The sequence below is a fragment of the Saccostrea echinata genome, unplaced genomic scaffold (genome assembly GCF_033153115.1).
Source record: "Saccostrea echinata isolate AGI-Se365-2 ecotype Australia unplaced genomic scaffold, CSIRO_AGI_Sech_v1 ptg000054l, whole genome shotgun sequence".
Taxonomy (NCBI): Eukaryota; Metazoa; Mollusca; class Bivalvia; order Ostreida; family Ostreidae; genus Saccostrea; species Saccostrea echinata.
This window is the reverse complement of record NW_026889803.1, coordinates 13,803,746-13,862,601: the sequence shown is the minus strand read 5'-3', so window position 1 is coordinate 13,862,601 and position 58,856 is coordinate 13,803,746. Positions and strand designations below refer to the sequence as shown.

The following is a 58,856-nucleotide window of genomic DNA, read 5'->3' as shown; positions in this document are numbered from 1 at the left end:
ATATAAGATATCGACAAAGAAATTTAATAAACGTACGCTTGTCTACATAAAATCTTTCTTTTTTCAGATCAGGTTCAGTTTACCGTGATACACACGCACGTCTGAGGTTAAGAATTTTAAAAAGAAGATCCATCCCGAAGTAAGATTAATCATTCACTTCCTCTATAACACGTATAAATGACGAATCTTGGAATTCATAAATAAATGGTGATTTGGTTGCTGAATTTATCGATATCTTAGTCCTACCTTTCAAGACAGAAAAAAAATCACGTAAGTTAATAAACTTTTGAAAAAGCATTGTATGCTGACAAGGAAAAGAACTTTATATATAAGATATCGACAAAGAAATTTAATAAACGTACGCTTGTCTACATAAAATCTTTCTTTTTTCAGATCAGGTTCAGTTTACCGTGATACACACGCACGCCAAAGTCATTTAAACATATGTGCAAACATATTCAATTGTATAATTTTTGAATACATTGTCAGAAAAATACAACTCATGTAATTGTTGAATTTTTAAACTGGCTTGATTCATTTATAGATTAAAACTTATCAAGATTACCGTGTTCTTATCTAGAAGAATCAAATAAAATGAATAGATTATTGAAGTATTGATTAAAAGAAGTTATGCTTTTGATTTAAAAATAGATATTGTTTTTGAACAAGTGCCATTTTTTCTATGTTACTCAAGTTTCAATGTTAAATAATAACCTACCTTTCTTTAAAAGTAGGAAACATATACACTGTGTGTTAAAAGCAAAACTCGTTCAGAAATCCAACAAATTAAGAATGTTCTGTCAAATAATGGGCGATCGACGTAACTAGGAAAAAAAATCGATATCGATACATAAACAGAATATGCGCATGTGCAAATACACTGTACCTCAATAGAATCGGAAAAATTACGATTAAAAAGTTTTTTCCCATATTTTGCACATTTTTTTTTCAACACAACGAAGTTTGATATTAAATATCCCTTTCTCAGAAGAGATGTCTTCTTAATTTGTAAGTGTTTTCTAGTGACAACTAAAAATAATGTAAGTGAAAAAAATAATACTCATATTTAAGTTGAAAACTTTTTAGGAGGTGTAAATTTTATTCGCCAGTTGAAGTAAAGATACCTTGTACTGACGATCCATTTCTTACTTGATTACTTTTTTTCAAAAAAATGTGCAAATTCAGATAGTTCACTTTCATAGGAACAAGCTTTCATGATCAAGAGAAGAACCGATCTTGAACAATATTACTTAAGAAATGAACAACGTTTTTCGGTGAACATGGTAATACAGTGAATGAACGTCAGAGGAAATCCTGCCCTAGATAAGTGCACGGCTGCTTGTCTTCATTAGGAAGAAAACTGATGACCATTAAATCAACAGACCTGATTAATCCACCTTATTTGCAATAAAACACATACAATATACATGATATTGGTTTCTAAACCCCCATTATCTTATTCTGCGGTAAAAAAAAAAAAAAAAAAAAAAAAAAAAAAAAAAAAAAAAAAAAAAAAAAAATTCGGATTTTTTTAAAATGCCATCTCTTGGAAAGCAAACGATAGAATGTTGTGTTTTTATGTATAATGTACAATATATAACTATTCATATATTATAAATTGAGCAAAAAGTTTATTGTAGTATTTGTTAAACTTGCTTTGAAGTGCAAAAAGTACACTTTGCCATATATATGTAATCCTGTAGTAAATGTACATGTATTTTGAGACGGTCTCTAAAAATAACCAGACGATATATTTTCCCTAAACTTCGCATGTACACCAAAGTCAAAGAAAGTTGCACATGATATAAATTTAAGGAGAATGGATCCTGATATCAAACGTCTTAAGAATTCTTTGTCAAGTATATTTTTAGTATCTACACACAAAGCGTAATTTAAAACAAAACAAAAAATGGGTTTCAATATGCTTCTTTTGGCGCTACGGTACATTTATTATGACCTTTATGCACTAAAATTGTGCCTTAAACATAAATCACTTCTTCGAAATTTTTCCTACAATATTTTTTTATCCAAAAAAAAAAAAAAAAAAATCACGGGACCAGATATACTCTTATTCTATCTTAAAAAGACAAAGAACTTACTTCGCATAATCAATTATTTTACCTTTCTGTACTAAAAAATGTTATTTTTCTGGCATTGAAATTTACCTGCCGAATTTATGCAGAATGATCAAAATGTTCTTATATTTTTAGAAAAAGAAAATCAAAAGTGGGGGTCTATGAATCCAAATGTAAATTTTTAGATACATGTATGGCTAAAAAAATGTTAATTTTAAGTTTTAAAAAATGAGCTCTATTTTTCCTTGACTTTCAGAACATAAATGTATTTGCTATATTTCTCACAATGAGATGAAAGAATTCATAAAAGTTTATTTAATAAATATTTCATATTTCAGGACCAGCATAAAACATTTCACTGCACAAAATAACTTTGTGTATAGCCTGCATGGGAAAATAGGAATCCAAACTTAACAGTACTGTAAATACTGTAAAAGAGAAAAATTGATCATTTCCTTCTAAATAACATTCATCCACAAAATATAGTTCCTCACTTAATTTTTTTTTTGTATGGAATTTTATCTTAGGTTTTTAATTGAATGTATTTTAATTTGCATTGTAGAATCCAAACTTAATGTAAGAACTTAAATCGAACCTCTTTAAAGAATTTTGCTATTGTATCGCAGATTTCACACAATAAATCCCCAGTCGGCTTCCTTCAAACACCCGCACATGAAGATTTATCATTCTATGTAACTATATAAGTAAAATGTACAGATAAATTAAAGATATAGCAGATCTGCTTAATTTGGAGAAAGTTTTGTTATACAATGAAATAAATTGATCGAATTTAATTTTTAAAATTTGAATATACCTCGATCAGTAATTTTAAGTTTTGTTTTTTTTTTAATTTCTTTTTTTTTTTTTTTATTCCCGAGGATTTCATTAAAAACTACAATTTATTCCTTTTGCTCAATCTGTCGTGTGTATATATATATATATATATATATATATATATATATATATATATATATATATATATATATATATATATATATATATATATATATCTTTTTTAACGAGTTTCAATAGTGTAGAAGCTAGATCTGTGAGGGTGTAAAAAGTGATCTGCATTTATAGTGATAAGAATGCCAGATAAGTGCAGGTTCACAGAGAGAGAGAAAACAGAGATATGCCTGCAACTTTCTGCAGTTAAATGAAAAGGATTGAAATGTGTATTTTCCCTGTCAGTCTTAAATATGTTGATTCTTGAATGCTCTTAAGGTACTCCGATCCTCACGTTCTGAAAATCAGCATATAAATAATTGAAAATGCTCACAAAAATGTCCTTGAATTCACAAAGAATGTGTTCTACCCATTGTATTTCTTCAAAGTTCATCATTATAGTTCAAGGGGTTTTATCACGTATCTAAATTTCTTAAAAATGAAACACTATTATATTCTTGGAACATATAATTATCTTTTAATTATGAAATAGTTTTGAAAACAGTCATAACAAGCATTCTGAGAGTATTGCATTAGCAATACTAGTCCCCTACCGGCAAGTGTAATCTGGTTCCGTTCCCGTTAAGAATTGAAAATGCCATAATTCCGTCAAAAATTAATGAAGCGGGGCGAAATGCAAACTTGATCTATAACTAATCAAGGTAAAGCCACATACCCAAAATCAGCTCAATATCTACAAGCGTTTAGAAGAAAATTGCGGAAAACCCGTAAAAATTGAAAAGGCCGTAATTCCATCAAAAATCAATGAAGCGGAACGAAATGCAAACTTGATCTGTAACTTATCAAGATACACTCACATACCAAAAATCAGCTCAATATCTGCAAGCGTTTAGGAAAAAAGTGCAGAAAACCAAGTGGGACAGACAGACAGACAGACAGACGGACAGACGGACGGACAGACTCAGAGGAAACTTATAGTCCCCTCCGGTTTCACCGGTAGGGGACTAATTAGCCGATAAAACGCGCGTAATATTGAGTTCTCGAAGTAAAATTTCCACTAATTAGATAGGGGTCACGTGGTACTGAAACGTCATAGGTGTCAATGGTCAATTAGAACTCGTATGTGTCAAATAAATTTTGACGTTAAATAAATAGACAACACAATAAGGTCGGTGAACATTTTGACATCGACGATATTCTTTTGGTTATGGACGGTCAATATGTTTTATGTATGAACGTCTAGTAGAGAGAAATAACCTAGTAGAAAATATGCCGACAATATGGGAGGACATCGAAGACGAAGCCGTTGACAACTTGGGACTTCTACTGAATAGAACGAATTAGTATTAGTATGACTTTGTAAATATTTTAGGAATGACTCTAATTCTTGGCCAAATGATTCGAGTATAATCTGGTTTGGGTCAGTTTACGCTTTATAAACCGCGAAGCGGATTATAAAACAGCGGATTATAAAAACTTATCCATAGGCCTAGCAGTCTTGTTGTTTGTTTACATGTGGTAAGATCGAATTATTGTTTGAAGTTAAAAGTACATTTATTAAATCTGGAATTTTCCATGAATCCTGAGGACTAGAAATGAGAGGATTTTATGGACACAGATGATTCAGCTGGTTGTCATGGGGGTGTGTCTCCATACCAAACCAGGTTCTACAGAAATAATTTCAGTTCCTTTTTGGATATTAACCAATCAGAGGATAGAATACAAACGAAATTAAATTATTTATATATGAGAATTTTAAATTCAATTTCTTAATCATTTTAATAAATTATATATAGATAAGCCCTTTATATCTTCTATCTGTTCCAGTGAATATCATGTACTAGAAATCATGACATTTCTGAACAGTGTTCAATGGCGCCGTACGCGCCATTACGAAGTTCACAACATTCCTACTAGAATCTGTGCCACATTAAAAATGCGTATTGGGTATTATTTCCGTTTTAAAAAGGTATCACGTCCTTGAAATATTTTATAGTACAGAAAAAAATCGCAATTGGGCATAAACGTTTCTCGGTTTGTTCTGAATGGAGACAAAGCCCTTGCGTTTGCAGAAAAAAGGGGTCACCTTCCACCTCTAGACCAAGTCCAGGAAATGTTAAAAAATTGTTCATAAAATCTTTCTTGTGTACATTGCAAGGTTTTACTTTCATCAACACTAGAAACATTTGAGTAAAAATTATTTAATGCTTCTGCCTTTTCTAATGAATGAAGTAAAATTTGACCATTTGATTTTAAGGGAGGCATAGGTTTATGTTTATTTGAAAGTTTTACAATTGATTTTGTAATTCGCCACCATTTACCTGGTAGAATATCTTTATTAAGTATTTGTTTATACTTTTCTTTGGCATTTCTAACCATAGAAATTACCTCATTTCCCAAATCTCTGAAACGACGCCATAGGTTTGGGCAATCTTTATGTTTTGCTTTTTTTATGTATACGATTTCTTTGCCTTATTCTTAGACGTATACTATTATTCATGAATGGTTTATCTCGTGGCCTAATTGTGACTACCTTTTTAGGTATATTTTTATCCAAGATAGCATCAAACGTATGTAAGAAATTATCATATATTTCATTTATGTTTGAGGAATTAAAGACTGTGGAGTTCCAATTGACTTTGTTAAGATCATTTTCAATATTTCTAAAATTAACATCATCATAGTTTCTGATGGTGCGTTTATAAGCATGTTGTTTGAAAGTTTTAAATTTTATATCAAAACTAACAGGTGAATGTGTACTACAGGATGGAGATGCTACATACACATTATCTACAATACTTAGATTATTGGTGAGAACTAAATCTATACAAGTATCAGGAGTAGTTGTAAAATTTGTTGGTTCATTAATCAGGTTTAATAAATTTTTTTGTACCATACATTGTTTAAAAATATTGTTTCCACTGCTCAACATATCAATGTAAAAATCACCCATAAGAAATACTAGCATGGACTCATTTGATACTATATCTAGTGAATCAGAAAAACGCTCAAAGTAGACAGTTGAATTAGGTGGTCGATATATTAAACCAAGTAAAATTTTCTTATTATCTTGCATATGTATTTCACACCATAGAAGCTCAATGTCAGTAATATTGAGATCATCTTTTATGATAAAATGCAGGTCTAGGGAAATATAAAACAGTATTCCACCCCCTATTACGATCCTTTCTAATGGGAGGATGAAAACCATGAAACATGATTTCATCATTGGATATATTATTATCAAGGTGAGTTTCAGTAATACCAATAATATCATATTTAGACAAGTCATTGTAGAGTATATGAGTATTTACATGTATCTTTAAAATAATTCTAAAAAAATCCTTGATGTAACTAATGTCAGGAGTGACATACCTTAATCAAAGCATATACAACAAAATTGGAGGAAAGGTAGTCAACAATGCAATATTAAGAATTTTTATTTTAATTTCCGAAATTCTGAGATTTTAAATATCATATACCGATTTTCAATTGCAATTTTTACGTATTGCGCCACCTTCTGATAATAGAGAATGAAAAATTGTATTTAAATAGGGTTCATTTGTATAGTTACTTAATATATATCCATAAATTTATTAGTTATTGTTCGTTTTATCTGTGCAAAATTTCATAAATTTATGACACTGGGTTCCTAAAAACTATGCTTGTCTATGGAATTTTGAGACAACCCTCGTATTTACTACTCCAACCAAAAAAGGAGGAGGTACAAAGATACTCTGCTACCACCTCATACATCAAAAATGGTGTTGTGGGCACCTGCCCTTTGACTACGCCTATGATCTTACTGCTGATGTCTCGCCCATTCCCTGTTTTCTTCAAATCATTTCTGAATCTCGAATACAACAGTATATATAACCCATTTAATTGTATATAATATAGGGTTATTGAACTTACATTGGTGAATATTAGCACGAGATGGCTGTACAAATGCACGAGCTTGCGAGTGCATTTGTACAGCCAACAAGACTATGTATTAGCTATATAATAAAAGCAAATATTTCACAGTGTAAACATCATCATCTTCATTGTCCTTTACACCCTGTGGTGTGTAGGACAGCAACATACTTCCTCCACGCTTGTTTGTCCTGGGCCAGCCTCATCAATGTTCCCCAGGTCTGATGCATGGTTTCGTCTCGCTTTCAACCGTATTTCGCCATGATGTTCTTGGCCTCCCTCTCTTTCTTTTTGCCCCCTGGTGTCCATTACAGTGTTGTTCTTGTCGACTGGGGGGGGGGGGGATGCCCTATCTATCTCCATCGGCGTTTGGTAATGATGGTACCCATGTCCTCTTGTTTGCATCTGCTCAACAGCTCTTCATAAGTAAACTTCTCGGGTCAGAATATCCTAAGTATAGCATGTGGTGTGGAAGGATCATAATTTGCTAAGATCTGTCTCTGTTATTCTCCAGCATTCCGATCCATATAGAAGAGTTATTCATTTCTGTCAAATATTTCCCTGGCCTTGCCCAGTCTCCTTTGTGCCGCCCTCTGGTTTAATTATGCTACCCAAGTAAATAAAGTTGTCTGTCTGGCGTAGTTCTTCACCATTGACCTTAACAGGAGCAATTCCACATGAAGTGTCATTGTCTCCGTCTTTTTCGTATTGATACGTAGCCCCATCTGTTGTCCGTAGGTTTGCAGCCTGTTGGTCTTCTCTTGGATATGCTGGTGTGTGTAAGAGACATTAGCGCAAGATCCCAAAGAAAGGAGCCCTGTGCGATTGCAATTACTGGAGGGAATCACTTACTGATTATTTTGGCCAGGATCTTACTTGACACGGTTTCGAATCCCACTTGGGACGTGGACACCGGTCCTTCGGATGAGACCGTATAAACCGAGGTCCCGTGTCGCAGTAGGTGCTGGCACGAAAAAGATCCCTCACTGCTCAATGGCCCTGAGTGCCGAGTATAGGTCAAAATTTGCAGCTCTCCACCGGCAAGTGGTGGCGTCTCCATTTGAGTGAAAAATTCTCGAGAGGGACGTTAATCAATAAACAAACAAAATTACTTGGTAGAGTGATTCCCTCAAGTTATTGCAATTGCCCAGGGCTCATTTCCTTTGGATCTTGACAATCACCCCCTTACACGAGTCGTCAGGAGCCTTCTCTCCATCCTACACAGCTGTGAACAGTGGTTGGAGGATGGTGGTAACTATTCCAGGGTCCGCCTTAAATAGCTCTGCATCCAGATTGTCACACCCTGGTGACTTCCCGTTCTTAAGGGTCTTTATTGCATCCATTATCTCATCCTTAGTTGGTGGGTCAGTGTCAATGTCCTTGTCACGGCGTGCAAGCTTCTTGACTCTCTTGTTGGCCTTACTATACAGCTCCTCTTGCCTCTCGCGCAGTCATGGGGACTTGATCTGCAGCATCTTTTCTTGATTTCCTTTCTTTCCTCAATAGCAATCAGAGTCTCCTGCTGGATCCAGTCTTTGTTGGTGTTTCTCTTGCGAAGGCCTAGTTTCTTTTTGCTGCTTTCAGTGTACGATTCGGCGACTTGCTTCCATGTGCTGTCCACACTGGTCTCCTCACCTTCATTCGATATGTGTTGCAAGATTTGGAATTTGTTTCTTAAATCGCTGATGAAGGCAGCTTTCACGGTGTTATCCCTCAGTCTCTGAATGTCAAATCGCGCTTGTGTGTTAGGTCTTTCCTCAGCTTTTTTCAGTGTGATCTTGATGAGAGCTGTCACCAGGTGATCGTCGTTGCATACGTTTACACTCCGCTTAACCCTGACATCTAATAAAGTGTGTCTCCATATGCCATTGATCATCAAATGGTCAATCTGGTTTTTCTCCCTTAAGTATAGCGAGTTCCAGGTCAGCCTGTGGATATCACGATGTGTGCAGAGGGTTCCTCCTATCACTAGGTTATTCATAGCAAAGACCACCAGTCTTTCGCCATTATCGTTCCTGGTCCCAACCCCGTGCTTTCCCTTATTCTTTCACAGTCAGCCTTGTCCTTTCCGACCTTGGCATTGAGGTCCCCCATGATGACAAGGAGGTCGTGCCGTGTGGTCTTCTCTTCCTTTGTCTGTAGCTGACTGCAGAATGTGCCCTTGTCGTCATCGCTACTGTCATTGGTTGGTGCGTAGCATTGTATTAATGTGGTATTGATATGTTTGCCCTTCAATCTTGCGCTCACAATCTATTTATTTCTGGGCTTCCATTCCAGCAGGCACCACTCAATACCTTTCCTGAGTATGATGGTTATTCACTCATGATGTAGGTTGTCATCTCTCAAAGAGTAAAGGACAGTGTCTCCGGTGGTTGTTTTCATCTTTCCTGATCCAGTCCATCTGCTCTCACTCACTCCTAGGACAAGGAGGTTAAATTGTCCTATCTTAGCTTATCTCTTACCTGTGTCAGCTTGGTTGTCTCATACATTGTCCTATATGTAGTCTGACCTTGGTTTTAGGTCCTCCCTCATTCTGCTGGTATGTCCTTACGGCTTTGATTGCCAGCATTCATACGAATCTCATTGTACTCGGAAGGTCTTTCACACGCTGAAGTAAAGGTTATTTTATTGCTGTTTCCGTAACTTTCTCTTTTTACAGGACAGGGTTGATAGCCCTGCGCCTAACCCTCAACCTGGAGGACCAGGGTAATTTGTTTATGGTTTCCTTCCACTAGATCTAGGACTTTACCTGGCTGACAAGTCTAGATCTCCCCGTGATTTTTAAGTAAGAGTTTATCTTATCTTCTCCGAGGTAGCTGCCTTACCGTTCTAACGTCCCCACCTGGACGGCCATTTTTTCCGTGGCACGGACAGAGTTGCCAGAAGGGTGGTTACTCCAACAGCCTTAGGACATTCACATCGAATTTCTCCCAAAAGTATCTACAAGGCAGTAGTTCATGGCAATTTACCCATTGCTGGGAACTAGGATTGCAGGCACCAGGGCGTATCCACTCACCGGTGGGCCACGCGTACATTTAGGGGCTAGTCTCCTCCAAGACCTTGTAGTTCTGCTTGAGGCTGTAAGGTACCCAATTCCCATCTGCTACCTCGAGGAGGATCCCATATCTGGGCCACATAGGTCTAACTGTGGTGAGGCAATACTTGGTAGATAAGACTTACAAATAAAATTTTGCTTATTTTACTCAGCAAACTGCTAGCCAGGGATGGAGCTGAAAGCGAGGGTGACAAGCACAAACACATACAGACACACACACTGTACGCATCACACAACCATTTAGCATACAGTTTAAATATGGTATAGTTTTTTTTCTCTGCATCCCGACTCGCGATCGCGAGTGATGTGACGATTTTATTAGAGATCCCGCGTCTGCGAAGTTAATTCCATAACCATATGTTCTCACTTTCCCCCTAGAATTATTAACATATTTATATCGATATATCTACTCGATCTTGCTCCAATCAATATTATCTTAAGTCGCTATAACTTATTGCAATAAAACCAATCAAATAAAAGAAGGTGCTTAAAATTATGTAAAAACACCTAGAAACGATACAAATAAGCAGATATAACATGTTGATTAGACACTAAAAACTAAGACAATGTACAATTTATAACACAAGTGTAGATACCTATACGCTTCCATACGTAGTATCTACCATCATATATGCAAGATCCGACATATTTATGTTGACAAATGAGTTAATTTAATCAACAGGCAACATTGTCATGTTGATAACAACCTATTTTTGTCAACATGCGACTTATTTTTGTGAACAAGCAGCAAATTTATGTTGTCATCCGACTTATTCATATAACTGTGAGTTAAATTTCTTGAAATCAGACTTATATAAGTTGACATGCAACATTATACGCTATGCGACTTATTTTTGTGAGACATGAAATAAATTTGTTGACATGCGACAAAAATAAGTTGTATGTCTACATGATTTTCTCCATGTTGACAATTAGTCGCATGTCCACGTAACAAACTGTTTCATGATAACTGCGGTACAGCACTTTTGCAGGGCAAATTGATTTCGTTTGCTAAAATTTGACGTAATAACAATTGTTTTATAATCTGCAACAGAACAGTACACAGTTATAGTGAAAGGGCTAATTGTACTGCATAGATAAGTCACATGTTATCTTAATGATGTTGCAGGTAGACATAATTCTCACACGTTTACCTAATTTGTACATAATTTATGTTGCATATTGGGGGCACAAAGATGCCACCATAGTCTAAGGAATAAAATACACAAAATTTTGTTTGATCAAATATAATAAGCATTTTATGTTTATCATCATGAAATATTCGTAAAGCAGGCCCGTAGGAAGCAATTTCAGTTAAGGGGGGGGGGGGGGCACAGCCATACATTTTCAGTTGAGGGGGCACTATCGACTACCAAAAATTCCTTGACAAGCAAAAAAAAAAAAAAAAGGTCATCAGACGTTTTTATTGAGGGGACACAAACATATGGTAGCTATGTTTTCTATAGTAATCTATATATCGGCAAAATTATTGGGGCGGGGGGGACGGCCCCCCTGCCCCCCCCCCCCCCGGCCCGGTTCCTACGGCCATGTAAAGCAAATGTTACCAGTCAGTCTAAATACATACTGTTAGAAGAGATGAATAAGCCAGTTAAAGCATTAAAATGAAAAACCAGGGAGGAGTACTCCGCTTTTCTTTAACGATAAAAATCATAGAAATTCTATAACAGAAAGGTTCAAATGCACATTTGTTTTTAAAATACACATTGGGAACCCATTACTTCCTCGTTGTTCAACAATACATCTTGCTGTGTTCTATGTATCCAAAAATGAAAAAGGAATGAGAAAACCCCACTCAGATCAAGTTTTCGGATCTGAATCTAACTGGATAATCGAAAATGGGGTGTGTGTATCATATGGAATAAAAAAAAATACATGTTTTTTTCCTTTACTCCAATGTTGCAGACATATTAATTTAAGCGAAGATATGGTGTGAGTGAATTTTAATGCCACTGAGTAATCAGAACAATGGACAGGGGAATTGTCATCCCTACATGACATAACTTACCATTGAAGGTAGGTCGGAAACACTTTATTTTTCATGAAAAGATAAATATGAATTAACTTTGTTTTTGTACTCTTTTGCACATATCACTGCATTCAAGCATTTGACACCAGGGAAGTCCTGGCTATTCAACAAAGAATTTTAAAGGCAACGCACTAGCATATTGGCAATATTCCAGGTAATGCACCCTCATATTAAATAACGAGATATGTCCAATGTTCAACATTCTTAAGAAGAAGTTGATCACTACATATTAGATTATATAGATGCCCCACCGGCATAGGAACCCTTTTTCTTCAAAATATATATTGGGTATGTAGATCACATTAAAATATATTACCGCCATTTACCTCTATATAAATGTTATTTATATTATGGTTTTTAATGTTTATATAAGGAAATACAAGTTGATAATTTAAAAGAGACAATGGAACTCAGAGAGACAAACTGTTGTTTGTTAAATTGATACAAGTTTAAGTACATACGGATCTTTGCTTTTCAAATTGTCTTCTTTGGCATAGATAAATATATTGTCAATAATGGAGAATTTGGTGAAGGGGGGGAGGTTAGAAAGGGGTTACAGTAACAATGAGATAAATGTAGAAGAAAAGTGAATAAAAGGAAGGAAAAGAAGAAAAAAGGTAGGGAGGAAGAGAGGAAAGGCTGTGAGGGGGAATTAGGGGTTAAAGGAGGCTAGGAAAATGGGAGCCAACCCTAAAAAAAAATTACAGGTACCATTTATAATTAAGATTATGTATGGTTTTCTTCGTGTTTCTTTTCAAGAGTGTATGTATTGTTATAAATTATTGTCTATATTTTCTCTTATGGTAATTGACTTATTTACTTTTTAGCTTTCGTTTAGAGACCATTGGAATCTAATGTATGACAAGTCTGTTTTGTGTTCATCAATGATCTTGAGATATGTGTGGGTGTGTGTGAGGGTGTATATGTGTGTGTAACAGCTATTTCGACTTGTAAAAGAGACGACCATCACAGAATAGTATTTTCCAGATTCAGATTTTTCAAGACTAGGGTTTTCTACCTCAAAAAAAGATCACTGTTCTTTTAATTAAAATTACTCTTCTTTCATTTTACTTAATCTTTTATGTGTGTACAAGTTTCTCTCCCCTGTTTCAGGTCGATTGAATGTAGGGATCACTCATTGTTCAAATACAATGGAAAAAAATTAGGAATATATTTCCTCACACGATCTGATAAGGACTTAAAATACAGAAAACATGAGTACTAGTACTGATGAGTCTGACGGAGATGGAGATAACTATACTACACTAAGAGAGTGCTTTGAAAAACCTTGCACCAAACTTTTACGCAACATTTTGAGACTGAAGTTCAGTCGATTTGAGGAACTCAAAGAGGTGATTCCTTTGGAAAATTTATCCGATGGATTAAAATCTGCTTTAGAAAGGCTGAACCGAATAAAACAATTAAATTTCCCGATTCTTTGTGAAATATTTCGTTTAGGGGTCTGTGAACGATTTTTTGGTCCCCCAGCCATTGGTTGGTATTCGACAGAAATAATTCCAGAGGAGTTTAATGGAGTATCAGACGATATCCAAAGAATATGGAAGATATGGAAGGAGAATATAGAAAACAATGTGAATTTTACAGTTTCAGATAACGACAGCAACAAAGCATTTACTATATTGAAGGATATAGGGGAAAGGATGCGTCATCATCAGGATTTTAAAGAATTTGGTCAGGGTTTCTACAAAGAAATTTGTTTGGCAAGAAAAGGCAGCATAGGTAATTACATTTTATAGTCTTTTACATAAACAGTACATGGCCGTAGGAACCGGGGGCACGGGGGGATATATAGAATATTATAGAAAATATAGCTACTATATGTTTGTGCCCCCTCAATAATAACGTTTTTTTTTTTTTAATTATTTATTAATCATAATGCAAATCCATTTACAATCTCTAACTATCCCGGGTCAAGATAGTTAGCATAACAAGAATAACAGAAAAACATATATCAATAATAGCATTTCTACAAATGACACTTTCTTATTTTCAAACATAGGAGTTTTCGACAACTTCAGTAATAATTCCATGTTGTTTTTTATATCAATTTTTACATAGGAAAGTAACATATTATTTGTTTCAGTTTTGTTCTGACATCTACAAAACATTTTAAATGTATATATCTTATAAGCGAGGAAAGACACAAAAGTATTTAAAAATTGTATCTTGGAATTCCGTTCAGAATAAAACCCTAAGATTACATGTTTCCACTGTACATCAAAATGTAACACTGAGCTCAGATTTTTCCATAATATTTGAACATGTTCACAATCAAAAAGTAAATGTCTAATATAATTTCATCACACATATTACAAAAAGCAGATGATCTTTATTTGCATTTAAAAAGAAAACTGTTACAACACAATGTATTGTGACATGACCCGGCGAGTTTTCCTTTGAAGTCAGCCGTACAATAACTGCGATACAGAACACTTTTAGTGGGCGTTTCTTATGCAAATGAGCAGAAACTGTACTGTATCTGCAAAATATCAACGATTCAGTAAGGTTTATTTTTAGCGATGACGGAAAACTGAATCCGTATCTTAAATCATATAGATCTAAGAATCCTTCAAATCACATGTTAGCGCTGTTAGTATTTATTCAAAATTTGAGATGAAATAAGAATAGAATTTTACAACGTAAAGTTACCAGTGGCGGATTCAAGAATTTTAGAAAGGAGGGAGTGGGGGCAGTACACAAATGGTTTTCTTCGAGAAAAAAAAATGTCAAAACTGGAAGGTCGGGGGTTTCGTGGGGGGGGGGGGGGGGGGGTAGGTTCATAATCAGGCCTGACACTATATGTGCGTGATCGTTTCGTTTTGATAAATTGAAAGTGTATACAAGTTAGCAAACATAATTTACGAAAGCCAAAAAGAAAAAAAAAACTCGAAAGGGGAGTATACCAACGCGCGCAAGTGAGTGCTGGATCTGCCTTTGGTTCCTCTACGTTTTTGTTTCAAAAATGAAGGTAATATGCCCACTTTCTTACATCTGTTTATTTCAATTTGGAGCCAAGAATTTTGTATACACATGTTTGAAGACCGGTCGATGACATTGTCGGACATTTCTCTCATAATACAGCCTCCCCTAAACATTTTTGCTTCAAATACATTCCCATATACGATTCTTATGTGTCAGAATGTTTTGCACTAAATTCGTAGCTTAGATTTTTAAAAAAGTCAGCAAGAGCTAAATAGAAAGGAAAAACTACGCAAACAAACATAAATTAAATTTTGGGAAAACACATTATATAATGCATCTCATAATTATAATTATTTATAAATTGATAGATACCTGCACGTCCACCTCACTCGGCATTTCAGTTGCGATTGCTAAAAATGGGGTACTAAATCAACTTTCTGCAAAATCATCTGATTGGTTGAGAGATATATACCCAAATACACATGTAAATTAGCAAGGTCAAAAGAAAGGTCATGTCACAAGTCATTTAGAATACTCGTTTCCTACTGTATCGGAGATACAGGGCGGGGCCCGGCTCGAGCTATCGCTCTCGCCTTAAGCCCCGCCCTGTATCTCCGATACAGTAGGAAACTCGTACTCTAAATATAACTTATTTAACAGTTTGTAATTAAATTCACATATTCTTTTGTCATAAAGATCTTTTACTTTGTTTCTATATATATACTTCCAGCTCTCTTTTGCAACAGAAAATATTTTTTAAACAGTAATTGATGACTTGGAGCTTTAAATTTCTTAAAAAGTACGTTATCGTAGAAAAAATTACATTTTTTATCTTCAATACAATGCATAACGTCTTAATACCCTTGTTTTGTTTTGTTTTGTTTTTTATCAAGGAATTTTGGTAGTTGATAGTGCCCCCCAACTGAAAATGTATGGTTGTGCCCCCTCAAAGTGAAATTGCTTCCTACGGGCCTGCAGTACACGTGTGTACATCTTAATATGCGCAAAAGTCAATGACACTCCCACCATCCCCTGTGCTGTTGAGTGACCAAAAATTTTCCGGAGTAACATCCGGAAAGTGATAACACTGGGACAACATTCCACACAAAGTTCCAAACTGAGTTTACTTGAAACCGAAAAACACATTATACTTGTATTGAAAATACTTGAATTTGTTTGGTTTTTGTGAAAATCTCAGAATACAATAGTAATTCAGAAATCCTTTAAGAGAATCAAAGCGTTAACGAGGAATCACTCATCATTTCAAAATGCTCCCTAAAAGAATATCTGTTAATCAAAATTCGTCTCAAATTAAACTTAATGTTTTCTGTAACAATTAAAAGCAATGAAGGCGTCAATATAAATAACTTCGCTCGTGAAACCCAAATCTGATAAAGAAAATATCGGTTTGCAATTAATAAATAACTTCAGTAATATTTAACATCAAATACTTTTTTATCCAATACGAATTCTTACATCGTTTTTTGTTACAAAACATATACATATGATATTTAAAGCATGTAAATTCTGCTCAAATGTTTTGTGTAAAATGATATGGTGATAAACCCCTTAGAGGTCAATACCAGGAAATAGTCACCAAATACAATGTACGAAGAAACAGTATATTTTTTTAAAACTTATAATGGCATTAATAAAAACATTTCACCTTATGGGGTCAATACGGTAAAATGTCGTTCTTTAACGTGACTCATTCAGTGATCTGACCTCGGCCTTTGGTTCTCGATCAGGTAAACCACTTGGTGGGTCAGATTTTGTGTCCTCATTTTACTATGTTGAGGGGTAGTTCTAATCAATTAAACAAAGTATTTTTTTTTTTGCTTACAGAAGAACTGCATTTCAATGCTATTCAAGCGGGTGATGGAAATACTATGAAAATGAATATTGATTCTTCGTTCAAAGGGCAAGTTAATGTTGCGCAAGGGGGAACCAACAATACATTTATATTGTACCTGTTAAAAGACAATCGACTCGGAGGCCTAGAGTACAAATCCACAGGATATGGTGAATTTAATCATTTTAAGGACAAATAACACAAACTTTTTCAGAAATAAGCAATATATCTAATAAAGTTTTGCCCATATAAGTAAATTGAAAATATTTGCCAGAGTAATAATTTTATATAAGATTTTGTAATAATGTCATAAAATTTGTGCAAGTATTTATTTATTTATTTTTGTATTATTTATCCTTAAGACTTTCATAAAAATAAATTCATGATTTGATGTTTTGTTCATAAGACATTTTTAATATGATTCAAAATTTTCAGTCCAAGCTACAGCTGTTCTTCACTCAGACGATCCCGCATTCCAAGAGTTAACAGAAAACGCAAGTGGCCTGAGCATCGAGGAAATTAACGAACTCCCTGCTTTAAAAGACAACAACGTTTCTATCAATGAAATTAAACGTGGGAGTCTAGTGATATCATTTATGTACAATAATAAAGATACATTGGAAAAAAATCTCGACAGGATATTCCAGGGTATTTTTACAAAAGAAAAGATAGAGGAAGTTTTTAGGAGGCATCAGGTCCAAAATGTGACAGTAAAAGGATATATTTATGATCATCTGGACTACTATCTTGATTATGGTAAGCAGAATAAAGCATTTAGCGTTTAGCATGTGAGAGGTGCCGGTTTCAAATCCCGGACGAATTTTTTTTCTTTTTTTTTTTTTTTTGGATTTACTAAATGATACTATTCAACATGTGAAATGAAAAAGTTATGACGTCTGGCTTGTACAAACTCATAAAATCATTATTACAGTGTGATAAATATTCTATATAAAAAGAATCTTCTTTACATATATTAAAGAATAAGCAATCAAATCTTTATATCCATATTGGCATTTTTTATTTGCTTCAATATACATGTATACATTTAATAATTCTACAAATCCAGGGGGAGGAGTCCGACCCCCCCCCCCCGAACTGCGCATGCTCTTCTTTTTCCCTAAGCGGGGGACACAAATTCTCTGAATTACCTTGTTTTTATTGTATAAAAGTCGCTTGGCACTATTTTTAGCATAGGGGCATGTGGAGAGTTATTACGCATAATACGGGTTGTCGGCGGACTTTATATTCTAATTACATCTATTAGAACTGTTCAGTAAAGGCTAAATTAGACAACCTGTATCGTGTAAAATTTTAACAATATCGAACGTGAATATAAACATTATATGTGACCTAATGTTTGCATTTAATTTGCTGTTCAAAGCATTCCAAAGGTACAAAATCTTCACTCGTACCAATTCCGATTTTTTTAAATCAACTATTTGCATAGCAGTGCCGCAGCTAAATATGATCCTTGCAGATGGAGACAGCTATTTATACAGACTCCGGACCGTGGTTTGACACCTCGTAGTAGGCGGTGCTAATTATTAACTTGCTTTTCTCTCATTGGTCCTCTGGTACAAGTAACTTACACAATAGATATTAATTGGTTAGCGGTAAATACACTCACAGTTTTTATTCACTCGGGGCTCCGCCCCTCGTGAATGAAAAACTGTGAGTGTATTTACCGTTAACCAAATAATATCTATAGTGTAACTATAAGAAGCTTCCGTCAATATTAAGATCGGTGAATGACGAAAATGATTTGCATATTTCCCTTTTTAATCGGTTATTACAACATTTCTTTTATATCATTTAAATCAAGTTTTGATTGAATAATTTAGTGATGACGTTTTATGAAATAAAGAAACGATTGCTTGTTGTCAGTTTCATTAAAAATTGCCAGTAACTTATATCCGCCAACCGGAACCGCCACCGTACTCACGTTTTTGCTATTTCATGGCTGTTATAGAAAATGAAAGTAGACTTTTAATTTAATGTACGATACTTACTATGCAAGTGAAATCTTAATATAGCTTAGGGACATCATCTTATATCTAGTGTATTCTTAGAAAAGTAAGTAAGAACTCTGGTGCACACGTTTCGGAGTTTATTTGCAAAATTTATTAATTTATAAGTATAGAAAGGACCCAACCGCTGAAAATTGCGACTCTCCGACGAAATACAATAATTGTTTTTCTTTTTTTTTAAATTATAAGCACACAAACTTGATAGAAACAAGCTAATTCAGAGAATTTGTGTCCCCCGCTTAGGGAAAAAGAAGAGCATGCGCAGTTCGGGGGGGGGGGGGGGGTCACACTGCCCCTTCTGGATTTGTAGAATTATTAAATGTATACATGTATATTGAAGCAAATTAAAAAAAAATGCCAATATGGATATAAAAAATTGATTGCTTATTCTTTAATATGTGTATAGAAGATTTTTTTTAATATATAGAATATTTATCACACCGTAATAATGATTTTATGAGTTTGTACACGCCAGACGTCATAATTTTTTCATTTCACATGTTGAATAGTATCATTTAGTAAATCCAAAAAAAAAACATAAAAAAGAAAAAGGGAAACGTCCGGTGATTGGCCTCTCGCTTGATAAGCGAGCAACATACCACTAGACAACGGAGGCACTTGATCATGTAGCAGATTAAATGCAAACATTAAGTCAAATATAATGTTTATATTCACGTTCGATATTGTCAAAGTTTTACACAATAAATGTTGTCTAATTTAGCCTTTACTAAACAGTTCTAATAGATGTAATTAGAATATAAAATCGGCCGACAACCTGTATTATACGTAATAACTCTCCACATGCCCCTGTGCTAAAAATAGTGCCAAGCGACTTTTAATACAATAAATAAAAAAAAACGGGGCGGGACACTTTGAGAGTGGCAAGAGAGGCCCTTGGGAGTTATGGTATGAAATTTCATTGCAAAAGCTCAAAAGCTTCTTGAGATATCACCCGGAAACAATGTGTTACACACAGACGGAATTTATGAATTTATAACCTTGACCTTTGACTTTTTAACCTCAAAATCAATAGGGTTCTTTTTTAGGCCATAGGGAATTGCTATGCAAAATTTCTTTGCGAAAGCTCAAAGGGTTCTTGAGATATCGCGCGGAAACGAAAGTGTTACAGACAGAAATACAGCTAGACGGACGGACAGACAGACCCAAATTAATATCCCCCACTTTCAGTGAAAGCGGGGGACAAAAAAGCATAAACACACAGAACAGATATGGTAAAGCTAAACATAAGCACTCGTTATATTTAAAGAAAAACAATACATAAGCATAAAAAGAATTCCTTAAAGGGAATTATTATTTCTAAATTTTAGGGTTCATTTTGATTATGGTCATATTGTTATGATTTTAATAATAAATATATTATTATTATATATTAAATGATAAAAATATGATTTTAATAAATGTTTTCTCATTAAAACATTTTTTTCTCTACTCTTAGTTCCAAAAGAACTAATTCACTCAGGAGGTTTAGCAAAGGTCCACTGGTATTCACATTTGACATGGAAATTTGCTGAGTGTACATGCGATGTCGACGTCATTCTAAGTGATTTACTGCATAATCTCTTACTCTATGATGTCACAACAGAAGGTACATGTATATAGTTTTTAAGATTGAACATAAGAAGAAATACACAGTACTAAGTTTTGTTAATTATCTATTTCTTTATATGCAATAAAAATATTTTAAGGAATCGTCAACATTTTGGAAAAAAATCGTCTAAACACTCAACTTTCTGATTTTTTTTTTTTTTTTTTTTTTTTTTTTTGTTTTGTTTTGTTTTTTTTTTTTTTTTTTTTTTGCAGCAAATGACAACATTTGGATCATGATAAAAGGTAGCATTATCAGTCCAGATGATGTGGACTTTTCATTGATCGAGCGTTTGTTGGTTGTAAATGTGGATTCCAAGATTAAACGCATCAACGACGAATTAAATAAATTAGGACAATGTGAAATTCAGTACATTACTCAAAAGAAAAAGACGATACATATGGTTTTGAAAGTAAACGATTGTCTTAGCTATTCCGATATATTAGCAGAAGAAGGAATTCTTCTTCCTATCCTGAAAGCAATCTTGTGGTCTGAGGAGAGTCACGATTTCATTTCAAAAGTTCAACTAATGAGGATTGGCCTGATTATTGACACAAAGTGGACACAGAACCAATCAGTTCAGACAAGTCACTGTAAGTACATACTCCAAGCGAGGTTTTTTGATTAAAACAAATCATCAATACAATACTGATCTAAGGATGTATAAGACTAGGATTTTAATGCTGTTATATGCAGGTCCGTGGTCATTTGTCATTGTTTACGTTCGTTTTCCCAGAGTTAGCGCTCTTGTTTAAATTACAAGATGAAAATAAGTAAAATTGGAACGAATGCAGATTGTTAATGATACGACGAACATGAATTATAAAAGGTTGATGACACTTTTGTATGATGACCAGTATCTATAAAGGGGATGGCGGCTTACCTAGACGTACATAGAATTTGGAACACGCGTTGGTAGCCTGGTACAGAGAAATGATTAACTCGTTTCTTTAAACAATGCATACCTCGCGATTACCCAACATAACGGAACTTTTTAGCGATGGAGGTAGGAATCGTCTGTTAAGACCTCTTTACACGGTAAAGCAAACTGTACAAATAAAATTGATGCAAAGCATCAAATCGGCCGCAAACATGTGTAGCATTTTAAAGTATTTCCGTATGAAAGAGTTCTGAAAATTAAATTTGAAAGTACAGAAAGTAAACGATACATTTTACTTGCAAAACTGTATACATGTACTTACTTGTTTAACTATTAATCAAGAAATAAATTATTCCATGGATATTGAAATAAAGAATAGGATTATATCATCATCAAATTATTTATCGCAAAATGAATGTTGCAAATTTTTCACGTGCTGATACCCTGATCTTTGTCATGTGATAATGCCGGCCCGATGTTTTCGTTGTGATAGACAAGCATCACAATAAATGCCAAGTGCAGAAAAAATCATTATGTCATTTGCAGCTATAGTGCATTTTGCTTATATTTTTTTTTCAACATTTTTTAATCATTTTGTCTAATTGATATCCGGAAACATTACGTTCTGTGTTTATATCTTACACTCTCCCATGTTAGGGAGCAGTTCATGTAATAACTTTCAATAAAATCATAAATTAATAAATATCTGATGAGAAATGAAAAACTAATTAAAACGTAACTTTTACCATTTTGATTTGTTATTAAGCAAATTTTAAAAACTTTTATTTATAATTTTCATAAAAGTTATTAGTAAGAAAATATTCTATCTGACAAAGAAAAAATAACGACTCAATTCACCATGTGCACATTCTAACACAACCACAAATAGATCGGCCGCTCCTGCGGCCGATAATAAACCTTGTCGTATACAGCAAACTGCTACCGTACGTGCCACCTCGGAGTCATATATTTCACGCGTTCAAATAGAGCGTGTCTCTATTGTGTACAGCAAGTCGCATGAGACTTACTTTCTCTGGACAATCAGTGCTCTGGGATTTGGGTGATCTATTTATGCTTCACTGACTACTTTATTTTTTTAAAGAATACTTCAAACTTTTAATACGTGTACAGGCTTGTTCAAATTTAAAATGTAAAAGATATTTTTACACTTTCTTTGAAAAAAATATTTAAAAATTCACTACATAAGCGAGAATCATACCCGAAGACCACGGAGGCACTTTAATATACAGCAAATAAAAGGCAAACATTAGGTCACATATAATGTTTATATTCACGTTCGAATTTTGTCAAAATTTTACACAATACATGGTGTCTAATTTAGCTATTACTAAGCAGTTCTAATAGATATAATTAGAATTAACAAGTCCGCCGACAACCTGTATTATACGTAATAACTCTCCACATGCCCCTGTGCTAAAAATAGTGCCAAGCGACTTTTAATACAATAAATTTAAAAAAAAACGGGGCAGTACACTTTGAGAGGGGTGAGAGAGGCCATAGGGAGTTAAGGTATAAAATTTCATTGGAAAAGCTCAAAGGCTTCTTGAGATATCGCCCGGAAACGAAAGTGTTACACACAGACAGAATATATGAATTTACGACCTTGAATTTTACCTTTTGACCTCAAAATCAATAGGGGTCTTCCTAGGCCACAGGGAGTTGTTATGTAAAATTTCATTGCAAAAGCTCAAAGGATTCTCGAGATATCGCGCGGAAACGAAAGCGTTAAAACAGACAGAATTTATGACCTTTGACCTTTTGACCTCAAAATTAGTAGGATTCTTCTTTAGCCATAGGGAGATAGGGTTTTGCTATGCAAAATTTCATTGCGAAAGCTCTAAGGGTTCTCGAGATATCGCGCGGAAACGAAATTGTTATAGACAGACAGAAATACAGACGGACAGACAGACCCAAATTAATATACCCCACTTTCAGTGAAAGCGGGGGTCAAAAATCGTATAAAATAATTAAGAGCGATGAAACTTTATATCAAAATGGACGTCTTAAAGATCCTTCAAATAAAATTTTGGTTAGCATTCCTTCTTAATTGTCTCCCGCTTTTACTGTAAGTGGGGGATATTAATTTGGGTCCGTCCGTCTGTATTTCTGTCTGTCTGTAACACTTTCGTTTCCGCGCGATATCTCAAGAACCCTTTGAGCTTTTGCAATGAAATTTTGCATAGCAACACCCTATGGCCTAAAGAAGAACCCTATTGACTTTGAGGTCCAAAGGTCAAGGTCATAAATTCATAAAATAATTCTGTCTGTTTTAATACTTTCGTTTCCGCGCGATATCTCGAGAATCCTTTGATCTTTTGCAATGAAATTTTACATAATAACTCCCTGTGGCCCAAGGAAGACTCCTACTGATTTTGAGGTCGTAAATTCATACATTCCGTCTGTGTGTAATACTTTCGTTTCCGGGCGATATCTCAAGAAGCCTTTGAGCTTTTATAATGAAATTTTATACCATAACTCCCTAGGGCCTCTCTCGCCCCTTTCAAAGTGTCCCGTCCCCTTTTTTTTAATTATTATTTATTGTATTAAAAGTCGCTTGGCACTATTTTTAGCACAGGGGCATGTGGAGAGTTATTACGTATAATACAGGTTGTCGGCGGACTTTATATTCTTATTACATCTATTAGAACTGTTTAGTAAAGGCCAAATTAGACACCAGGTATTGTGTAAAATTTTGACAATATCGAACGTGAATATAAACATTATATGTGACCTACTGTTTGCATTTAATTTGCCACTTCATCAAGTGCCTAAATGGTCTAGGGGTATATCTTTCGCTTAGCATATGAGAGGACCCGGGTTCAAATCCCGGACGATCCTTTTTTTTTTTTTTTTTGAATTTTTTTTTTTTTTTTTTTGGATTTACTAAATGATAGTATTCAGCATGTGAAATGAAAAAGTTATGACGTCTGGCTTGTACGAAGTCATATAATCATTATTACAGTGTGATAAATATTCTATACGAAAATAATCTTCTATACACATATTAAAGAATTAGCAATCAAATCTTTATATCCATATTGGCATTTATTATTTGCTTCAATATATATATGTATACATTTAATAATTCTACAGATCCAGGAGGGGGGGGGGGTCGACCCCCCCCCCCCCCGAACTGCGCATGCCTTTTTCCCTAAGCGGCGACACAAATTCTCTGAATTAGCTTGTTGTATTTCAAATCGACCGGTAGCCAAAAACGCAGTGAAAGAGCAAAAAGGTCTGCTGGTGAAATTGAATTTCTCATTAATGTGTCCCTCTTCTTTATAAATGGGAAATTGCGTCCAGAGGATCATCAAAAGCTGCCACATCTATTTGCAAAAAAATTCTGTTGACAAAATGAAAAAAAAAACTGTTCTTTTTCATGGGACGTTCTGTTTGTTTAATTAACAATAGAGTGGAATTTCATTCTGTTTTACCATTGTAGACATGTGAGGAATATATTACAAAAGTTGTATACGACATGTTTCTGTGTAAACCGGCCTTAAGCTTGGGGACAATGTGCTGTTGAATACAATGCGAGATTGATCATTCTAGATTTTATACGGACAGATAAGAAAGATGTCCTGGTGAAACATCTTGCTGAACATTCGCTGAACCACGCAAATAAAACATGAGATGAGCTAGACTTCGTGTGTTGCATTTTTGATGAAACTTTAAGCCGACTCCTCTAATCAAATTCAACTATTTCTTTCTGAAAATCGTTAGTTTTGGGAGCTGATTAAATACTTTTTTACATTCCTAATTAGACAACTTACTATTGAGAGTTCTGCCCTTGGCAATACATTGTACTTTCGGCATACCGACTGATGGAATCATTGGATTGTCACTAGTGTAAACAATAATATTGTTATACCTATGTTATGTCCCTGAAATCTTGCGAGATTTAGAGCTTCCTCGACTTCGCCGCAAATGAGCGGCAGTAAGTTAGATAACCGCGAGGTAATCGCGATGCTAATAATTGACCCTTGGTATTTTTCTACTTTATTTATTCTCGCTTGCACTGAATAGAGTGACGTATTTTTACATAATCATCAGTTTTGTTTACTGAGTTACCGTTTGATAAAGGTCGCCCGCATGGCGCAGAGGTTACAGTGTTTTCCCTAGAGTCACGGTGAAAGGAGTTGATCCTTACGTCTCGGGTTCGAATCCCACTGCGGGACGTGGAGACCGGTCCTTCAGATGAGACAATATAAACCGAAGTCCCATGTCGCACCAGGTGCTGTCACTAAAATAATCCCTGCTCAATGGTCCTGAGTGCCGAGTATAGGTCTAAATTTGCAGTCCTCCACCGGCAAGTGGTGGCGTCTCCATATGAGTGAAAAATTCTCGACAGTGACGTTGAACAGCAAACAAACCATTTAATAAAACCACACTTCCGGTACAGAAGTCACCAAAGGATATGGCATATATTTGGGTACTACATGCACATCGTGATTTCATTGTTAATAATTATTAGTTATTCATGTTCAATCAAGGATACACGTGGATTTATCCCGGGTTGGGCGGGGCTATATCCTGTTTTCTGCAACGCGTTGCTTATAAGTTTTGGGGTACTTCTACAGTAATTCTTTGAAAAAATGAATGGTAGTCCGATATTATTATATTTAGAACAACGCAAATTATCGTTCTTTACGCTTTTAAGGAATAAGCCGCATGGATTTAAAACTACCCTGAAAATCAAACACATACACACACAAACGAAAGCAACAGAAAACAAAACACAAAAAAGTGTAGTTAGTAAAGAAACTAGAGTGTTCCAAGGAACGCATGTGTCGCCTGCTTTGGAGCTTCATTAAAGGTGTAAATAAATCTAAGGGTCATCAGATTTTTAATTACTATAAGCATTATAAACTGATAATAAACTGATAGTTCATTCATTTGCATGCAAAGAAAAATTGGCATCCATGGACTACGATAGAATCTGACAATCAAACAAAATATCGTTCCATAACCCTCAAATGAAAAATTAAATTAAAATTAATAAAAATAAATATCTGTCATTTTATCAATACGTGTTTCCAACAATCCTCCAAAAGAGATTTCAGTCTGTGTTTAATACAATTGTCAGTCCACACGATCCATTGTTGAATACCGATACCGATGTATTTTTATGGTATTTAAATATAAGTTTGTGTGGTAACTGAATATCATACTGTTTCAAAGTACTTTTTCATGAGCTAAACGTGTTTCCAATAATCATTTAAAAGAGATTTCAGTCAGTTTTTACCGAAATTCTCAGTCTACATGATCCATTGTGGCATACCGATCCCGATGTATTTTCATAGTATTTAAAAATATGTCTGTCTGATAACTGAATATCATACGGTTTCAAAGTACACTATCATGAGCTCATAAACATGGATAAATGCTAATTATCTAAGTTCTGCATCTCAAAATTCAAAAGTCATAAGTTTAATTAACATACCCGAGATATTTTTTGCAAAGTAGGTCAAAGGTCTAGCTCATGTGGATTGTAATGCTGGTATTTTTCATATTGTCTTGTATCAAACAGTACATATGCTAAATAGCATAGACTTACCTCTTAATTGTCCAAAATATGCTGTATATCGGCACTATGAGCTATTTTGAAAAGTAGGTCAAATGTCAAGCCCCTTGGTCGAAGGTCATGAGGTCGGTAGCCATGGTAACTTATAAAAACCATAGTGCCAAGCAATATATGTGCAAAATATCAAATCCATACCTTTTACAGTTCTTGAGATATAGGGTGTGACAGACGGACAGACAGACAGACGCCCGCCGGGTAAAGTGATCCCTTAGTGCCGCTTTGTTCTGCAGGCGACACATAGAGTACCACGGAATAAGTCTCACGAAGCACATGATATTAATTGTTGATAAATTCCTAGCGACTACCCCGGATTGTTTTGTTAATATTCATGGTTTTTTTTTCGTTACTTTTATCTTTGAACAAAATATGACTCTGTAATTTTTTTTTCGATTATTATAATTATATTTTGAAAAAATAATCTTCTTATGTTCTACGGAATAAGCCACAATAATTTAATTTTGTTTGTATTCTAGCCTCTGATTGGTTAATATCCAAAAAGGAACACAAATTATTTCTGTATAACCTGGTTTGGTATGGGGACACACCCCCCTGACAACCAGCTGAATCGTCTGTATCCATGCAATCCTCTCATTTCCAGTCCTCGGGATTCATGGAAAATTCCAGATTTAATAAATGTACCTTTAACTTCAAACAGTAACTCGGATCTTACCACATGTAAACAAAAAACATGGCTGCTAGGACTATGTATCAGTTTTTACCTCCCCTCGCTTCCCATCACTTCCGTTACTAGGGTTGTATTATTGAGCGGCAAATTTGAACTAATAAAAAGCAACGAAATTTTACACCCAGAGTTGTTTAATGATTTTAGAATTAAATTATAAGGAATGACTCTAATTCTTGGCCAAATTATTCGAGGATAACCTGGTTTGGGTCAGTTTACGCTGTTTTATAATCCGCTTCGCGGATTATAAAGCGTAAACTGACCCAAACCAGGCTATCCTCGAATAATTTGGCCAAGAATCAGAGTCATTCCTAAATGAAGCACATGGTATGCGTCATAAATTACTATCTCTATATCGTATGCAATTTCCCTTGAGTGTTTTGTTAACATTTGTGGAAAATTTTCTCATCACTTTTAACAAATCTGTGAACAAAATATGTCATTTATTGCGATAGGTATCATATTTAATTTCATAATATTCTCATATTCTCCTTTTTTTAGCGGAATAACCAAATGACTTGTTAGAAAATAAAAATACCTTGTTTTTTTTTAAATATTGTAATAATGAACTATGTGTATTGAATTTAACAAGTTTGTTTAATATTTGTTTTATCAAAACCATCTTCCAGGAAAAACTCCCACTTATAACAGAAGATAAATAACTTACATGTATCGATGAAATTCGTCGCCTTATACTCCTGTTATTTGCAAAGCCCTACGAGAAATCGATCGTTATACTATGGTGCGATGCGTGCAAAGCATGCATTATACTATGGTGCGATGCGTGCAACGCACGGTTAGTTAAGCGCTTTATTCCGTCAAATAAAGGACAAGATAGGCTAAGACCCCTTTTTGGCCCATGGTTTGGGTTGTCTTTTAGAATGATGCATCAGTTTATCAATAAAACCCGTTATCACTCCTGCCACAAAATGAGTATTTGTTCCAAGTATTGGGATACACAGAGGTCACGGGAAGGTAAGAAAATATCTCAATTTCCGTATTTTCTCATTTTTATGCAAATTTTCATCGATTTTACAGCACATTTTGTTTCAGAAAACATAGAGCACAAGCTTGCCTATCTACCAAATTTATATTTTTCATACACTAGTATCAGATGCATCTTATATATAAAAATCTGATAGGCAAGCTGTTGCTCTGTTTCCCGAAGTGAAAATTATCTCAAATTTGACGAAATTCCGCCAGGATTGAGGAAATTCGGGAAAATGTCCTACTTTTGCACCCTCTTGTGGCCTCCGTGTAAGCTTTGAACCAAAATTAGTGCTGGTTTTAAAACAAGCATCATTTTTAAAATCTTAACTACCAGCTATCACAATTTTAACTGTGTTCTGATTTTTACATAAAATAAGGGGCCAGATTCGGCCCATACCATACCTTGTCCTTTATTTTAGGTTGAATTCCCCCCCCCCCTCCAAAAAAAAAACAAGCCCCATTTTTTCTGATGGTCAACCCCTCAAAAAAAACCCTTCCCGGGGAAACTTACCCTTTATGTACACTTAAATAATTTATAATCTGAAAAAAATACTAAATTCTAAATGAACTACATGTTGCCGAAATAGTAATCAAGGTTCAACGCATGGTGCACGAACCGAAGGCGAGCGCACTATAAGTGTAAAGCCATGACTACTATTTCCTCATAGTACATTCAAATCATAGCCCTATTATAATTATGCTGACTGTTGCATAATTTTATTTTCAATCTCAAACCTGTCTGCAGACATTAAATCAAAATGAAAAATTTTCTTGAATATTCTTTAATCAAGCGCTGTATCAAAAAGCATTTCAATGACTCCGAAGTGCCAGTTTTTGTAACGTTGGTTATTTGGTTAATTCAAATAATTATTATCTATTAGAGAAGAGAATTTTTCTTTAAAATCTTTGTCAATGATTACAATATTCAGGATGTTATATTAAATTATTCTTTTTTTGTTTCAAATATATAAAACAACGTTTATATTTTTAAAAATATACTAGATGAAATCCCGCGCAAATTGAACGGGGAATTGAATTTATACCACTACCAACAGAAAAATTCCAATAATATTAGGGACCTATATACTATATAGGTCCCAGATAATATATATTGTAGTTTCTACTGACAGCCTATAGCAGGAAGAAATGCCTTGTTCAAAATCCCAGAAGAAGTAGATGTACGTCTCCAACACCCCACCCCCACCACCCCCACCACCACCACCACCACCTTTTTTTGTAAAAACTTGAGTAATAACTTTTTCATTAACTGACGTTTATTGTGAAACCTGTTATACTTTGTTATGGATATTGTACTTCAGGTGCTCTTTTCATTTCCGTCAAGGATAAAAGCAGCGAAAATGCACATTTTACTAAAAAATGTTACTTTTTTCTCGAAAAATTAGTTTTTAATGCCCTATGAATAGGCCGAGTATTTGATACTAAAGACTGTATTCAGGAAAAAACTGAAATATATTGATTAAAGCACAAAATTTGCCAACTTTAATTGAATTTAAACAATACCTTATCAATTTTCTCTTTTCATGTAAGCAAGTTTATTGCGAAGTACATTGTACTTCGGGTTCGTTGCCATGATGCTCTCAGTGAGGAATATACAAATTTTACCGATAAATTTATTAGGAAAACTAGCTAATAGTCTTTCGATATATAAATATATTTAATATATTCACAACTTAGTGTTATATCAATGATTTACCATCATTTCAATAACCATTTATACAAAAGTTTTTTTTTTTATTTCATATGCAGTTATAATCGCCTCGTTTTTAGACGGGGTCACGTGACCATGTCTATTAGTTTACTATCAGTTGAGGCCTCAAAACGGAAACCGTTGGGAGTACACGTGAATTTAATCTACGCTACATGAAAGAGTGCAGAAATTGTTTTGATTAAAATACTTACACTCTGTATCAAACTAAAGAGAGCCATATGAAGTTTTTCTTACTCAAATTAAAGAACCGTTTTGAAAATTTTTAACGTGAAAAACATAATACTGAACCACTCTAGTATACAAACTACTCGGATGCGTAATACAAGACTGTGTACACATCATCTTTTGTTTACTTCCGGAAATGTCATATTAATTCAGACCCAGTGACATTCGGACAATTCAAAAAGGGTTCTTGACTAGTGGTTACTGATTAATCTATTACAGTGTAAATGGAAAAAAAAACGTGCAGATAAATTTTTCACAGTTTTTTTAAAAAAATATTAATATTAAAGTATAAAAAAAAATTTGTTATCAAAGCCCTACATAAAATTTTCAACATGCAGTTATGAAATTTATAAAATAATGAAGTTTATTATTTGACCCCGTCTTTTTAACATCGGGGTCGATGCTATATGGTGTTCTAGAAACTTCCGTCAATATTAAGATCGGTGAGTTATTTGCACATTTCCCTTTTTAATCGGTTATCACAACTTATTTCTTTTATGTCATTTAAATAAAGTTTTGATTGAATAATTCAATGATTACATTTTATGAAATAAATAAACGATTGCTTGTTGTCAGTTTCATTAAAATTGCTAGTAACTTAGATCCGCCAACCGGAACCCCCACCGTACTCACATTTTTGCTATTTCATGGTTGTTTATAGAAAATGAAAGTAGACTTTTAATTTAATGTACGATACTTACTATGCGAGTGAAATCTAAATATAGTTTACGGACATCATCTTGTATCTAGTGTATTCTTAGAAGAGTAAGTAAGAACTCTGATGCACCCGTTTCGGAGTTTATTTGCAAAATTTATTAATTTATAAGAAGGGATGGTTTCTTTGGCAAACATGTAATTGGTTATTTGCGTATTGGACTGACGTTCGCGGGATCATGACTTCGATTCCTAGAATGGGCACCGACATATTTTCTCTGGAAAAGGAAGCCGTGCACTGTTTCGGCTTAAAATACTGTTTATTACATTTTCAGCTATGAAATACTGTAATTTATTAATTGAATAGAATGATATTCTCTCACAGTGTGAAGGGATACCAAAGTGATATTCTCTCACAGTCTGAAAGGATATAAGAGTAAGTAAAAAATAATTTCTGGCCTGTCGTAAGATAGAGATAGTAACTAATCCGTCTTGATAGAGACTAAAACTGCCAATTTCTTCCCAAATATGTGGCTAAAATCCATGTTACAGTGTTTTCAATCTCACAACTGCTAAGCTATGACGTCTCAACCGCTCAACTATGACGTCACAGCCGATGACAACGTGTTAAGAAAAGACAGGGGCAAAAGGAAAATCAAAGAAAATGTAATAAATAGAAAATTCAATGTTTTGTAGTTGGATATGGAATTTATTTCACTCGTGGGACAGGATTTTTTGATATTTTCACGAGTGCGAAGCAATAAAATATATAAAAAAAAAATTCTGAATTTCCTCTATATATTATGCGAAAATAATTGGGTATTGTTACAAAGAGACAACCTTACTGGAAGCAAAATAATACATACAATGTAATTTAATGATGAAGATTAATTAAGAGAAGTAGAAGACACCGGAATCACAACATTTAAAAAAGATTTAAATTAATCAATAAGATGTTTTACAAAACAATGATAAAGTGCTGGTTCTGAACATACGAATAATAAAGACTAATACTTGACTTTTATTAATGGCTTGTTTTATTTCATACAATCCATTTCTTAAAATAGAAAATTTGTCAATTTTTTAAGTTTTACAGGGTTCTGCTCCAAATTCATTGAATATAAAATAGTTATAAAACATAAGAAGCAATTTCGTTTTGAAATAAAATACGAATTTTAAATTAATGATTTTCTTTTTATATAAGCCTTGATCATTGAGTTCTGTCCGGAATCGAACATAACAAAGGCCATCAACAACGGTGTCTTCAAAGACATTCTCACAGCTGTTTTAGAGAAGAGTGAAAGTCCCAGTGTTGAAATGCCAAACAGAATGAAAATAAAAGTAGATATCAATGGAGTAAGAGGTAAAGAATACTAGAATATTTTCACTTGCTCGAGTGATGCCTTAGCTTCATAATTTGGAATATTTTTTCCCCACCAATTTTACTGTTCAAGATAGAAATGATTTTTATGCCCCCGTATCGAAGATTCGGGGGTATATAGTTTTGCCTTGTCCGTCCGTCTGTCTGTTTGTCTGTTAGTCTGTTTGTCTGTTTATCCGCAAAAACTTTAACCTTGCCCATAACTTTTGATTAGCTGGAGCTATGGTTTTCATATTTCATATGTGTATTCCTTGTGGCAAAACCTTTCTTTGGGTACCACCATATTTGACCTTTTGACCTTGACCTTGGAGTTTGATCCAGTTTTGCAAAATTTTCCCAAACTTTAACCTTGGCTGTAACTTTTAAACAAATGGTGCAAGGGCTTTCATACTTCACATATGTAATTTTTGTGACAAGACTTTCTTTTGAATACCAACAACTTTGACCCTTTTGACCTTGACCTAGGAGTTTGACCTACCTTTTATAAACTTTAACCTTGGCCATAACTTTTGAATGGTTGGTTCTAGGGCTTTCATATTTCACATGTGTAATCCTTGTGACAAGACCTTTCTTTGGATACCAACAACTTTGACCCTTTGACATTGACCTTGGAGTTCGACCTACTTTTGGAAAACTTTAACCTTAGCCTTAACTTTTGAACAGTTGGTCCTACGGCTTTCATACTTCACATATGTAATCCTTGTGACAAGACCTTACTTTGGATACCAACAACTTTGACCTTTTGACCTAGACCTTGGAGTTTGACCTATTTTTGATAAACGTTAAACTTGGCCATATCTTTTGAATGGTTGGTTCTAGGGCTTTTATATTTCACATGTGTATTTCTTGTGAGAAGGATTTCCTTGGGTACCATTAATTTTGACCATTTGACCTTGATGTTTGACTTACCTTTGAAATTTTTTTTACCTTTTCCATATCTTTTAAATTGTTGCTTCTAGGGCTTTCATATTTCACAGGTATATTTCTCTGGACAAGAACTTACTCTGGGTACCAACATATTTGATTTGCATTTGAGAAAGTTTAACCTTCGCTATAAGTTGCCATACGGGGGCATCAGTGTTTCACAAACACATCTTGTTTTCCTCGCTTCGAACTTGCATATAGACATTCAAAATTCTCTGGATTGTTCATAGTAAGTACAATGAGTTGGAGTTATCACCCGTGTTTATTTTTGCACGCCATATAGACATTCGGAACTCTCTGGATTGTTCATAATAAATACACTGAGTTGGAGTTATCGCCCGTGTATTGCTTGTGACAAGACCTTTCTTTGGGTATCATCATATTTGACATTTTGATCTTGACCTTGGAGTTTGACCCACTTTTGTAAAATTTATGGGACTTTAACCTTGGCCATAACTTCTGAACAGTTGGTGCTTTGGGTTTCAAACTTCACTTGTGTATTCTTTGTGACAAGGCCTTCCTTTGGATACCAACCACTTTGACCTTTTGACCTTGACTTAGGAGTTTGACCTAATTTTGAAAAACTTTTACCTTGGCCATATCTTTTGAATGGTTGATGCTAGGGCTTTCATTCTTCACATATGTAATCCTTGTGACATCACCTTCCTTTGGATACCAACCACTTTGACCCTTTGACCTTGACATAGGAGTTTGACCTACTTTTGTAAAACTTTACACTTGGTCATAACATTTGAATGGTTGGTGCTAGGGCTTCTATACTTCGCATATGTAATCCTTGTGACAAGACCTTCCTGTGGATACCAACAACTTTGACCTTGACCTGGACGTTTTACTTACTTTTAAAAAACTTTAACCTTCGCCATAAATTTTGAAAGTTTCAGCTAGGGCTTTTAAATTTCACAGGTATATTCCTCGAGACAAGACCTTTCTTGTCTCGAACATTTTTTATCTTTTGGCCTGGATTTTGACTTGCATTAGAAAAACTTTAACCTTCCCCATAAGCTGCCATACGGGGGCATCAGTGTTTCACAAACACATCTTGTTTTATGATTAATTTGGTAGTTATTTTCATGCAGTGCAACTCCTTTTGTATTCTTCAAAATCATTTCAGAGCGTATCCGCTCCGATTAGCTACACTGCAATTACAATATATATGGGACGTATTCTAACTGTAGTGAGGGCTTGTCCCGAGACATAGTTAGATTATTCTGACTAGTCGGTATAGGTTTCAGAAGTCATGAAAATTATTCATACTGAAACAAATCATTTTAAAAAATTAATATACGAGGATACACCTATAGAAAAGTCAATGTTTTAAATAATGGCGATGTTTCTTACCGATGCAGCAAAGGAAAAGTATGCAAAGCCATAATTACAACTGATGCAAAAGGAGTTGCTTGGTTGGTGTTGTAAGATGTTTCTCCTGGTTAATGGAAGAGGTACATTTTATAATAAGTCGCGGAAAAGCATCAAATAAAATCGCTTAATAGCAGTTTGATTAGCTGGGAAAAGCAGTGTCGAATCGCGGAAAAGTGGAACTGCGAAGTATCAGTTGTACGAATTTCCACTTCTAAAAATCATCCTTGTGGGTTCTTTCAACTTAAACAAAATGGGAAATATGCTTTTTTTATTAGGAATGGCAATTTGTAACCGGTTAACCGATTACTCGGTCGGAACGATGGCAATCGTTTAGAAAATCTGTAACCGGTTAATCGGAAAAAATAAAATATTTGTTAAATTGAACACATTTAAAAAAAAAAGAAAAGAAATCTCTGCACAAAGGATGATCATTTGGGATTTAACGGATCTAATTTGGACGTACATGTAATTATGAATCTCCAGATAGAGACCGTAACGTAATTGGTCAGTTTATGTAGTGTTAATTACCGTGAAAACACCATGTCGTTACCCCCGACTGTCCTGTAATTCTTTAATGATAATAATTGAATCATTGAGCACTGTGAATTGGTGTGTTTGTCGTTTTCAGTTTTCAATCCAATTTAATTATTAAACAAACATTGTAAATTAAGGGCTTTAGAGTTCACATGTAGTTTTGATTATCATAGTGAAAATGCAGAAAGAACTTTTGTGACATCTGCTCTGGAAAATTAGCAAAGATTTCAGGGTTTTCTCAATTTTTTCTTGCTACTGAAATTTAAATAAAAAAATATGTACCCTTATTTTTCTCATCCAAAATCAAGACTAACGGAATGTTTTAACTTCTATCGACTTATATGGGTCTATTTGTGTATATGGACAGAGCTACTTGAAAAACAATTGTCAAGAAAACGTGTATTTTGATACGATTAACCGGTTAATCGGTCGGAATGCCTTGCGGTTAACCGATTAGCAATTCTGTAATCGATTGCCATCCCTATTTTTTATGTGTTATATAATTTGTAAAACTTGACAAAACCTAACACATAACATACTTTAATGTCGCTTAATATATATCATTGCCAATCTGCCTTAGATATACTGATATTGTTGAACAGATAGATAGAAATTTGTCATATAAAGTAAAGCACAAAATAGAACGAAGCTTGAGACATCTGAAACAATTAATAATTACAATGATTGGGTAAAATTATAGAACTGACTTATAGAGGACATAATTTTGTTTTCAAGTAAGATAAACCATTTTTTGTTCCTGTAATCCATTTTCCGTTGTTCCTAAGTAGAATTCTTTCCACAGTTTCTTTTAGATAAATAGATTATTCATTTCAAAGGGGTTCTAATCTCTAATCTGTGTTTATTTATTATGTTTAAATATTAACTTGATATGTTATTTTTTATTTCAGAGCCAAGTCATGACGAAAAAACTTACGAAAAAGAGAGGATTCAGCGCAGAAAATGTGACAATGTCCAAGAGGAGCCTACCTCTTTCATATATTATAGTTCTAAAGAAGATTCAGCAGTTGAATCAGACGAAGAATACCTAGAGAAACCACACAAACTGATTTCTTATCAAGATCCAGAGTATGATCATTTGTATTCAGAATCCACTGACAGTGGTTTCGAGCTCTTGGAAGACAGATCTTTTTCAGGAATATATTCAAGAACAAATAGCAGTGTATTCTCCAACATAAATATCGATTTTGTCATTAATGGACTTGAATTATCAGAAAAATGTGAAGACGATTTTCGACACAAAAGAAAACCTATGTTTCATTATGATACAACAGTACCAGAGAAAACCCTTCAACGTTATTTGGATGATAATCCGAATAAGTATAAACTTTGTAGTTTACATATAGAGTCTGCACATAAAGCGGTGTGTACAAATTTAAACTTTGCTGATGAAATCAAAGAAATTCATATATCTGGAAGATCAAAATGTGGTAAATCTTATGCTGATGATGAGGTGGTTGTAGAAATTCTAGGAGAATCAAAGATTCGAAAATATGAAAGAAAACGGAGAAATATTGAGTCTCAAACTAGAGATACGAACATTTATGGTAGAATTCTGGGGACAGTAAAGCGAAATCGGTATAAAAATATGAGACATCCGGTTTTAGTGTGTGCATTTGATGATTTTGGACACCACATGCTTAAACCGCTATGCAAAACGGTACCAAAAATCCAAGCCTCGCATAAGTATTGTAAAGGTAAAACTCAGTTTGACTTGTTTACCTATGATAAATACAACAAAAACTTAAGTTACAAAGAAATCTTAAAAATAGACCACGCTAATAGGAAATCGTATTGTTTCCTTGTTGCCATTATGCACTGGGAGGACATGTACCCATTTGGAGTTGTCTTAAGCAGTACATACACGAGGAATGACCCACAGTCAGGAATTGATATTCTGAGACTTCAGTATCAAATTCCAGATAAATTTACCGACATGGCCAATCGTATAGCATCCCATTTACAACAAATTGATGTAAAAACACGATCAAAAACAAGATCGAAAGGTGTAGTCCCTGTCTTTGCTATCTCCATCGAAGAAAATATAACTGAAATTGCGTTCAGTGTTGAAAAAATATCTGATCTTCTGCATAGAATAGAAATCCATATTGTAGACCCAGCAAGATTTATCAAAAAGGGTGATGGTTTGGATAAGGAAATAAGGAGACGTGGCGCGCAATTCGATATCTATAAAAATTATCAGTCTTTGATGATTCCAGAGCAACTATGTGATATTATTGAATTTAAATTAGATGAAGACAGACACGCAAAAACATTGTCATTTACAGCAAATTCACAGTCCGATGTGGATACTGACAGTTTTACACTAAGGAAATCAATTGTTGTGTGTCAGAAAGTTTATGATATTGAATCTGTCAATGATGTGCTAGAGGGCAATCAAGATTTCAAGGTAAAAACTTTGTTAAATATTGCTAAAAATATTCGAAAAGAGCGACTTGGTGATGGCACTCATTTTCTTGAATTAGAAACAAGACTTCAGGATAATGGAACATTTATGAGGAATAAATATGTTAGAGATCTGCTTCAAGAGCTAATTTTATTTACCAACATGAAAATCTCAGAACGTGTTTCCAAAAGATATCAGAAATTTATGCCCTATCGTTGTCACCAAGCTCCTTCAATTGATGTTGTTAAGTTGTGGAATGAGAGCCATACTGATATGGGTGATATATTGTGTCGTCTTCAAAGTCTCGAGGCAGTGCCAGGCACGGGGTCTTATTGTTCAGTTTTCAATTTTGGCAGGGAATTTAGTTACAGACATGTTTTACCGTTTCAAAGATGTGTCTGGGAGACACTGAAAGAACATATAAACAAAAATCAATGGAATGAAGTTGGACATATTTTGGGAATGGATGAAATTCATCCATGGCAATTACTTGCCTTAGAAGACTGGATAAATGTACAGACATTAGCGGAATATAGATGTTTAAACCAAAAACACGACCCCCTTTTGCACTATGCGTTACGCAGAGATCATTATATGACCTTCACAAGTCCACTGAGACTATACATTGATTTGGTTGCTCATAGATTACTCGATGATCTGTTGTCATCCGACAAAAAAGATTGTTCTTACAATACCCTAGAAATCGAACAGATATGTAATGAAATGAACGATATTTTGCTTCGTAGAAAGAAGTTTTATAGCGGATGTCAAGTTCTTCTTTGTGGACACGAGCTTTACATGCAACCTCAGCTTTTCAATGGATTTGTCCACGATGTCTCAAACATTGATATTTCTTTGTGTTATCCAAGCCTTCGCAAGTTTCCAGAGATGAGCAAAAGAATACCACTGAATTTTTTACGGACTAAAGAGAGGCCTAGTTTTCAAGAAAATAGAATTCATAAGCGTGATATATTGACAATGAAATGGCAAAGTAGACTTTATTCGATACAGCGCAAATTGGAACGTAATAAAAATAATGATGGATACCTTCGTCTAAATCCTCATCCAAATATGGTGTTTCAGCAGAAACAACAGTGGATCAATTTGTTAAAGTCATATTTCAGAGGAAAGACAAAAAATTTAAAGAAAGAAATTAATCATGAAGATAGAATGAATCTCATACGTACGATAGAGGAAACCCATGAGACAGTCGAAGATGTTAGTTCCGAAGATAGACTTGGGGTGGATTCAAACCAAACTTGTAAATTCAGTTTGTCTTTTAACTATGGTCAGATTGTGGTTGTACAGATGGCTGGTGAACCAGAGCATGGAATGATGATGCCAATGCCACAGCTTCTGGACTTAACAAACAATGTAAAATTATGCCTACAACATGCCAGAGATCCTGTAAATGTTCTGGCTGAATTCGCATCGAAGGCAACGAAGGAAAGCTATGCTTCTTGTAAAGAGTACGTTAATATATGGATTCCAATTTTATCCATGGAGATAGCAACATTGTCAGTAGAAGATGAATCTTTTACCATAACTGATCTGCCCATTACTTTTACTTCAAAAAGAAAGGGTTCTTTTTTTCTTAGTAACTCCTTTTGTGAACAAAGGGACATTAGTTTCACAGTACATTCAACAGATCTGCTCGGATATTCTGATTTGGAAGAAGTCGAAGTTGATTCAGAAGTCAAGCCATTTTACATATCAGGATCAGATTACCTTTGCATAAGGTGTGAGATAGGCTTAGGACCAAGATCGAAATTCCTTAATGGGTCAGTTTCACCACAAAATCGATTTTGGGTTGCACATGCAAAGATAGACGACGTTCGGAAAGAAGAAGCAGCCGAAGGAAAAATAAAAGTCAATTTTATTTGTCACAAAAAATCCCCTGCTATTCCTAAAGATTTACGTGGGCAACAAAAGATCTGCCACGTTGAAATTATACCAAAAATTGAAGTTCACAGGTAATTTAGCCATTTAAGAGAGAAAGAGAGAGAGAGAGACCAGATATCTCATTTCATAAATTTGTTCTTAATGGGATGAAGATTAGTTTGATTTCTCTTAAAATTGTGAATGTTTTATTTGGTATTACTTGAAACAAATTTAAAAAAAAAAAAAAACTAAAAAAAAAAAACTAACAAATGTTTTCCACTTTGTAACACATTTTATTTTTTTTTAAGGCGAACAGATATGTATTTGAAAAATCTAAAAAGAGCACCAGATCTTGCTAAAGCAATTGCAGAAAGAAGCAGCATTCCAAAGCTTGGTGAATATTATAAGGGTGAATTAAAAAAAATGACCAAACACATATTTTTCAACCTGAACTAAAAGTACAGGCAAAGGGAATAAATTTTATGTCTCAGCATATGTCTTTAGATATGTCTAATTACCTGCCAAATATATCTCATTGATATCTCAATTGACAAAAAACTTATGCACAAAAATGATGCTAAAAATGTCAAGAGTGCAACACCTTTTTGTGACATTTCGAAAATTTAATGTTTTGAAGATCTGCGAAATAAATTTTAATGGTTTGTGGTGGAAATAAAAACTTTCCTGATAATATTCAAAGTACTGAGCTTTAAATGTAGACTGTAGCAACTTTTGTTTGACCAGGTTGTGGCCATGGCTGATGTTGAAAAAAATGTTATACCATGTCAGGAGTGCAATAGAAAAAAATGTAGTGTTGCCAAAAAAACATCGATTTTAAAAATTTGAAAGACAATTAAGTCAAAAAAGAATTCTCAAAGTGTAAACCAATAACTGATATACAATTTAAAACTTAAAAATGTTATATAAATCACAAGCAGCATTAATGAGATTCAAGTATCTGTGCATACCCAATAATGTCAGGAGTGAAACATTTGATGTTTTGTTCCCCAGCATAAAAAAACTTTTATCAGTATATTATTTCTCTTATTTTTATTTTGGAAAATTAAGACACAAAGAACATTTTTGCGAAATAGATTAATCAATTACAGGATATATTTGTGTTTCAGATCTATATATCTAAGCTCAGGAGTGCAACACATTTTTTTTAAAGAATCAAGTTATAGGATGAAAAGACTTCAACTCATGTTATGCTAAGTTGTATTCTTCAATTAATAATGATCTATTTGAATAATTTAGTAGTAAATTATTTACAGTTTTATTATTAAAATCCTTCTCTTTTTCAACTTTATCAATTCAGATGTGTTTTTATCTTTTCTTTGATTTTTTTGAGAATGTGAAAAATAAACACACTGAAAAATTGTTATAAAGCTCAAGTAATTGCACCTCAACTTCACTGAACAACAGAACAAGTTCTGATATGATTGCTTCACAATTATCTTTTTAAGTCTCCCATGCTCTTGGTCAGGAGTACAACAAATATGTTAGAATTATTGCTTATCAAATGTGAATAAATATAAAGAAAAAAATTGATGAGTAGAATGTTTTTGGTTGACCTAAGTTGCGAATAGTGTTTGTCCTGTGAAGGAAAATATATCTAAAATATATTTTATCTTCTAAATATATACTTAAGCTATTTTTTTTAAAATAAATAGGGAATAATTCAAGATATAAAGCCAAGTTTAAATACTTTCATGTGTTTTTATTATAAATATTGCACAATTTCGTTACCACTTGATGTTGCCAACACTTTATGAATTTTTGTGTTCTGTGGTTTTAATTTTACTGCAGTCAGGAGTGCAACAAAACTGTTTTTTAATTATCAATGATCAACATCTATCTTTACTAAAAAATAAAATGAAAAAAATGTTTGAGACTATTTGATGTTCAAAACATTATGTCTATCAACTAATTACAGACATTTTACAATCAATTCAGAGAATAGTTTTCATCAATTAACACATATCTTTAAATACAATGTATAAATATTACACATTGCAAATAATCATGTTTTGAAGTCTTGAAAATATGGAAAACCTGCCGTAAATGATAAAAAATGTCAAGACGATGAAATGATTTACAAACTAAAAATGGGTTATTGTGTGTTATAATTTTTGAAACAATGTTGAATAAAATGCATATCAGATGTCAGGAGTGCAACAAAATAATGTAACATAGGTCACTTCAAAATCTAGTATTTTTTGTAAGAAAACTTGAATGTCAAAATTCTATTTTGGCTTAAACTTAAAGAGCTGACTTAAATGGACAAAAATGATTTTGGGGGAAAATTATTGTTTCACATTTTTTTTATCTGAAAACTTTTCAAACCAGAACTTAAAAAATAATGTAACAACCAAAAAGCCAATTTTTCCACATATACAAGAGAGGAAACCCAATCAAGGTTCAGATATCCCTGATACCAATTTGAAACATAAAAATTTATAATTTCCTTTGATTATATATTTTAGAAAGTGTTTTAGGATATAGTGGTATTTTCATTTTTCAAATAAAGTTTAACTAATAAAAATTCTGACACTTTTTTATCCAATTGTTTATTCTATTGCAACTTCAGTATTTTTAACTAGAATGCATGTATAATATGATGATATAAATATGGGTAGTTGAATGTTTTTTTTTTTTAAATTTCAATTTGGTGGTCTTGTTTTATTCACCCATAAGCGTGTTGATATCATACATGCATTTTCGTTTAATTTTATGTGAAATACAGTTCGTATGCAACTCATAAGAAGTCATTTATAAACTCTTTTTCTTGATTTTTAAGCTTTGATTTTGAATTCATATGTATTTGATAGATCAAGAACATGTCTGTGCTGGAAGAAGTCTCTGCAGAAATGCTGATTATCATCTAGGCATCAGATTAAATGATAACCAAAGAAAGGCTATACAGAAAGCGGTTACTTCTTCGTTCACCTTAATTCAAGGACCACCTGGTATATCAGAAACGTTTGCTTCCAAAATTATAATCAATAGTTTTCATAAGAAATGTGGAAATATCATTAGGTCACCTAAGTAAACTCATTGCTATCTGTTGTCGTCCGTCGTTACCATGTGCATTACCATTTGAACATTTTTAGCTTCTTCTCTAAAACCGCTCAACCAATTTCCAACAATTTTGGCATATAGCATTTATGGGTAAAGGGACACAAAAGTTGTGAATTCTATGGTCCCTGCCCCCCTGGTGCCTGAGGGGTGGGGCCAAAACCCACTAAAATTAATGCAATCTTTAAAAGTCTTCTTCTTTACTCCTGGACATCAAGCAGTCAAACTGTTGGCATGATTGTAATAAGGATTGAGCCCTATACCAAAACTGTGAAATTCATGGCCCCATGGTCTGGGGTTCTGGTGCTAGGGTTAGGCTCTGTTGAATATATAGGGAAAATGCATTATTTTTTTTTTAAAAAATCTTCCCCTCTGCTCCTGGGTATTATGCAAACAAACTAAATGCATAGTTATGATGAGAAAGGATGCTTCTTCCAAAAGTTTGAATTTCATGGCCCCTGGGTCAGGGATTCTGGTGTTAGGGCGGGGCTCTAATGATTATATAGTGAAAATATTCATTTATTCTTTGAAAATCTTCTCTCCCCCTGTGTATAAAAAGATAAGCTAGGTGCATGGTTATGATGATCAAGGGCGCCTCTTCCAAAATGGCCCTAGGGTGAGGGGTTCTGTGGGAGGGCTCTATTGATTTTATAGGAAAGTGCATTACTAGTGTTTCTTTGAAAATCTTCTTCTCTGCTCCTGGGCACTAAGACGATGTACTACATGTAAGTACATAGTTATGATTAAGAAAGGTGCCTCTTCCAAAATTGTGAATTTCATGGTTCTAGTTAAAGGGGAGGACTCTGTGAAAATGCATAAATTCTTTAAAAATCGTCTTCCCCCTGTATAAAAAGAAGATAAACTAGGTGCATGGTTATGATGATCAAGGGTCTGGGTGCCTCTTGCAAAATTGTGAAATTTCTGGTCCCAGGGTGAGGGGTTCTGCGGGAGGGGGTGGGATGGGGCTCTATTGATTATATAGTCAAAGTGCATTATTCAAAGGCGGATCCAGGGCCGGAGCGCCGGGCTTGCCCCCCCCCCCCCCGTTTGAATTTTTGTATGTAGAACTTACATGTTCATTATCCTAAAATCAAGGAAAAAACATCTCATTTGTAAGAATTTGTCAGCCCCCATAGGGGCCTTGCCCTAGACCCACTGGGGGCTTCAATGCAGCCCCAGACCCCCCAGCCTTCTATTGCGCCCCCCTTACGAAATTCCTGGATCGGCCACTGTTATTTATTTGAAAATCTTCTCTGCTCCTAGTTATGATGAGCAAGGGCACCTCTTCCAAAATTGTGAATATCTTGGCCTTCGGGTCAAAGTTTCTGGTGTTAGCGTGGGGCTCTATTGATTATGTAATGAAAATGCTTAAATTCTTTTAAAAAATTCTTCTCTCAACCTGCATATAAAGCAGATAAACTAATTGCATGGTTATGATGATCAATGGTACCTCTTACAAGATTTTGAAATTTGTGGCCCCCAGGGTGAGGGTATCTCCGGGAAAGGGGGTGGCTCTATTGATTATATAGTGAAAGTGCATTATTTTTTTGAAATCTACTTCTCTGCCCCTGGGTATTAAGCAGATAAACCAAATATATAGTTATGATGAGCAAGGGCATCGTCGCCGACGACATTGTGTGCCTACCATCAATGCACATATTGTCTCCCCATAGCAAGTGTTACATAATTAACTTTTTTAAAATTTAGTTATGATAATATACTTGATGTGTTGATCTCACTGACTTGTCACATATGCAATTTTTCTGAAGCTCGCTATAGCACAATAGTCTGAGCTCTGATATATTAATATGTGTGAGTATACACAAAAATGATATTGTATCGAAAATTATACCATCAGTTTTCATAAGATTGCATGTCCAGGGGAAAAAAATCAATATTCTTAACGTACAATTTTCATTTTTAACTATAACGAATCAGCTGCAGTAAAATGTTATATTTGAAATACAAGTTGAACTGTGAAGAGGGAGAATGGTGGAAACTTAATAAATAAAGATTCAGAAAAAAGCACCAAATCTCTCTCTCTCTCTAATATATATATATATATATATATATATATATATATATATATATATATATATATATATATATATATATATATATATATATATATATATAAGGGATGTGCGAGTTTATCGATATACCGGTATATCGTGATTTTTTTATTTATATAATAGTGTTGTACTTTGCATGCACTATGCCTAAATAGTAGTCAGGGTTTGACAGGTTTGCACGAGCATTTCACCCTTTCTCAATGAGAATAAATACTGCATTTTAGATTTTGTCAAGTACTAATTCATTTTTATAATTTGGTCATAATATAATTACCTCTGTCTATCTTGCAGTAATGTGCGTTTTTTTTTTTAATTTAACAGATTCATTCTTTCAATGATATTCAATGATATTTATTATAATGGACTTTTTTCAATTCACTGAAAATTGTATACCCCTTTTTTCTAGGGACAGGAAAAACATACACTGGGGTTGCCCTTATCAACATATTTTGTTCTATCAACCACCAGTTGCGGGAAAATGGAGGAAATAGGAGAATCGTTCTGTTTTGTGGCCCCTCAAACAAATCTGTGGATCTTGTCACAAGTAAATGAAATATTAATTAATTAACAAATCACTAACTGTATATTGTATATATTGTAATTGTATATTTATTGTCAAAGGAGGATAAAGCTTTTAGTTTAAGTGTTATACTCTTTACATGTATTATCATTACAAGCTGGTCTGTCAAATTTTATAATTTTTTAAAATAAACACAACTTCTCATGCGTAAAATTAATGATGATATTAAATGTTGCATTTTTATTTACCTATTTGTGATTTTTTTTAAATGAGACTTTACAGTCTGGCTAATAAATTTCACATCTGTATAAAAATGAAATAATCAAAACTGGTTAGATGGAAAAAAGAATATTTTTTAATTTCATATTTGTCAATTTTTCAGGATATTTGAAAGAAAATGATTTCTCTAGAAAGTTTAAAGTTCTTCGAATGTATGGAAGAGCATTAGAATGTGCTGAATTCCCGATTCCTGGCAAGGTGTTCTCAAAGAGACGGGTCAATAAAGAAAGTTTTCCTGATGAAAATCTCAGAAACGAAACTTTACACCATATTATCCGTGAAGAAGGCAAAACATATGCTGAGGAAATAAAACAGTATGATGAAAAATTTAAAACTAATCCCAAGAAAATTAATTTCGGAGAAATCAAAAAATACAAAAAATGTATCGGAAAAGCAATACAAGAGGAACTCCCCAAATATGATGTCATTCTTTGTACAGCGTCCGTAGCAACTAGTGCATCATTACTAGCTCCTGCAAAAGGGACTATCTTTCAAGTCCTTATAGACGAAGCCGGGATGTGCACAGAGCCAGAATGCATGGCCGTAATAGTGGCAACAAGGGCCAAACAAGTGGTCCTAATCGGAGATCATAAACAGTTACAACCTGTTGTTATATGTGAAGAAGCAGCAGAACTTGGACTGCAGAAATCATTATTTGAAAGATATGCAGAGATGAAGAGTTCCCACCTTACATTTCTGAACCTTCAATACAGAATGGTAACTCTTAGACAAAGCAGTTTCTTTTTTTACAGGCGTAATCGTCTACTACAACTGACGAATAAAATAACGAAGGATTTTCAGCTCTTCTTAAGAAGTAGACTTCTGCTATATATATCTAACATTTTTATCGAAATATATTTTTGTCCGTTTATTTGCTGTGTTGAATGCAAACTGTTGATTTCGACTTTTTGAGAACCATTCGACAGTATTTATCAATTGTCATAGAATATGTTTGTGTAAAGTGTATATTTAGAAATGTTTCAAACACGGTTGCAAACCTTACCCCCACTCCCAAAATATTTAATTAAGAAATAGGTGAATTTGTGGAATTGTTACAATGATCTTTTCAAAATCTATTTGGTCAAAGTAGAGTTTTTGTGAAACTTCCTCGGCATATAGTGTGAATTTAAATTTCTTTCTATGGCTCTAGTTTTAGTTGATCGTCAACAGTGCCCAAAAATTTGCATCAAACTGTAAAGCACTAATTTAAAAATTAAACAAGCAACCAAACAAACTATGTTTATAAAAACTATGTTATAAAAAGGTACAACGTTCAAAATTAGTATGTAACCATCCTCTCATAAATTTCATTCCCTATCCATTATTTTGAAAAACATAGGTATTGTATTCATATTCTTATTATTTTGTACTTCTAGAATCCATGTTTATGCGAATTTCCATCCAAAACCTTTTATGATGGCAAACTGGAGACAAAAGAATCAGAAAAATGGATGACAAGGACTCCATTAAGGTTATGGAAAAATCCTCAATACCCGTATGTTTTTTGTCACACAGAAGGCGAAGAAGAGTACTTAACGTATACCACAGAAGAAGGAAATGAAATGGCCAGATACAACTCCAATGAAATAGAGCGTGTGGTAAGATACGTCAAGAGAAGTTTCGCTTTTTTTCAATAAGGGGTTTAAAGAAAAACCTCTATTATGTCTGTAGTCATGTGAACATAAAGTAGAACATTACTGGCTGTAAATACGAGTACGAATGACATCCGTTGTAGCATTAAGTTTAGTCGTCATGTGTACCACTTTTCAAGATGTTTTTCTCGCTTTGTACTTTACAGGCAGCCATATTTTCTTATCTGGTTAAAACGGAGAAAATTAACTGGGAAAGTATTAATATAATGTCGCAGTACAATGCACAGTGTCATCAAATACGACTGGCATTGAAAAAGAAAAAGTTTGAATTCTACAATGTCAATACAGTTGTAGCAAGTCAAGGTAGATACAGATGTCCTCTTTTGAATTTAACAGTAGATTGCAAGTGTGTGTATTCCTTTAAAACTTTTGAGTTTTGAATTGATTAAGAATTTTATCTTATGATCATGCTAAACTGCTTTTAATATAAACTTTTTTTCATCCTATTTAAAGGTGGTGAGTGGGATTACGTCATATTTAGTTTAGTTAGGTCACTTCCGGAGTACAGAATTGAACCTGAACCAACACTTGGATGGTGTAAAGAAAATTTGGGATTCATAACCGATGTTCACCAGATCAATGTTGCTTTAACAAGAGCACGTAAAGGTCTTATTTTAATAGGTGAAGAGATTTAAGTGCCTATTAATACTCTTATGTCTTTCAAAAAGTATATATTTTTTTTAGAATTTTAAATAAAAAAATTACCTTTTCATTCTTTGCTTTAAAATGAACCAAACCGGTAAAATACGTGTATATTTGTAAATAGTAAACTAATATTTATAAATTAACTTATTATTTGTCAATTTTCAGGAAATCAGAATCTAATGTCATGTGAAAAATCAGTTTTGAACCCTATGTTGACTCACTTCAGAAGAAATAACTGTATCGTTAATACGATGGATTTTCTTCCAAAACATGGCGCTAAAGTGAAGACTTGAGTGTAATGGTTATTATAAACGAAACATTTTATATATATATATATATATATTAAACATTAAACTGAGCTTACTGCTGCTACCTAGAGTCTGTTGTTAGCAGCACCTACCATACTAGAGAAGTGGAAAGCGAGTATTTGATCGACTCTGCTGTTTTAAGTGGTAATTGTGAATAGCTAATATTGTGGATGTTGCCATTTTGATATTTTTCCATATTTGTTTTCTATGTCATGTATTGACTGATATAACAGTCATTCTACAAAAACATGCACAATTAAGAATTTTTTATGTCGCTTACAAATTTACCCTTGTAATACATGTATCTTAATTATAAATTTAAAGATCGATTTCAAATCTAAGAACTTAACATATATACATACATGGTTTTGTAAATATTTACCGATATATGTGCAGTTAAAGTTTTCATATGAACATAACGTAATGTAGAAAAAACGTATTCCACTGCAAATCTTAATGTCGCTTCATTTATTTACAAATTTCAAGATGAAATTTTCAGTCGTAGAAGCGTTCCGAATAGATTACAATGAATTTTTTATCCTATATAAAAAGAAATCAAACCACTTCTCGCAAAGAAATGCATGGATCTTCTTTCATGCGAAATCATAGCATGTCGCTAAATATCGATTAACTTCCGTAACGATTTTGTTTTAAATCTCACGCACTGAATGCAAATTTCAAAAAGAACCGAAAATTGTGTGAAAGTGACCACGGAACCTAATATCATCGATTCTAGTTGCGAGTCAGCTATTTTAAACTATTACTTTTTCGACATAACAAAATAAATTAGACAAAAACAGTTGTCTCTCTTAAAAATTTAAATTCCGTAACGGTAATTCAAGAAAGTTTTTGCATTAAAGGTATAAAAAAAATATTTATTATTTTAGGAGCGAAATGCTTCACACTTTTGTTTAATATCCTAAAATAAACTTTAATTTTAACTTTTGCCGAGAATTTTAACTTTTATTGCTGGGAATTAACTTTTGTAACGATTAACTTCCTCAACGATATTTTCCCCGAAATTTTAACTTAAATTTCGGATTCATGCGAGACTTCATTAATCATACTTTAGCGTTCTATACTGAACATCAGAAACGAAAAAGTGGTCACATTCAGCTTTATTTAGAAAATAATAAGACTTGATCAAGCATTAACTTCCGTAACATTACCTTAAAATCAATGGTACTTTGGGATTGTTGTAAAAAGTTAACGATACCAGATTTGTGGACAATTCTTTTTTTTTTTCAAGTTCACTGACATGTCCTTTTGAGAATTGTGATGTTCATTTTGCTATTTGAAACAATTATTTTTTTCATGTGTTTTATACCCTGAATTGGGCCATTTATCGTAGAATGACTGATAAGTATTATTTTAGTCATTTGTCTCGTGGCTTTTTGCACTAGGAGAGATGTTTCAATTTATATTATGTTATTCATTTGCTGTATAAATTGCACGGAGCATTTCTGTCTTTTTTTCTCTTGATGGAAAATGTTTTTGTTATCTATATTTCTTTATTAATACGATAACATACTGTTTTAAACCTTACAAGCTTTTATATTTTCCCCCAGAGCACTCTTCTGAATTTTGCACCTACTAGTTTCTTTGAAAAATCAAATGTACCCTAAACCACGTATATTTCTCAGCTACTAGTAATTCATTATCAGGTGCGTAAGGGTTCCTCTTAAAAAAAAAAAGTAAATATTTGATGAATTATATTTGAAAATACAAAATGTTCACAAACAGAATACAATACATTGAAAATTATATATATATATATATATATATATATCTATATCTATATCTATCTATCTGTCTAATTCTGTTGTCTCTATTGTCTTTGGTATTGTTGTCCCCCGCTTTCATTGAAAGTAGGGGATATTAATTTGGGTTTGTCTGTCCGTCCGTCTGTATTTCTGTCTGTCTGTAACACTTTCGTTTCCGCTCGATATCTCGAGAACCCTTTGAGCTTTCGCAATGAAATAATTAAAGAATAAGCAATCAAATCTTTATATCCATATTGGCAATTTTTTATTTACTTCAATATACATGTATACATTTAATAATTCTACAAATCCAGGGGGGGTGAACCCCCCCCCCCCGAACTGCACATGCTGTTTTCCCTAAGCGGAGGACACAGATTCTCTGAATTGGCTTGTTTTCATTTGTGAGTATTGCGATAAAAAAACATCGAAAACACAAGGAAAGTTACATGATTTATGGACATATATGGTAAATGTATACTTGGACAATGGTCTGGTATTAATTTCTTCATCAAGATCAAAGGATCTAAAAGTACATTGAAAATATACTGACTGAAACCTGCAGAAATTCTACCGCTGGTACTTCATTTCTCACCTTTGGTCCAATACATACAATTCGTAAATCATCATTTACCGTTCAATTCTTACACAAATTACTGCTGTGAAAAATATTACCTGAGATAGAATTATGGTTCACAAGACTTTAAGGATCAAACCATAGCGTAACAGGCGCACTAACGCAAAATGGAAAGGCGTAGGCGTTATAACGCAATGTGGGAAGGCGTAGGAGTTGTAACGCGAAAAACACCTTTTGTTGCCACATAAAGCCTTTTCACATCGTGTTATTACTCCTTTTTGAAAAGCGTAATAATGCCTTTTCACATCTCGTTATTAAGTCTTTGGAAAGGCATTATAAAGGAATTATAAAGCCTTTTAATTTTTTTCCCATAGTGAGTTTGATCCAAGTAGGGCTTCATACATTTGCAATAATAACTTGTGACAAAATGTTTTTAAAAATTAAAATACATGCTTCAATCCAAAATAGAAAAAAGATAATTTCCTTTCGACAACATGAATTTCAAGATAAGCGTCAACAACATGCAAATGCATCCGATTCTTGCAATTTCACAACTGTACTGATACTCTGACATGCAGTAAAAAACAAAACGACAAGAACATTAATTAAACACGCATCAGTATTTAGAGGTCATGATATTTTCAATACTTGATTTAAATATCCATCCATAAATGACTAATCTTCACGCCTCCATTTTACGGAAAAGATAAACTCGACAAAACTCCGGACGCACTCTAGATATATTGAAGGGAGGAAGTTTACACTTCCAAATAAAACAACATAAAAATGTTGCTCTCGGGGAGGATCTGCATCGTTACTGGTGCTTCCCGGGGGATAGGGAAAGGGATAGCCTTACAACTAGGGGAGGCGGGTGCCACTGTATATATTACAGGTAAGTTTTCAAAATCTTTCATTTGTGAATCTATAAAGTAAACAAATATTAAAATAGGTCAGTTGAAAAGATAGCTGGTAAAGGCTTTTGTATATATACATACATCTACTTCGCAGACCCTAAATTATGTATATTTAGTATAAAAAGAATTTTGAATCAAATTTATTATTTAAAATTTGCCTGTGTAAGTGTTTTAAAAAAACGAAATTTGCTGTTGGATTGCAAGTGTCACAAACACTTCACTTGTCACTATTTTACAGATATATGTACAAGTACATGTTTAGTGTTATCTTGATCTTCTATATAATGCGCATAGCGTGTTTGACAAAATACCCGAGAGCAATTTACTGTCTGTGAAAAGTCAATTCTAAAAAAAAAAACGATAAAGGGCAAACTCAGTCTGAAAACCTTGCTTTTTTCCATAGGGAGAACTCTGACAGCACGCCCGGGGGACCAACTGGGAGGATCCCTAACAGACACTGCAAGCGAGGTAAGGGTGATTTATTTTTTATTCAATCAGTGATACTGTCTATTTGCTACCGTATAATTTTAACATTCTGGTCGGAGTTAGAGGTGTGTAGTAACGAATGGTGTCCGTCTTTATATATCTGTACACAAAAATACAACCTTTGGACTATTAAAGGTGGTTATACCTCATAATGTATTATGCTTACTTTACTAATAATTTAAAAAAAAACCCACTTTTCAGGCTCCAAAGTGACATCTCATATTCATCATAATCTTCATATTAAAAATTTCTTACCTTCAAATATTTTCTCTTGTAATTTAATTTTGGTTGTAACGCGTCATTTGATTGGATAAAAAATTGTTTATATCATATAACCTGTGTTGCCTACTTCACAATGACTTACGTCAAAAACGTATCAATCCGCTTGACGTTATATTTTAAAATATGTACAATTTGAAGGCATTTTTGAAGGAGAAATCGACTTATTTTCTACACTTTTTGATGGAAAATTAAAATATAAGAGATGAATTTAATAATAGTAGCTACACAAGTTATACTGGTATAACCTGGGTTGGAACAGTTTACGCTTTTTTTATAAACCGCTTCGCGGTTTATAAAACGTAAACTGTCCCAACCCAGGTTATACAGTATAACGTGGGTAGCTATTAAATTCATTCCTTACCAAGAAAATATCTTCTGGTAGCAAAAAATATTTTACTTAAAAATCATGATTATGCCTTCTTAAACATTTCTTTAATCAGGAAGAAATTCTTGGTTGGATATGTTTTCGGTTTCTGAAAATATTAGCATAGTATGTGTTTCTGAGTATCCCTAAAAATATACTATAGTAACTGTTATAGCTTACAACTAAATCTATTGGAATTCCCATGGGCACTTATTGTTTTTAAAAAATTAATGTTAAACTTGAAGAAAATAAGTAAGAATTAAAATTCATAGTAAAAATACTTTAATTCAATATAATAAAAAACTTCGTAGTAAAAACTTTATTTTACAATAGTAAACTATAGTTATCTATTAGTTAACTAGACTTTTTTTGTTAGGGGGTTGCTTTCACTAGCTACACGTTATTGTGTCAAGCAGAGGTAATGAAATTCAAATAAACTACCAGTATCCCCCTGAGTTATACATGTAGATCAGAAATCAATCCTGGGGTAAGAAGATGATATATACAATACTTCAAACCATCATAGTAGGAATACAAATCAAAAGTATTGGGATAGGTATATTTCGGTCCGAATTCGACATATACCGGTACTCTAAGCCCGCCCTTAACGAATTTGCTTCTTTCTTTTTTTTTTTTTTTTGCATAGTAATTTTTATACATGTATTTAGCACATATACAAATCTAAAACTGTGCATAATTTAACATAATGTTTTAATAAAAGTGTACTAGTAAGTTTATAAACTCGCATAATTAAATAAATTTGTTCAAGTACTAGTTATTGTATATTTATTATGGTGTATCCTGATTTATTTGGACGAAGGGCGGTGACGAGTGCGAAGCACGAGTCTCCGCCCCTTCGTCCAAATAAATCAGGATACACCATAATAAATATTCAATAACTTTCTTGTATCATGGCCAATCAAAACGTCAATATTTTTTCAAGCATGATTTTTAATTACACCAATCTCAGGTGACCGCATGGATATTCTCTCCTTCCCGCCAATATTTTTTTAATTCGCACATTTTATGTGTGTGTTCATGAGAAAGGACGTCGGATTGCAGCTCTCAAACTTAATATAAAACGGATTGTTTATGAAATTCATAAGAAAACCTTTGGATATCAAGGATGAAAAATTCGAAGTTGAAGAAGGGAAATTCAGGTGTTAATCGAAAATCAAGAAAAAAAAAAGATACCCGTTGATCATTTGGCATATTCGAGAGCTGTGGCATGAACAAAAACGCTGTGTTAATAACTCTTCTTTGTGGAATTCGTGTCAAGAACTTGATTTCTCGTTGCGGTGGATCGAATAATTGCAGAGTTCTGTAATAACATTTCGTATTTTGGGATACATGTGCACTGTAATTTAAGTAAAGGACCTTTATTTCATTGGCAGAAATTTTGTCTTTGTATATAACAAAGTCCATTTAATTCTGTAATTCTTCAATATACATATAATTTAAAATGTTGAAATCGCCTTGGTGTTCAATAATTTATTTACACGGCACAGTTTTTGCTGGCTCCGCCCATCGGTGTATCTCCAGTTATTGTACACTTGACTTCAAAGGAAAAACACAACAGCCATGATACAATTACGATTTAGATAAGTACATGTAGAAAAACAGATAATATAATGCAGTCTGGACCACAAGCACCAAGAAACTATAACAAGTAAATAATTCACTCAAAATTTCAGATTTTTTTCTTCTTTCCAGATTGAATCAAGGGGTGGAAAATGCATCCCTGTACAATGCGATCACTCAAAAGATGAGGACATCGCCGCATTCTTTGAGAGAGTAAAATCTGAACAAAATGGCCGACTTGACCTTCTCGTCAACAATGCTTATGCCGCTGTTAATGTGAGTTTGTCACAATATAGAGTTTGAATTTGAGAAACCTTAATATAAGTAAAGCGTTTTAAACATATTTTGTTGCAGGCAATATCTGAAAATTTGGGAAAACCTTTCTGGGAGCAACCTTTGTCAATCTGGGATACGGTTAACAATGTCGGTTTAAGGTATACGTGTAAAGGAAAAAATTGAACGAATCAATTTTAAAATATTCGGAATGTAAAAAATGAGGAATTTAGATCTAAAATACAAGAATTTTCTTAATATTTGAAAACTTTAATTCCAAAATGTTACATTTAATGATATAACTTTTAAAATGTATTGAGAAAAGAGAAAAATGCTTACAACGTACGATAGAAATTTTTATTTATTGACGAAAATAATTGAAGAAAAATTGGTGCTTATACAGTATTCTTAATCAAAACAAAGAGGTGTTGTTTTTTTCTGTTCAAACAAAAAGTTTTAAAAGCGCACAAAATGCCTCACTGAAAACAGAACATGCATGGATTTATTTCATATAAATGAAGAAACCACTACATATGCACAGTGTTCGCTGCAAAAATGATGGTTCCAAGAAAACAGGGATTGATAGTCAACATATCTTCTGCTGGGGGTCTTGCATACCTCTTCAATGTGGCATATGGTATAGGAAAGGAGGCAGTGAGTTCTTTTTGTATAGTTGGCACTATTTGGTAGAGGTCTATGTAGTCTAAAGTATATGAAAGGGGAGTGGCAAGTCCAATTAATTCCTGTACAGTATTTTGAATTTGAAACTTGTTTAAAGATTCAAGTCATAACTAATTTGAATCATACTATAAATATGATATGATTAAATTTAAAACACACACATACACAGGCACACACTATTAAGTGTTTTATGTCCGAGTACCTACATGTATACAGCAAGAGTGAATTCAGCTAAAAGTACAGTATAAAATCTAAATAACTACAATATCAACATACCACTAGGCAGTATATAAGCTAATCTTTTTATTTTAATATAAACAAACTTAAACTTTTGATATTATTTGTAAATACCTAAAGATAATTAATAAACTATGTTTCGTAGACAGAGAAGTTGAGATAGAAAAAAATGAAAATCGATGACAGTAAATAGATTAATAAAGAGAAGATCAAACCCAATTTTATTTACAGATGAACTTGGAATGTCACTCATCTAAAAGATATTTATTCAATTTCTGTGAATGCTTTTGCAACAGTAAAATGTTAAATGGTAAAACATTCAAAAACTCAAAGTAATCAAATGTAAATGTAGTCGAAAGTTCATAAGAAGTTTACAATTAAAGCACGTGTCTTGTAGTTGGACAGAATGGCAGCGGACTGTGGAGTGGAACTGAAGAAACACAATGTGGCTGTTGTCAGTCTTTGGCCTGGACCTGTCATGACAGAACACGTGGATCAAATGCTTCAAACAACCAAAAGTGTAAGGATCTTACGCATCATCTCATTGTTAATGTTATAACAACATTGCCAATATAAATTTCTTGCGTTTTTAGGAACAACGAAAGAAGTTGTTCGAAGGCGCTGAATCTGTTGAATACGCCGGGAAGTGCATAGTCGCTCTTGCAAAAGGTATTACCTGTTCCATTAAATATTTTGAGGCGTCACTAGTATATATTGTCCTTTAACAATATCTGTAAGGAAGAAATTCACTTACAGATCCAAACGTAATGAGCAAATCTGGAAAGGTGTTGATGACTCCTGAGCTTGGTCAAGAATACAATCTACGGGACATTGATGGTAAGCAACCTTGAGAATTGATTACTAGAATTGACTGTATGAAATGCTTATAATCACAAAATTTACTTGAAATTTTGTAACTGTGTGGTACGATTTCTTCTATTATGTATGGAATTTGAGGATTTTATCTGCTAAATTTCAACAAATAATCGAAGTCATGGAGTTTCTTTCTTTCTTTTTTTGTTTTTTTTTTTTTTTGTTTTTTGGTTTTTTTTTTTTTGGAAGGGAAGGGGTTCAAGAATTTTAACCATGATTTATTGCTAGCGCTCTCGAGCGCTAGCAACTACGTTAGTCTATATTTCTGGAATACGCATGCTCGACTTCACGGTCGGGCATTCTGGGAAAACTACTGAAGATAGACTGTACGATGATAATTTCGTTTTATCATAAAAAATTGATATGATACGAATACTGGATTTCTTAATTTATTGTCTAACCTATGACTAAAAGTACAAGAAAATTTGGGTCATATAATGCCAAGATTGTAGAGATCAACTGGTAAAACCTAGCTTTCCTTAAAGCTAACCATGTATACTACATGATTCCGGCAAGCTCAGACCCCCACCCCCCCAGGAAATCTTTCAGAGTTTGTCGGAAAGACACGAGGAGCGATTGATACAATGCAGTAGCACTGATATAATTGTTATTCTTTAATTTTTAATTTTTCCTTTTTTTGACGGAAAAGCCCGAGTAATGATCCGATTGTTATTGCTAGCGCTCTCGAGCGCTAGCAACTACGTTAGTCTTTTTTACTGGAATACGTATGCTCAACTTCGTGGTAGGGCATTCTGTGAATACTACTGTAGATAAACTGTACCATGTCAATTTCGTTTTTTAATCTGAAAAAAATACATGTGATCAGAAGTTTCGCGTTTTGTTGCCTAACCTTAAATAAATGTACAAAAGGTAACAGTAAATGCCAAAACTGTACAGATCAGTTATAATTTCTAAATTCATAATTAAAAAAAAATAGTTATTTTTTAACTATCTTCCTGGATCTTTCCGGCAAGCTCGGAATAACAACCTCGGATATGTTTTTTTATAAATAGTCTGATGAATATTCTGTATTAAACACTGAATAGCTGATACATTCGCCATTCTGAATTAAGACACATCCCCCCAACACTACCTCCGGTGTACCACTGTGTATTCCTATTAATAATAAGGGACGACCAGTTGATTCTGAAAGGGGGGGGGCTGGCAGATTTTGGAAATAAATAATGTCCTCAAAAAAGTTGAAAATAAATAACTGTCTTTCCACGACCGGCAAGAAAATAAATAATCTGTCATTGACTATTGCTACTTAACCCCCCCCCCCCCGGTCCCTCTTTGAACTTTGTTTTTGTTTTTTGTTTTTGTCTAACTTTTTCAGTGAAGAAGAAAATAAATAATCTGTCCTTGATCATCTTGAAAATAAATAATCTGTCCTTGACTGGCATGAAAATAAATAATCTGACTCGAAAGATTTTGCCAGACCCCCCCCCCTCCTCAGAATCAAATGGTCGTCCCCTTAATCGATTCAGCAAATTAATCCAATAATTCAGATATCTAATTCTGTGGTTTATGATAGCTACAGCGCTAGCTCACCTATCTTTTTTAAAAGATAAGCTTGTATATAATAATATAATGTTTGTTTTTCATACATATAGGTCGTGTTATTGATAGTATGAGACAAATTAATTGGTTGATGGCGCGCAATCCGAATACAGCCTGGATGCAGAGATGGCTCCCAAAGTTCTTAAGAATGCCATATTGGATGTTTGCTTTGAAGGGAAGCAAATTTTGAAACGAAATGTATGCCGTATCTTCTAACTTCATGTGGCTCCAAAGTACAGATTGTGAATGATAACAAACTATTGAAATTACCTTAAAAAATTTCAAGAAATTAAAAAAAATCAACAGGTTCTATGCAAAAGACAGATATGGGTGATTAAGTACCCATGATATTATTGAAATTTTCCCTATTGTTTTTAATCATGTACATGTACTGTGTGACGATTTACAGACTGACATGTTTTTTAATGATAGTTCCATATAGTTGTGAATAGTTCGTATTATAGTTATTATGAAGTCAATTTAATGGTTCGTGTTACTTGTTATGAAGTCAATTAAAAAGAAGCATAATATACAACTTATTATTTTCATTATATTGTTTATCGGTAAATACTGTTAAATATTTAAAATTATTAATGTTATGTGAAAAATAACAATGTCAACAAATATGGGTTTATACTTTCATAACTGTAAGGCGTATTGTGTGGCTTATGAACTTTTCCTATGTGTCCAGAATTCGTTGTTATCACGTCAGAAGCCGTTATGATATTATAAGCAGTTATGATGTTAATATATGATTGGAGCTACTGTGAGCACTGAGCTCATAAAATGAGTACCTTAATCCCCTATGAGTATAATGTCAGTCCCTTTTTTGGCTATGGGAAAATCTGTCCGATCAGAACATGAAATAGGAGGTGCATAATTAATGGAACTATGTAAAGATTCTATAAAAGTCTCTTCAAATTTTAATCAGTGGTTTAGGAGAAGTTGCAGATAAGAGATGCGTATCCCAAATATTATAGTAAAAAATGGCAGTGTCC

The 58,856-nt window shown here is 33.7% G+C and overlaps 3 protein-coding genes across 3 annotated transcripts; 2 read left to right on the top strand and 1 right to left on the bottom strand.

Moving 5' to 3' along the window:
• Positions 1–8,238: 8,238 nt before the first annotated feature.
• On the bottom strand, positions 8,239–8,877 carry LOC133204634 (uncharacterized). The gene has a single exon (XM_061340386.1). The coding sequence runs from the start codon at positions 8,875–8,877 to the stop codon at positions 8,239–8,241; it is 639 nt and encodes a 212-aa protein (XP_061196370.1).
• Positions 8,878–13,199: 4,322 nt separating this feature from the next.
• Positions 13,200–48,285, top strand: LOC133172527 (helicase with zinc finger domain 2-like). Its single transcript, XM_061307435.1, has 15 exons — positions 13,200–13,738; positions 16,787–16,963; positions 17,229–17,549; positions 20,277–20,426; positions 20,642–21,019; positions 32,396–32,554; positions 36,319–39,808; positions 40,025–40,110; positions 42,548–42,685; positions 45,273–45,410; positions 45,769–46,382; positions 47,042–47,263; positions 47,464–47,620; positions 47,771–47,938; positions 48,128–48,285. The coding sequence occupies exons 1-15, from the start codon at positions 13,213–13,215 to the stop codon at positions 48,253–48,255; spliced, it is 6,852 nt and encodes a 2,283-aa protein (XP_061163419.1). The 5' UTR covers positions 13,200–13,212; the 3' UTR covers positions 48,256–48,285.
• Positions 48,286–51,352: 3,067 nt separating this feature from the next.
• LOC133171735 (dehydrogenase/reductase SDR family member 1-like) lies at positions 51,353–58,393 on the top strand. Its single transcript, XM_061306529.1, has 9 exons — positions 51,353–51,499; positions 51,925–51,989; positions 54,367–54,510; positions 54,589–54,668; positions 55,029–55,161; positions 55,823–55,945; positions 56,019–56,094; positions 56,182–56,262; positions 57,912–58,393. The coding sequence occupies exons 1-9, from the start codon at positions 51,394–51,396 to the stop codon at positions 58,046–58,048; spliced, it is 945 nt and encodes a 314-aa protein (XP_061162513.1). The 5' UTR covers positions 51,353–51,393; the 3' UTR covers positions 58,049–58,393.
• Positions 58,394–58,856: the final 463 nt, after the last annotated feature.

What these genes read in the sequence shown, in the direction of transcription:
- LOC133172527 (XM_061307435.1), top strand. Translation starts at nt 13,213, where the DNA reads ATGAGTACTAGTACTGATGAGTCTGACGGAGATGGAGATAACTATACT. An exon ending in CTATGATGTCACAACAGAAG is followed by an intron (nt 20,427 to 20,641) that starts GTACATGTATAT and finishes TTTTTTTTGCAG; the next exon opens with CAAATGACAACATTTGGATC. An exon ending in AGATATCAATGGAGTAAGAG is followed by an intron (nt 32,555 to 36,318) that starts GTAAAGAATACT and finishes TTTTTATTTCAG; the next exon opens with AGCCAAGTCATGACGAAAAA.
- LOC133171735 (XM_061306529.1), top strand. Translation starts at nt 51,394, where the DNA reads ATGTTGCTCTCGGGGAGGATCTGCATCGTTACTGGTGCTTCCCGGGGG. An exon ending in TGCCACTGTATATATTACAG is followed by an intron (nt 51,500 to 51,924) that starts GTAAGTTTTCAA and finishes TTTTTTCCATAG; the next exon opens with GGAGAACTCTGACAGCACGC. An exon ending in TGCTTCAAACAACCAAAAGT is followed by an intron (nt 55,946 to 56,018) that starts GTAAGGATCTTA and finishes TTGCGTTTTTAG; the next exon opens with GAACAACGAAAGAAGTTGTT.
- LOC133204634 (XM_061340386.1), bottom strand. Translation starts at nt 8,877, where the DNA reads ATGAATAACCTAGTGATAGGAGGAACCCTCTGCACACATCGTGATATC.